Source organism: Apus apus, chromosome 3, assembly GCF_020740795.1.
Source record: "Apus apus isolate bApuApu2 chromosome 3, bApuApu2.pri.cur, whole genome shotgun sequence".
Lineage (NCBI taxonomy): Eukaryota > Metazoa > Chordata > Aves > Apodiformes > Apodidae > Apus > Apus apus.
The window spans coordinates 23771652-23843740 of record NC_067284.1 but is presented as its reverse complement, the minus strand read 5'-3'; the positions used below and the strand labels follow the sequence as shown (position 1 = coordinate 23843740).

At 38.3% G+C, this 72089-nt stretch overlaps 1 protein-coding gene across 1 annotated transcript; it reads left to right on the top strand.

The window, feature by feature from the left end:
• Nucleotides 1-31698: 31698 nt before the first annotated feature.
• On the top strand, nucleotides 31699-70885 carry FAM83B (family with sequence similarity 83 member B). The gene is made up of 4 exons (XM_051614793.1): nucleotides 31699-32142; nucleotides 59891-60055; nucleotides 66294-66418; nucleotides 68527-70885. Exons 1-4 carry the CDS (start codon nucleotides 31699-31701, stop codon nucleotides 70883-70885), a joined length of 3093 nt encoding a protein of 1030 aa, XP_051470753.1.
• Nucleotides 70886-72089: the final 1204 nt, after the last annotated feature.

Genomic DNA, 72089 nt, shown 5'->3' with positions numbered 1-72089 from the left:
GCTGGAAGGTGTCAAAATGACTTAGTAATTTCTTTCCACTTGCACATTATTTGGCACTAATCTGTGATACATTACATCCATTTTAGACATCAAAAAAATCTATTGCTCATTGAGACTGCAAGTGAGAGAAGAACTGAACAACATGACCCTCTGATAAGCCATTTGCTAATATGGACATATACGTGTGATTTTACAGTTTGCTTGTTTTCTGGACAGAAGGTGTTTCTGTTTAAAAGCTACAATGGCTGCTAAGAGTGGGTAGCTCATATCACTACATCAAACCTCTACATTTGTCACACACACACAAACATACCAGGTTAATGCTGCTCGTAAATGTCTAGGAAACTCAGCTACACATGTTTCCATACCCTGTATGAACCAGGTCCATATGGGGCTTCAAGACTCAGGTAAAAACAAGGCAAAGAAAGTAATAACTTTGACAGTCCCTGTATTCCACTATCTTTAGGTGATTTCTTATTCCTAAGGACACCATGCAAGTGACAGGTGTAACCTCCCCTAATAAAGCTCGGTCTGCTACAAATGGCTGTTTGAGGGGGCAGTGTAGGACTGTATGAACCAGACAACCTCAGCTGAATGGCCAGTGGGAGTCAGAGCCAGTGAACCATTTTTCAGTTCCCATTTTTAGCAGGAGTCTTTTTTCCACAGCAGCTGATGGCTGGTGGCAAATAAATCTGTTTGTGTCATGCAAATTCTTCCCGGTTGTTTTCTTTCTCTGAAATAGAGATAGTTTTATGTTCTTCCTACGTATCCTAAGAAAACACTAGTATTTACATTAAGGTGTCTCAAATGAATATAATAATACTGTATATATAGCACAAATGAAAGATGACTTCTCATTAAAGTATTAGAGCCCGCCCAAAGTTTTGTGGCATCCTACATCATAACACATGGCAAGTTGAAACATTTTTTCCTCATGCTCGGTTTCTTCTATATTTGCATTCCTAACTCAAATGCACTAATTGCCCAGAGCTTTCCTCACATGATGAGGGCTCTTCAGCCATTTTAAGAATTTCTGTGATCTCTGTAGGCTTCCTACTTGAGGCCAGAAGTGAGAGAGAAGATAGGAATTCCACATTCAAGCCTGGGGATTGAGAGGTGGCTAACCTATGATGCAATTTCCTCCTGTGAGAGCAAGAGAGGTTGGGTAGAATATGCAAAATCAGCATGCCTGAAAAGGACCCCTTTGTAGTCTAAAAGCATATATAGGTTTAGTGCCTCTGCTTTCTTTCCCAGTCTATCAAAGGCATGGTATCTTAGAAAGTAGAATTTGGTTTTATTTTCGTATTGGCACAGAAGATAAGGAAGCTTCATTTAATATCTGAGTTGGATCTCAGAGATCCAGGCTTGTCTGTTAAGGATTGAAACTTTGAGATCAGATTGAACTGACAGCAATTATATCCACAACTATGCCTGTATAGTAACATGTTTTTACTGACATTCTTCCTTTTCTTAATTTCTGTTCACCACAGTTGAGCAGAAACAATAATAAATAAAGTTTAAAAAACTAGGCAAAAATTGGAAGAACATTTTTGTTGGAAATATTTTCTAAGAATTTTTTTCTGCCAAAAGATTAAAGCCCCAGGGTGGAAGGGAGAGGTGAGAAAAGTCAGATTTCAGCTGCTGAGATCTGAAAAGATTTTCATGTTCTGAGTAAAACTTTGAAATAGTTACATTTGGGCAGATAATATTGCCTTCATGAAAAAAAAAATAAAATAAAAAAATAGAAGGTTCAAAATTCAATTGAAGTCTTTTAAGTAGGTCTACAGTAAATGTCAGGATTTTATTTTCTTCTTTTCAAGAAGAGTTATCACCACTTGCAATATCTCTATGTATTAATTGTTTTGTATGTTCTTCCATATAACTGAAGATATAGGCTACTGGATGAGGTCTGTAACTTCGTATTTGTCATCTGGTTTTATACTGAGATGGATATAAAACATCTAAGTTGAGAGAGTAAAGCATTCATGTTCAGAAAAATTATCCTAGCTTTCAGAACTGGCAAGATTACTTGAAGTAAGTTCTGACTAATATTGATCTTGCTAGGCATAATCTATCAGAAATGTTGCTAAAATACATCAACTGGTTTACTTGTCAAGTATCTGGGCATATTAAAAAAGATTTTAAAAGTCAGAAGTAACTCTGAATGTTCACTTGTTATTACATTTTGAGGATGATTATAGCCTAGAGGTTGCCAAATCAACACGAAGAAAAGACTATCCATTTTCAACCATTTGTTTTCTGTCACTCTTGCCATAAAGGCACAATCTAGCCACAAAAGTCTGGATAAACTGTATCCTTTGATAACCTGTCACAGGTGAGAATGACACATTCTGCTCTTGATGGGCACACTCATTTTTTCTCTATGAATGATGCCATTAGCAGATTACTTCAGGAAGAAGCAAGCTCAAAAATATTTCTAACAGAAATACCCTATTTTTGTCAGATATTAAAAGAGCTGTTTTCCATACCAGCTTACATCTGAGTAGTTTATGAGTAACACTGGTTTAAAAAAAATAATTTTATATATATATATATATATATATATATATATATATATATATATGAGTTCAGGGTATATAATGTTACGAAACAGAACAGACAAGTACCGTATTAAAATAAAAAGGTTCTGTAATACCCATTTATGCTTTATTGTACTTTTTCCAAAGTATTTGTAGAGAATTGTGTACAGTACTTCACTAACAGGTAAGGTGTTCTCCTTGTCCCAGAGAACATACAGCCTTAATGTAGCATGCCAAAATAGAGGATTAAAGGACAAAATACGTAAAGGTGTGAGATTATTTCTTCAGATTGCAAAAAAGAGAGTTAGATTGGAGATACGTGTTTGGGGGAAGACAGCAGAGAGAGAAGAAGGTCTGATAGATGAAAGCAGAAAAGGTGTTCTAGCAGGACAGAAGGAAGGAAGCAAAGCAGATAAAAGCAGCAGGAAAATTAAAGCTTTGGGAAGAACAAAAAGAACAAGAGAAGGAAGATAAAAGCAGGGGTGAGGTGATGAGATATGCAAAATTCTACACAGACACTTACAAAATTAAAAACACACCCTGGTGTGTACAAAACTTGCCCACACCTTATTTTCACGCACAGATCGCTCTTATGCTACCTGATAGTCCCATAGATATGTCCTCCATTTCACAAATATAAGGGCATATAAAATCCACAGCCAATTAACTTCCAGTCTAAATCAGATACAACCCTCTGCTGAGCAGTGATTTTTATATATATTGAACTTTTTTACCATGAGACCTCACATTTACTATTAATAGGGCTATACACCATCCTGAAGCTTGACCTGTAAACAGTGACAGATTGAGACCTCTCTCTATGTGTAAGCTTCCCACTTTATTTCCAGTCTAGTCCTATGCCTATTATGAATAACTTAGCTACCATTAAAAACCATAAAAGCACACTGATGGCAGCCAGTGTCACACAGCACATGAAAGTGTGTTGAGTTGAAAGAAGTGCAGTGATGAAGTCAGGGAGGAGTGCTTGGGAAGCACTGCTTTTGTTTATACTCAGGGCTGCAGATAGTAATGATTGGGTAAGGGTTTTCTTTTTGTTTCATTTGGTTTGGTGGTAAAAAGCATCTTGCTTCAAGGGCCAACTGGTGGCAGGATACCAATGGGAAAGAAATTACAACTTTGAGATCATATTTGGGATGTAACATAACAAATGGTTTCAGAGCTTGAGTGTGGGGAAAGTCAACTACTTGAATAAGATACCTTGAGCAAGAACACATCATTCTGCCTGTGCGTTCTGGATGTGCAGTAAAATCTGGGAAGGGATTTGAAAGCTTACATATATGAATGTGGTGAATGTTAACACAGACACACGGTCATGTGGGTGTACACAGTCTTTTAAGTAGAGACACAATGATACATGTAGATGTAATAGATAAAAGGGGAAGGAATGGCCATAAACAGGCACCTACACATTTTAATCCTAGGAATATTCCATCAGATACTTATACCTCTGAGACTTCCCTTTTTTATATTAGTGCATGTATTGCTTGCAGCAAGGTGATCTTGCACAGGAAAAGTTTATCCTGATCTACTGTATCTATACAGTCTAATACAGAACGTATATTTCATGGGTCTGATATAGTGTTCAATCAGTCTAATAAATCTTGTCACATTTGACCTTCAGGGTTTGCCTTTCTCTCCTAGTCATACAAATACAGCAGTATCCTCAATGTCCTGCTGAATGAGTCTGACCCTTGGATTACCAGGGGATCAGCTCTGCAGAGGATGAGGAAGAAGAGAACACTTACTGTGAAGTGCAGTGGGGAGAACATGGGGGAGGTCACTCCTGCTTTCAGTACAGAACTCCTGCTTGTTGGTTGAAGTCCTGAATGTTTGCTGATCATTTGCTGGAGCCTTTAGGATGCCACAGCCTGGTTAGGATATCTGGCTTGCACTGCTTGCCTGTGGTGTGGGGAAGAGGGATAGGAGAAAAAGCAGTGCTGGGAAAAGAGTTGCATGAGGAATGCCTTGCAGGAAAGTGCTCCTGCGGGCTGCAGTCCTCTGTACAGAGAAGGTGAGGATAGATGGTTAGTCCTTTCCAGCTTTACTGACCTTTGGTTCCTTTTCAGACTTTTTGCCACAGAGATTATTTAAAATGTTGTCAGCCTGGTGTATGTCTTTCATGAATTGAAAACAAGAACATTAAGGGTACCAGGGTTACATATACATATTATTGCTACGTCTTCCTCAGCTTTAGGGCTTTTCTAGCAATCTCAGGGAGGTGTCTATCACACTGATTACAGACACTGTCAAGTTTGCCACTTCCCTTCATTACTCTCATCAATTCTGTTACCTCAACACCAGTGGCAAAGGAGATAACATCACACACTTGTTCTCTCTCCTGTCACCGCATCCCAGATTCTTACAAGCAGTTTGGAACGCTGAGAAGTGATGGTGGGTAAGTTCTGTTTAACAAGCCAGAGTAAGAACTACAGCAGTAGACATTAGGAGGAACAACTGCAGGAGCAAAAGGGCTCTTATTTTAATTGGTGTCAAAGATTGGCTCCCATGGCCAGCCTCACTGCTTGTTTGGAAGTTTTGAATATGTCCAGAATATCTATTTGGAGATCAAGAAGAAATTTGTGGCAGATAACCTCATCTCCAAGCAAGTAAGAGATGCAGAACCATGAGATGTCTGATCCAAAAATAGCAAAATTGGTCTAATGTCTGACAACCTTGAAGAGTTTGGTACTAGAAGGTAGGTAGTGAGTGCTTCTATCATAACATCCCTAAAAATGTCCTTGTTATAAGTTCAAAAGTGAGGTTAGACAATTTAAGATTCAAGCAGCTGTTCCTCTTCGAATAAATAACTTCTTGAATGCTTTGTGGTATCTTTTTAGTGGCAGTGGTAACACCACTAGAAATTACAAATACATCTGAAAACCATCAGTACTGCAGCCTACACTGTCACCTTGCATGTCCAACAGGTTTTGTGTAAATGTTTGAGGAGGAAACTTTATAGGCTTCGTTAAGTAGTGTTTTGTCTGTCTATTACCCATCGCTTCTTTGCTCTGTCAGAAGATTTGGCTGATATTGCATCATCTTGCTCAAGTAATATCATGTTGCTGGGTTATTATCTGGATTAGCATGTGGATTAAGAGCTGCAGAAAAGTCTAATGAATAAAATGACATTGTTGATAGAGAAACAAAGTTGACACTTACACGTTATTAAAATCCTAATTTATGTGCCAGTATCACAAGAAGCATAGTATCAGTAAAGGTCACCTACTGGACCTACTGTTGGAAATCAGTAATTTTTACTTTCTATGTATCCTTGCTTATGAATCAAAAGTTCAATAAGACTTATTGGTATGACAGAGTCTAGGTCGAGTTTATTTTAACTACAGTACAGTTCTGCAATTCTCAAGTTTACTTCCAGTTGAACTTGGCTGAAGAAAGCTTCTTTTTATGGCTTTTACTTTTTAAGGACAGTTGTAGGTGTATTAAGCAGGCCTGTATAATACAATTGTCAGGGGATAAATTGTTTATACAGAGGATTTAAAACAAAAGAGAACTGGGCAGATAATATACGTTCACTTGGTATATGCAATTTTTATTTAACCTGGATTCTATTTTAACAACATATTAGAATCTCGTGTCTCTTTCAAACCCAAAGCAATTTTTATAAATGTAGATATTTGACAACTTATTACTTAAAACATATTTAAAATAGATGTAACTGTATCTAAGTCAACAGATCATAGTTTTCAGCTTAAATCTATTATAAATGTATTCAACTTTCCTCCAAAATTTTTGTACAAGACAAAGCATAATTCTCTTTCTGGAGGCAGTGAGGTCTTCAAAGCATCAATGAAGGCATTTTAAATCTTTCACAGAATCACAGAATCACCAAGGCTGGAAAAGACCTTTAAGGTCATCAAGTCCAGCCTGTGACCTTTGCTACTGTGTCTATACTTGTTTATACAGCTGCTCTAAAATGATGTAATATGTCTATTTGTTTTAAATAAAATTCATTTTCCTGAGCACAATAAATTCTACAATTTATTGTAGCATAATGTGTTCTGGAAGCCTTTGCATCAATTATGACATTGTTAGAGTTTAATTGGTTGATGGAAATTTTTAAGTGAAATTATCTGCTTATGAAAAGTTAATGTGTAAAGCTTTTCTGAATTTCTTCATTTTTCATTGTTAAAGGTCTACAGCCCCCAAAATTTCCTTTCTAAAAATTTGTTATTGTAATTAGTGACTGACTCTTCTCTCTACTACTACGAAACTCCATTATGTATCAACTCATGAGATGGACTTTTATCAGTGTTGTCCAAATGTGAAACAGATGAAAACACAATTTTTCTCTATATTAATATTTCTTTATTTTTTTCAATTTTTACTGGAGTTTAAGTTCCTGGGTTTTGTATTGGAATTATTACCCTGTTGTCTGTCTGATGCTGGTGTCTACAGGATAGAATTTTGGGTTAGGGATATATTGATAATGCTGGGTTTTCTGTGATTGCAGATGGTGCCAACATACCTGAGCGAGGCTGCAAAATCCATCAGGAAAGCCAATAAATAGTGTATAAGTCAACCAACACACACCCATTCATGCTGCTGCACTACACTGCTACCACCTGAGTACCAATTCCCATCTAATCCATTTAAAAACAGCTTAGATATGTGTTTTGAGCCTGCAACTAGCCTTCAGAGTGTGCAGTTCATGCCTACCTTTGAAGGAAGTGAAAATGATTCAGGAACAAACATGCCCATAAGCTTGGTGAAGTAACCAGTGATGTTCTCAGTGCAACAGCAATGGGCACTCCTGAGGCTGCAGCCTCATAAACAGCAGGTAAGCTTCATGGAAAAATAAGGAGCAGAGGAGGCATTAGGCTATTTCATAGGTGAGGGACTGAAACTGCAAATCCGTGCTCTACTGAGAAACAAAACAATAATTTATATCATATGATTCCCTAACTGCAATGGGATAGATCTGACATAGATGCTCAGACTAAGTTTCTCAAGAGCCTTCAGCTAGCATTCCAATGACACAATTCTGAATAAACATATTTTATTTACCCTGTCAAACTTTAGCCATCACAGTTTATAGGAACTTTATTACATGCAACCATTTATCTCTGTAACTTTGATGAACACAGACCCTCCTCCTTTAATATTATGGGTTTGTGGTGAACTACATTTTCTGTCTAAAAAATAATAGAGATTTTTCTTCTAGTTTATTTCATACTACAGAAAGCACAAAACTTAGAAAGGATGAATGGTAATTTCTGAGCCCAGGAAAAATGGTAGATAGTTGATTTCTTGTTCCAGAGAAAAGCTACGCCAACAGTTGCCTGTGCTGACTTTACATAATTCTATCAAACAGCAGCTTAAACTGGGAAACACTCTGTCTGCCAGAAGTATTCTTTCCCTGTTCATCACACATATTTCGCTCACAAAATAAACTTATTTCTTAATGGATTAGCAACACCCAAACTCTACTTCAGCCTAATGCAAGCAGTTAATGTCATGTAAGTTACTGCCAACCTAAAACTGAAACACGTCTTCTAGACTCATCCTGACCGGCCTTTGTAGATATATGAAATCTCACTCATCTATTATATCTAAAACAGTTTGACTTCTCAGAGTGTTTCAAAGTCTCCGCAATCTGCACTTTTTATCACTTTTATCACCACTTACAAAATGGTTCTAAGCTTCCGAAAACATCTAACAGTCTTTGTGCAATTTGCCCTTCAAAAACTTTAAGCTTTGATTAACATACTTGAGCTTAGACATGCTGCTACTTTGGAGATGTTTCTTCCAGTTTAAATTCAGCTTGTTTCTTAGTTCGCCATATTGGGCAAAAGGAGAATTTAAGCCTACTCAGTATTTACACAAGAGAGTACAACCTGGGGAACAAGTGAGGCTGTGATTTCACCATTTTTAATACTAGACGTGTATTACCACATACCTGAACAAGACAGACTCGTCCTGGGTCACATAGGGGTACACAATCACACTGCAGAGGATAACTGGGCAGGCAGCCACAAGACGAGATGCACTGATTTGGACAGATTAATGTTTTTAATTTCAGCTACAGAAAGACAGATGATAACATAGGGTGAATATCCACATTAAATTTCATACAGCCTTTGATCTATTTATCAAATACTAGTGTCTATTCATTACTATGGCATCATAGACAATTAGAACAAAGTTTCACAAATATGTGCTCTTAAGAACAGCCCTTGTTCGTGTTGACTTCATTTGAAGTTACTAAGAATGTTCACCTTGCTTGGGCAGGTAATATTGTCTTTATTTCCTTGTGACCTTGTAAGAAATGAGAAAACAAAAGGTCACAACAACTAATTGATCCCAAAATTTAAAATTTTGAAATAAATGCTAAGCAGCATTTCAACACTATGAAATTATAGCAAACAGTTCTTTAAATAAATGTAAAATATCTCTATGGTATTTGAAGTTCCTTTTAATAGCAGCCCTATTTTAACTTCTACCAGTTTTGGTGTCAATCAAAGTGTGTCCCTGAAGTGGGATAAAATATAGCTGTCCTTTTTATGTGCACTGAAAAATTTAACCATTTTCCAAACCTCCTGAACTCCCAAAGAGTTCATTTGACAATAGGAAAAAGGCTACACAGACAACGGGCAAAGTCTGTGACTGAATATAGTACCACCTGTTATCTGCTGACACATACAGGCTCAGAGTTGTTTACTCATTGACAGAGATCATCAATTGCTATTAATAAATTATGTTATTCAAAGCAGCCAGGTAGAAAGCACTGAAAGACATGACCTGTTGGCAATGCTAAATGCTTCTTCTACAAGCCTGTGCTCAGCAGTTGGAGGAGAAATAAGCTTTCTGCCACATTAAGTATGCAATGGAATTAAGTATGCAATGTCTATAGATCTATACAGGCTTATTTTAATTACATAAATCTGTGACATAGTGTATCTCAGAGACCAGACCCAAGTGCAGGAATTTAAAGTACCTGACATAGAGAAGGAATCATATACATGGAAATTAAATCCTCATTTTAATAAAGCGCCATCAAAAGGCTTGGATTGTGATAATCAGCCTGGATCTCCAGGGCTCAGAACACTCCATAGCACAGAGGAGGCTCCAGTGGCTCTTAATATTTTTCCAAGTACTGCCTGGTTTATAAACTAATATTTTTTTGCAAAATTATTAAGAACAGACCCATGCTAAATTCCAACAACCTGGTATTTCAGAAATGAACTCCAGGTTCCAGCATGTCCTACCTGTCAACATCCTGGACATGATCAGTGTTTTTGACCCTGGGAAAGGCAGCTCTGATGATTGTAAAAGATTAAATGGGGAGCAGTCAATGAACGGACAAAATTCTCCAGGTCTTTTAAAGACGATATAAGAAATAACTCTGTAGAATGACAGCTCCTTTATTAATCCTTCCTGCACTGGACAATGAATTAATTAGGACCAAGCTTGGCCAAAATATTAGCAAAGGCAGAGAGAAAAAAACACCCCTCTATTGTGCAACAACTCACATATGGGCATTAGAATGTTAATAATATAATTGTTTCTTATCAGTTCTAAGAGTGGGTTTGCCTTCATGCTGAATAAAAGCAATGATAAAACTGATCCCATAAGACTCTATGAATGAGTGCACTAAAGGCTGACTGAATACCATCACACAGGCATAGCAACTCATTACTTAGAAATATATAAAAAGAAGGATACCACAGGATATTTGTTTAAAAATTACCACTCCCAGCTTCCTTATGGATTGTCCTCCCTTCCTTCCTGCACATCTGCACACAGGACAGGGAGCTAGGGACAGGAACCAATCTTGTATGGTCTACATTAGGTGAAACAAACACAGGTATTAGGATTAGGGCACATTGGAGCTACTCTATTATTAATCCAATTTAGGAGCATGGATCTTAAATTGAGATGTGGAAAAAGGTAAAAAAGATCTTAGTTTAATCTTCCCCAAACATCATGCAACAGTGACAGCTTTTCACACCAGGAAAACAAATCTGTACTCCAAAAAAGGATGTAGGGATGGATTCACAGAAGACCAGTCCTTGAAAGGCAACAAAATTATTCCTACTCATATTCCTGAAGTGGTATGCTTCAATACAGCCCCTCTCCTGAAGAGCTGCCAACAGCATTAAGTTGTACTATGGAAAAGGAACAAATAAAAGAAGGATTACTTCATGTAGGAACATAATGCTGTGTTTCAAGGATAGAAAGTATGAGCAAGTTCAAGTCAATGGCAGACATGCTATATATCTATGAAATTTGATGGACTATGCATGTAAGTGAAATAAAAATACAAGAGATACAAAATGCACATCCATCCATCTAAAGGACCTTTAAAGATGTACATGAAATATATGGAATGGTAAGACATAAGAACAGCAGACATGGATTTACTATGGTTACTAGTGCAGGAAAATACAGAATTCTAACAAAAAGAAATATAAGGAAATAAAGCAAAGCGAAGCTGTAACACCTGGAGGTCATAAAAGCAGCACAATAAGAACACAGGGCTTTATACAGAAACTCTTTCCCTTGAGAGGAAATAAAGAAGTTTATAACGGAGTGAAAATTAACTCAAGCCTGCATTCATTCCTTCATTCGAGAAAAAGGTTTCCTTTGGTGGTGTTTCCAGTTACAAGAATATGTTTCTATCCCTTTTCCTTGTACTAACATCTTTCCATGAATAAATCTGCCAAAGAGAACATTGCTTCCAAGCAAATCATAAAAGCTGCAAAGGTATGAGTGTCTTTCACAACAGTAATGCATTCAGAACTCAAAATAATTGAGAATGTTCAGGTGCTAACCTAATTAAGGCTGTCTCAGTTTAAGTTTAGACTAGACACAAGTTGGGACAGTAGCTATCAGCAGATCATCTTTCAGATCAGTTACTTTGGTTTCCATTAAAGGCCACAAAAGCATTAAAATGTAGGCATTGTTATTAAGCTACATACTAATTTATTCAGAAAGGATTCTCCATTTAGCTTTGTATTTCCTTAGCAGGAATTTCCAGATACAGTGCTTCAAGGTAAAAAAAGTATTGAGACATCTTCTTGGCTTTTTTTTTCCTCTTTCATTAGCAAATTTCCAGTTCCTGAATGTGACTGCCTTTCACTACTGTAAACATAGGTGCCAGCAAGTATCTTTTACAAATCCTAGACTTTTGGCATTATTTTCTCAAACACTAGTAACTTAGTAATAATAATTGAAAAAATAATTTCATTAAAAGCTTTTGCTTATTTCTTTTAGTGGCCCAGTCTTAATCCCAAGAAGAGCTGATTTTACTTAAGGACTGGGCTGTCTGAAATTTTTCTGTCTCTCAGTCCATCTGGCGTTATCATCCCCTCTCCACCTCTACAGTACTATTAGTCCATTGGCCAATCGCACACAAACCTGCAGGTACTGCCTTATTATATTGCTGCGCATGTCATGAAAATTGGTTTCTGGGGAGGGAAAAGAACCCAGATTAATGCTACTCCTGAGCAAAAGTCTCCCATGCACTCTGTTTCCTTGCCTGGGCAGCCTGGCCAGTTAGTCAGAAGCAAGTGTTGATCTTGCCTTGCCAGGCTGCACAGTATGGTAGAATAGCATGAAGCATGAGACCTTGAGAAATGAGCTGAGGTTACATAGGACATATGTAAATAACCTTAGAAGGGACACATATCCACTAAAAAACAAGAGTTGTGAGAAAAGTACTCTAGAGACTCATTCCTAAGAAAATAACAGACCTTGGTTTTGATTCATGGAAAACAGAGAATTTTCAAACATAATCTCGGGGTTAGTTTGCAGGATGTCAGGGGAGCTCTGTTATCTACCCTATGCACAGGTTTTGTTCTTGCTGCCAGTACTTTCAACACTAAAAATAAAAAAGACTTTAGTATGGGGCACCATGGCTGAGTCAGTTCTTGAAACACTTGTGTGATTCTGAAGTCTTCCTTAGAGGTCTCATAAACAGCTCTGGGTACAGACACTGCTGACTGGCATCTCACCTGGAAAGAGCCTGAAGTCAGTTGCTTCCAGCTCTGTCAGTTGTTACCTAATTGGGTGGAATCTCCTACCTTATATATGTCTCTTGTTTATAATTTTTTACCTTCCCATCTCTGTTCTTACACTGCCAGCTGGAGAAAGAGGAGGCTGCAGATAAAGCATTAAGTTGATCTCACATGCCAGGTGGTCAGCTGGAAGGTCAAGGGAACGGAGCTGTGAGTAGAAGCAAGTGGACTCTTCTAGAACAGCAATGGGAAGGAACCAGTGTTAGAACCAGAAGGAACAGGCAGGAAGGCACTGAAGAGGGACAAGGTGGAGGGAACACACGGGCGAATGCTAGTCCCAGAAAACTGAGACCAGAAACAGCATAAAGCACATTGAGAGAAACTTGACAGGACTCTGATCACCTGTAATGGTAGAGGGTGGCACGAGCTCTGGGACTGCTGAAAAACTGGGAGACAGGACTACAGGCACACTGTTGGGACAAACTGGAGCAGTGGAGTGGCATCAGCGGTGATGACGGAAATCAGGGAAAGATACTTCTATGGGCAGCCTATTACTTTAGTGGAGTGAGACAAGCTCCAAACCAAAGTAATGATTGCAGTAAGTTACTGTGTGTGAGCTAATTCATGCATCTGAACATAGAGGCTCATAACTAGAGGTGTGTCACCATGCTGATATAAAGATATGACTTACTAGTACAGGAACAGTGCTTGTATTTCCTAATACATATAGCATCATGAGGACATTTCAGCTCAAGTGGCACAGCTCAGCATCTCTAATCCACTCCATGCAAACTAATATGTGAACAAAACTCTCAGGGAACATTCCCTTTCAAAAGCCTCAAACAGCACCATTTTTCTCTTCTGGCAAGGCGCATTTGTGATGCTCAGTGTACTTCACCTCTCAGACACAGAGCTATAAATCCATTTACTAAACATACAATCTCAGCCTCTCCAGGCCAAGACACAGCTACAATACGGTTCTTAAACTCAATCAACTTCAAGTTGATTAAAGCTGAGCTTTGAAGATAAAAAGTATGACATAAATATTACGTGCTTTGAAAATGAATCAAGATATCTCAAGTTGGACATTCAAAATTACGGGATGCTTTTGACAATTCTGACCTTAATCTTTGTGTGTGTCTCAATTTCTCAGTTAAAAAATGAGGATTATAGTGGCACTTGATTTTGTAGGGAACCATAGATTTCCTAATGTCATGAAGTACTTACGTGCTGTGGTGAGAACACAGCACAATCATCCATGAAGATAGTAGATAATATTACATTTCATGCAGGATCTGTCTGCTGGATGCTGAGTAAGATCTGATACCAACTACTGAAGGAAGAAGAAATATGGAGTACCTACCCCTTTGCTGAAAAAGGCAGGATTTCCCAAAGAGGAAAAACCCAATATCTATCCAATCATGTAATTAAAAGCTGTCTGATAATGTGTATACACTAAAAAGGAGAAATAAATTTGCACAGGAAGCTTTTATTTTTACTTTCCTCACATTTTAAGCATCTGACTTGGCAATTCTCAGCACTATTTTGGTACGGTTTCTCCCTGTAGGTAACTTTATTTTAATTACATAATGAGCTTACTGCATGATCCAGTTAAGCAGTTTAAAAATTTTAAAGTTCTGGTCTTCATACATAATGTCATTAAAATTATTTTGATTGTCCTTTTTATCTTTCCTATCTACTTCTGATTCTTTTGTAAGCATTTTTATATTATGATAAAATAACTTATTGTTTTCATTATTGTTACTGAAACCTTATCAGGAAGCTTAGCAGTTAATTAAATTACATAATGCATGAAGTAGGTGGAACGAATTAAATTAATGGAAAACCAGACTGATGACATTTTATAAAATAACAGCATCCATTCAAGAAAGATCCATCTGGTATCAAAAAATTGTAAATGAGATTTGTTGTTCAATACAAAGTTCTTACGAACTTATGCGCACAAGAGTCCAACTTTCTGATGAAGGGTAAACTGAGTCTCCAAGAGAAGGGATTTTTGGTAGGTCATTCTAAGAAGTGCAAAATCATTTTGGACAGAAAATACTAACTACTACATGTTAGCAATTTGCATTTGAGATGAAAAGCAGGTCTCTTCAGGCTTAAGTTTTTTAGTAAAAATATACCAGTTTTCGTTTTTTTTTGTTTGCTTGGTTTATTTGTTTTTTAAATCCCCCAACTGTTCCTGGGAAAAATCCTGTAAGGAGTATAAAATGTAAACAACTTTCCTTCTGAGGGAAAAGGAACAGAGTGAACTGTATCTACTGTTCAAATACCTTTGGCAAGCCCTAGTCAAAACTTGGTGGGGTGATGGATAAAATGTGGAAGGATAAGAAATAAGATTGGTATTGACTGGAATATAGAGTATTTAATGGAGACTGTAGTGCGTTCAGACTTAAACATGCTTACTAGCACTAAATGTCATTTAATATTGCAGAAATTCCATTACAGTCAGAGTACAATATCTGAAAATAAAGCTGCCCAGAGTAAAGGAATACACAAAAATATTTACCTTAATTCACTGCAATCTTCCTTTGATGACAATCTTTGTTTCCCCTCTTAATAATTAATGTTAATTTGAAGAAATACTTTTCAAGTAAGAGCACCAGCATATTCTGGACAAATGTGTTCATTTAGCTCTATGAATAAAGTAACTAGTTTTTCTTATTAAAAACAACTATCACTGTGATATTATTTCTTCCCCCCCCCCCCCCTTATTTTTCAACATATGTGCTATGTGCCTCATTGTGCTAAATTTGCTGAACATTTTAAGCTCCACCCTGAATATTTTAAGCTCCGTATTGGACTTTTTCCATTTTCAGCTGTATTGCCATTTATTATGACACTGGTAATTCACTCGAGTAATCTACTCAGTTCCACTGTGACAGCTCTCCTCAAAGTTTCCAGCTGCTCCTACACATTTCTCAGCATTCTGGTTAATGCATTTCCAGAATGTACTTCTCAAGAAATCAGATTCCCGTAGCTGTTACGAATTACAATACTGTATTAGAACTTTAATTTTACACCACACAGAATTAACACTTGTATGGATCCCCTTTCTCCCAGTCTTCATATTTCCAGTCTCAAAGGCTAGGATCACCCTGACAGTCAGGCTTTTTCAGAAATCTCTGAAGGTTTTCTCTAGGTACAGTGTGATTCCTATGTGTCTGTTGACAACATAATAATTACCACTGTGCTATTTTCTATCTGGCAATGGAGTAAAAACAATTCAGTCAAACGCTGAAGCTCTACTTGCCATAAATATTATTGACATTTGTTGTATCTGGCCTTCTGCAGTACCAAATCTGAAATTACATCTAATCAAACATTCTAAACAAGGTATGGAGCCTCAGTGCTATGTGCATTTTCACACTTCCTTAGGGTATGGAGAAATGTCTTGTAACAATAACGGACAAACCCACAAGAGAAAGGAAAATTAATTATTATTTTTTTTTCAGGAATAGCAGGCTTTGTTGGGAAACTGAATGATGGCAAGAAGAGCAAAAATTTGACATGGAAAACCACATTGCTAAGAAGGTATGATAAAGCAGTACGTAATGCGCACATTCAGGTAAGGGGTAAGGGAAATTACACAGCTGGCTATTAAGTCATGTGCTTATAAAATAGCCCTCAAGGAACACTTTAGTTCTTATCGCATCTGCAATTACTTGTATCGATATTTCTCACTCATCCTTTTGTCTCTTACTCTGTGTTACGTTTGACATAAGCAGTAGGTTCCCAAATTCAGACCATGATTCATTATGACCCTCTTTAAAAAAAAAAAAAAACAACAAAAAAAATCCTGCTATGAATAATATAGCAATTAAAAGCCTAATGTTACTGCCAATTTGGAAGTTATTGATTGTTGTGGTTTAGGCCCAGCCAGTAACAACCAGCCCTCTGCTCACTCAGAGGTCCACCCCTCACTATAGGATAGGGAGGAGAAAACCCAACTAAAAGCTTGTGAATCAAGACAATGACAGGGAGGTTTTCACTCCCCAGTTATCGTCATAGGCAAAACAGAAAGACTCAACTTGTGGGGAAAAAATAATACATTTAATGCAGCAAAACAAGACAAAAAGAGAACAAGACTCAATCTTAAAATACCTTACCCCCTCACCTCTCTTCTTCCTGGGCTCAAATTCTTCACTCCTGCCTTCTCCTCAGCAGCACAGGGGGGCAGGGAGTGGGGTTTAGGGACAGTTAATTGCTTGTTGATTCTGCCGCTCCTTCCTCCAGAGGGGGATGGTTCCTCACAGCATTCCCCTGCTCCCACATGAGTCCCTTTCCATGGGAAAGAGTCCTTCACAAACCCCACCGGTCTGAGTCCTTCCCACGAGGTGCAATCTCTTGGGAACAGACTACTCCAGCACGGGCTTCACAGAGTCGAGCCTGCTTTGGGAACAGTCACCTCCCCTGGCACAGGGTCCTCCACAGCTGTGGATCCACATCTACCCCACCGTGGTCCTCCATGGCTGTAGATCCACGTCTGCCCGAGCATGATCCTTCACAGACTTATCCGCTGTTTTCCTCCATGGGTTGCAGGGGAACAGCCTGCCATCTCACCGTTGGCTGCGGGGAAATCTCTGCTTTGGCACTTCCTTCCCCTCCTTCCTTACCGGCCTTGGTATCTGCTTCAGCATCACTCTCACCTCCTCCTCTCCCCTGTCCTGCAGGTCTTTTTGCAGTTTTGTTTTCCCCTTCTTGAACATGTTACTCATAGAAGCACATTCCACAATCAGCTCAGCTCTGGCCGGAGCTTCCAGCAGCTTCTCACTGACGTCACCCATGTAGCCTCCTCACTAAAAACACTGAAGAAAACCTGAGTGGTGTTGTTTACTTGACTTCCAACTCCACTATTCTTCTGTTGCTTCTTTCTTCTAGGATATGCATAATAACAACTGGACATAACTCTGTATTTGTTGTTCTTCCAGTGGGTGTGGGCATGTTGCATGCTCGTTCATGATGTAGAAGGTCACCAGCACTGCACGCTTCTGAGATCACCAGAAGCTCTCCTTACTCATTGCAGTCCATGCACTAGTCTTCTCTGATGCACTCTGCTCATGTCTCTCATGAGATTTGCACTGTTTATTAAGGGTTTGAACTAAAGCATATTGAAGGGAATTAAAATGGGAGCATTTTAATTCATTTCACTGCAAATCACAGTAAATGAAAATTGAAATACAGATGAGAAAATTAGAGCCAACAGAGGGACTAAGTACCTAAAAACCTATTGATCTGAGCATGACATGGGATGCAAGGGGAGGAATTCAAAGATTCTGGATGTTGATAACATTTATGAGTTAGGTGTGAAGGCGACTAGAGGGGCCCAGGATCTCTATATACACAGGTACAGAGGGACAGGCACCCTGAAGATTTAAAGTGGAAAAGTAAGACACTGTGGAGTCAGTTTAAGCAAAACAGTAATCAGTTGAGAAGGGCTTATTTAATTGGCAATTTTCAACACAGGAGCCTGAGGTCCTGTATTAATCATCAAAGCCCCTTGTTTGAGTCAAAACCACTTCGGCTACTTCATTCAGAAGTTGCTTAGGCTTTAATAAAAATGAAAGGATAGCATTTACTTCCTTTGGAAAAGGTTTTTATGCTGCTTTACATTTTTAGGATAGTCTGCCTCATTCTAGCTTGCCACACACTTATAATTCAGCATGACTGAGCTTTTGATACATTATAGCATCAAAATACTTTTTTTTTTGTGTATAAGTGATTCAATTTCAAAACAAGTTTAATTCTTGGCAAGGGCAACTGCCAGTTTCCATGTTCATAAGCCCATTTTTACTGAATTACTGCTTACTCTGTATTTTTTTGTTCTGAGTCAAACTACCCTTATTCATTTACTAATTAAGTGCAATTCAGATTAGGATTGTCACTTAAACATTAATGCATTTGTTTGATCAAAATTAATTGCAAGCACACGATGTCTCATAATTGGTAAATGTAAGATGATAGCTCAGATCCACCTCCGGGCATTTATCACATTTATCCATTTCAGATAGCTGAACAGAATTGAGAGAATCCACAAACACGAATTTATGAGTATGTTTGCCCAGGAACTTAACTATTTCAGATTAACCATCAAGTATCACAGAGGACTCAGTGCTGAATTATTTAAAGGTATGATGCACAATACAATCTCTTGCAGCCGTATCAATATTATTGATAAAATACAGAAACTTTTACCCTTGTTTGTAAATATTTGATATAAAATTTCTGACATATGATGATAATTCCGGTTAAAAATTTGGTACTATAATCTAACACACAACAGAAAAGTATAAAGGAAAATTGCCTTTAGGGAAATTCTGGTGAGGACTTTACCATTCTAGGGATGGAGTGAACTGTCAGAATTACAGCTGTTACAGCAAGGAGAGTAAGTATAGAGTCACAGTATCACAGAAAAATTAGGTTGGAATAGATTTCTGGAAGTCGTCTAGTCCAAATTCCTGCTTTGAGGCAATCTAACTCAAAAAATGACCAATGCTTTCTCTAGTCATGTTTTGAAAATCTCCAAGGAGGCGTATCCCACAGGCTGCCTGGCAAGCACATCCCAGTGCTTCACCACCCTCGCAGGGAGGACTTTTTCCAGTGCTCAATTATAATTTTCCTTGCTGCAACTTGTGATTGTTGCGTCTTGTTGTCTCATTGTCATGGAGAGCACTGCCTCAGTGCCATCACAATGTATCTCCTTCTTCCCACAACCTCACAGCAAGAGTTTTAAAAATATATTGAAACAAGTGAGTCTGTATTTTCTCTTGTTACAATTTCAGTTATTTTCGGGTTTCAATGCACTTTGTCCATCCCCAATTCATATATTCTTCTGAAAGAGCTGGCAGCTGAAGATGGGAAACTACAAACTTGCCCAGATGTTTTGTTCTAACCACGTACATGATAAGGAGTTAGATGAACATAGTATAGCTACTTGGGTATTTATATGTTCTTTTTCTTCTGTACTTCAAACATTCCTAATTCAACTCAGAGCAATTGTTCACAATTTGTACTTGGATTTGAAGTTTTCTGTGTCTGTTTCAGGCCCATAAGCTTGTCTACTTTTCACAACAGTATGAGCTGATTTCATGTACTACATTGCCCCTACTTAAAAATCTGTATCATCGATATGCTTAGTTTATCACGGTCACAGTAACACTACTTCTACATTAATTCTGAACACAGCTTAATAAATGCAGAGTAAATTTTATTTGTTTCATTAATTGCACATATAAGTTCACAACTTCATACTCATTGTAAGCACCAGATTCATGGCAAAGCATCTGCTGAGCTCATGTGTGAACTTCAGCATGTAGCATTCAGCCAATAAATAGATTCGTATCATAGGCCATTTGTATTTTCTGGACAGGTATGTGGACAGTTAGTAAAACCTTGTCTTTGAGGATGGAATATTTTTGGAACTTGTTTACCACTTCTACCATTGATAAGAACTTCCTTGGCTCTAACTTCACTAGCAATTCATTAATCTATGCAGAAAAGAAAAAGCCTGCCATTTCTAGCAGCTGCACTCAGATTTATTGTGTTGATACTTTGGAACATAACTTTTTGTGGATTTTACGTGATTTTATTATTTGCTATAGGCTGCTCTATCCCCTGGTTTATTTTTCACTTCTCCCTCTCCCAGTATTACTATTGGTGGCAGAGACCTCCCAAAAGCCTAGTGAAACCTTTAATCCTTCCTCAATTTTAGCATTAGAAAAAGGTGTCAAGGAAGATGGGCTTGGGTTTACAAAGCTCATTAGGACCATAAGCAGCTAAGCAAACGATAGGGTGTCACAGTTTAATGCAAGGCTGGCAATCAAATGAATGAGATTGCTCTCTGTTAACCCCCCTTCTTCCCCCTATATAGAAGGGAGAGGAAATAATGGAGAGAGACTCTTATGGGTTGGAAACTAAACTACACAGCTTTAGTGAAAAAGTAGTGATGAAAAGGAAAATAATGAAATATGTACAAACATATATAAATATACACAAAGGCACTATTTCGAGCCCCTCCCCCCAGTAATGCCCAAATCACCACTGAGGCTGCAGGGCAGGCCCTGGAAAATCCCAGACTTGACTCCTGGCATCAGCAGCAGGCAGGAGCTGGGATGCAGGAACGCAGAGATACAGGAACATGGGAATCGGGACCAAAGGCAGATGAACAGACAGAATCCTTCTAGGATGCTTGCCATGGTAGAAGAGACGTCGACCCTTGTGATCCCTCAAATTTATATCCAGTATGACGTGTATGGGATGAAATACTTCGGTTAATTTTGGTCACATGTCTGTTCTGCTCCTCCACAAAGGAGGCTCTCAGGCACAACCCCTTTACTCCCTTCTAGTTCTGGAGCATAAAATGTTTTTCAGAACCAAGCAGTGGCCTTGGCTCTGCACACCATTCTCTAGCAGTAACATCGAGCGATATCAGTCCTAGAGTCAGACACTGACTGAAAAACATGCTGTTAATTTCAACAACTGCAGCTACTTAGAAGGGACTTAACTGAAAAGTAAAACCACAAAAACAAAGTTAGTTCTGTCCTGGCTCAAACTGGGACACGGGGTAACACTGAAGGCTCTGAGCATCCACTGTAACCAGCACTGGGAAGAAAACTAGCTTCAGGCACTTCTGGGATTGGAAAGAGACAAAGACCTTTCATCCTTTTGCCAACCTCACCTCCAAACAGAGGTGAATACTAGGCCAAAAAGCAGGTCCTTGTGAGTGCCAACACAGGCCTGTCAAAGTGGTTATAGCTTTGAAAATAAACCATGTGCAAATCAAGCAACAATTCGTTCCCTCTAGCCCTACTTAATTTTTCTCTTTTTATTACTTTCTTTACAGGATTCACCTTTTTTCTCAGTAAGGAGCAACCCAGGAGCTGTGTGTTCTCCTTTTGACTGGAAGATCCTTATGGCGATGTGGCAAGACACTACACAAACCCAGTGTGCTTGTTTCATGTTTCTGGCCACGGCCTACTGCAGTATTTCGATCTGCAGTTCATTAAAATATCAGGATCAAACAACAGCAGACAGCTTGCAATTCCATATGGGAATTATTTTCCCATCCTATGGTGAGCTGAACACTCACAGAAACTGTAATGAGGAAAAACAGCTTAAATAGAAAGAGACATTTTCCATTACTAATGCATCAACAGCAATCTGGGCTTTGATGTACTCAAAATCTTGGTCCAGCTGTTATATTCTGGGCCTAAGGCTAGCTTTTAATAATTCAATTATTACTTACACATGATGTGAAGTTGTATGTAATAGTTTCTAGATTATTTTTAAAAAGTATACTATAAAATTTCTCTGTAGGATTACCTTTTACTAAATTGATATAAAATTCTCTTGACTGATCCCTGCATTACCCCAAAGCATATCTAGCTTCAAGAGACAAGCATATTCATCCCTGATCTCTAAAGCCTTAAGCCCCGATTCTGGATCACAAAGTACATGTTTAAGATTTTGTCATTCAAACTTCAGCAGCACACCAACTCTTGGGAAAATGTGATGAGGACAGGCTTAGTCCAGTAAGGAAGATACTCCAGAAAGTTTAGTTTTCTGGGAAAGTGAGCACGTAGAGAGAAAGAAATAAAAGAGGTTTCAAACCAACCAGAAAATGGATGTAGTTACTGTTTTGCTTTATTTTTCTGTCAATTTTGTATTACTGCCTGTTTGTAGAAGTAATAGTACAGTAAGCACTGTTTCCAAAGAACGAAAAAGGTGGATGTTAAAGTAGGGCAAAGGAGAAAAGAAAAAAATAATTACAAGAGTCACCCTGAAGTATGTATTTTGGAGGCTACAACAACCACATGGATACCACCTGGGAAAAAAAAATAATTCTAAGACTGAGCCTGAATCACAAGGACACATAAAATCACAGACCTCAGAAAATATGAAGGTATAGGTAAGCTTGAAGAAGGTACTTAACTGTGTAACTATAAACTTGAGACACTATGAAGAAAACTGAGAAACTGGGTTACCTGCTGCTAGCTGTGCAGCCATCCTTCCCCAGGGGCAGGGGTGGAACTATGTCTAAGGGCACACAAATAGGTCTAGGAGTCTGTAAGAAGATCAGGAGGAGCGACTTCTCTGACCCACAAGAAGGAAGTTAATCTGAAGTAAGGAAACTGTACTCCTCCCCACTTCTTATACATTAGCCTTAGCATGCTCTGAAGGAATACAAGAACAGATGTATGAAGTCAGATATGCACAGCCCTGTATCTGCCCTTCAATGATTAGCAGCACATCTAGACATACAGCAAAAAGGAAAAGGAGAGGAATGAGGCATAAGGGTGAAGCATACTTTGTCATCCTCCATCAGTTTGGAACTTGTCACAGGGCCTTCTAAGCCAGAGGTGTTGTTTTCATCTTGGAGCATCCCTCAAAGGAGTTTCCTTCTCTATATTCCACCCTGTTTTACAGCAGAGCTACACATGATGTGACAAACTCCATCTGGAAGCCTCAGTCACCAACTCAACTCCCAGCCTGAACAGTCCCTATCTGCATGGTTCTTCCTCAGATGGCAGCTATTCTTCACCTTCGATCATCCCTCTCACCCTGCTCTTCTACCCTGTCTCCCAGCTATATATATTGGGGGCAGAAAATAAAGACTGGTGGAATTTATTTATTTACTTGTGTCTCAAAAATAAGATGCTTGCATAATTTTATTAATCTCTTACCATAAATTGCTTAAAGGAAACCCTCAGATTCACCTCACAATTGAACTTCCTGAAGTCATTTCAGTAGGTTTGCTCAATGTTTTAACACAGGACCTGATCTAAGGCAAAATCTACCATACAATAAATATCATACACACCCAGGCCACCATATATGGGTTAGGAACCCTCTCCCAGTACCAGATCTTGACCTTAATTCTTTGAATTTCAATTACTGGCTGTTTCTAGATGGAAGCTGCAGGGATAGTTGTTAAACTAATTGGGGTTTGGACATTGCCAAGTATTTCCATTGTCACTATGACCAAATTAATGTAGCCCTGATTTAAGAATATCACAACAAATAGAGTAGGTTATGACTACATAATTTGAAAAAGCATGTACTGAGAGTAGGACACCCAGTTTTCCATATTAATTTGCACTTCTATTTGTCATTTTTCTCTCTGCTTCTTTATGAAAGATGTGGGTTTTCTATCAGTACTCATCAAGTTTTGTGCAACTCCTGTTATATCCATATCTGCAACACCACATTTCCTCTAATTTTAAGATTAGTGTGTTAAGTGTCTGTGTTTATTCTATAAATGAGATGATTTTTGATTTGTAAATAGTATCAGTCTTCAGGACTTCAGGCAAAAGTATCCTGACAGCCGGTAGCCCCCCGGTACTGGCTTGCGACAACTGTACTCTTTCTTCATCTGTTTAAAATGTAATAAAGCTCAACTCACAGATTTCATGACTTCTATAAACATCCACTGCTTTCAAATCAACATCCCCTTTAGTAAATCTAAATTAAATCTTAGTAAGCATGCAGTAGGAATATAAGTATCAGTCATATAAATGTTGATCCTTAGTAATTATTCATACTATATACTTACAGACTGGTGTCATTGTACATGCGATAACAATCTTTTATCTTCTGCTTGCACTCAGCTAGACCTGTACCTGGCAACATGATCCATCAATACAAAAAAGAAGTCTCAGAACTGACAACTGGAAACTGATGGAAGTCACAGAGATGATCATCCATCAGCACCACTATCTGAGTACACACGTCACTTAAGACAGTCAGCGTTCTTTCTGATTACATTCTCAAGACGGCGGTATCAAACATATCAGGTTGATCCTTCTTCCCATAAACAAGCTATGTCTACATTAAGAAATTTTTTGTAGTTTTGAGGCTTCACAAATCAGTGGGATTCCATTAAAACAATTCCAATGAATAGGATGCTTCGAGTGGTCTCACCCAGTGTTACGTTCCCAGTGACAAAAGGAAAGGCTGTTTAGGCAAAGGAGAACTCGGTCAGTTTCTACAGTCCATTCCCCTCAAACTGATGCAGCTTGATGACTGCAGGAGTAAGGACGCTGAAGGGCATATCCCTGCCTCATCCTTACTGAATGCAGTTTTATACCTCCTGTTTAAGAATTTGTCTTACTGCTTATACTTGCTCATACTGCCTGCTTCCACTGCCTCCTGTGGCTGCAAGAACCAGAAGTTTACTACCTGCAGAGTAAAAATGTCCTTTATTTTGACAGTTAACTGTGGATAGCTGGTTTCTAAAACATGTTATCCAAGCTAGGTTTTTCGAAAAGTCTGGTTTTGTACAGCTACTGGACAGCTTCAGTTGATAAAGTCAAACAGCCCCCAACTGCGCGGAGGAATCTCCAACAGCATTTCCATCCCCATTTTCTATCTTCCGTGCAAGGTCTTTCTTGGTACTTAAAAAGAATTGTTTAAGTTTTCTTCATCTCTTCTTATCACTCTGTTTACCCATTCATTTTAAAGTTGGCACAGTGTACTGGTTATTTAGAGAGCTCATCGTTCTCTTTGGCAACAACAGCAATAATAATGCTTTACTAATACTGATGTAATTGTTGCTGTTTTACACTGTATTGTTCATTTGCATTTTATGTGTGTATGCATGTAGTTTAACATCTCAGTATTAGATCAGTTTCCCACTGTAAAGGCACATAAAAAACCCTTTCCTGGTGCAGATACTAACATAGCATAAAAAAATACAAAACCCTAGATCCTTTCTTCAGGCAGATTCCCTTTTTTAGAAAGCTATTACTGGTCTCATTACAGCTTTCTGTTTATGCTAAACCAGTACTCAACCACTGACTTCTCTAATAGAACGACCAAATAATACTTGTAAATTTCATATAATAGAAGTTCAACCAATTCAGTCAAGGTCAAAAATGCCTTTGTTATCATCTGTCTACCTTCCTACCTTTAAAAAATGTTTTTAGAAAATAGATCTGCTCTTTTAAAAATGTACATGGCCCCACCTCTTTTGCATGGCCCCACCTCTCTATGGACAAGTCTCCACAGAAACACAGTCTCTTTCCTGACCACACATTTTCATGGGATAAAAAGTGCTGTGTACTAACTACAAACTACTAAGTACATTTTAATAGTTTATTTGTTTTACAGCAGTTTTCCCTCTTCATTTTTCATCAAAATCAGGGAAATTATTTTTCAGGTGCGAGAACACTCTAATAATTTAATCTAGGAGAGTCTATGTCTGTGAAGAGTAGTCCCTGTATATACTGACACCAACTATTTCCTCTTGTGCATTCCACTACCTGAATTAATTGTAAAGAAAAAAGTCACTTCCTAGTGGCTACCAGACTTACACATTTATATATATATATATACACACATATATGCATACAGTTGTCTAGAAACTGCATATTTTTACTTTCTCCCCCCCCCCCCCCCTCAGAGAACCATCATCATAAAGTCATGGTAGAACCACACAACCTCAGAAATAGGATACATCCAGTGCTTACCACTGGGTAATGAAGTTTGTGCTTAAAGCTGGACGGGATGAACTATTTCTGATAAAGCACTGTCAGGGTTACACTGCATTGTCATAAATGGCACGTGAAAAATCTGCCTGCAGCTATGCACCACAGGGTACAACATGGACAAAGCCTATAAAAAGTTTTCTATTGCCAGTAATTTCAAATGACAAAGCAAACTCAGTGTACCTAAGCCTCGGTGTGCACAAACCGTGCGCACGTGTGATGTGCTGATCTGTTGGCAGTTGCACGATCCTACTAAAAAGACGGTGGTGTTTTCAAAGAGCTTTTCAGAGAGGGCTCTCAGAGGTTCCTTTCCAGCGGCGGGATGGGCTGGCTGGGATCCCAGCCTGCCGGCAGGCCCGCGGGCTGGCTCCCCGGTCAGGACGGGGGCTCTTTCTTCAGGTCCATTTCTCTAACCTGAGCCATCACAAGGAAAAGAGGAGCATGTTAATGCAACCGAGCTATGGAAAAGGGTATCATCCACACAAACTGATTTAAAGGTCTCAAACGTGACTTGCTCCCCCGGAGTTAACCTGGAAAGCGTGACTCGAGGCTGACGGGTTTGTTTTTATTCCAAGCCAACGTTCGAATTTTCTCTCCCACGCACACGCACAGCCCGCTTCCCGGGACCCCCCGCGGGGCTCTCCCTCTGCGCGGCCCGGGCCAGCCCCTTCCCCGCGGGACCGCGGGCGCCCGCGGCTCCAGGCCCGCCCGGCGGGATGGGGCGGGGAGGGCCGGGGTGGGGCGGGGGGGCCTCGCCGCGCCCCTGGGAAGGCGCTGCCCGTCGCTACGCACTGGGGCCGGGCTTCCCCTGTTCAGACAAGCCCTCGACCCGCTCCCGCGGCGGCGGCGGGTTTGGTGCGACACCGTCTTGACATGTTGCAACCGGTTTCCACACCCACCGCGCCTGGGAGCGACGGGAAGTACCTGCGATGAGCCCTGCGCCGCCTTGACTCGCCGCCGCGATCGCAGCGCGCCGGGTCGAGCCGCCCCGCAGCTCCGCAGGCGAGACCCCCGCGCGGGGCACCGGCGCGGTGAGTTGGTCTCGCAGGACGCTCAGGGCAGGGCCGGGCTCTGTCCCCGCCGGCCCCGCGGGGGCGTCTGAAACGGGGATGGCGGGGATCGCGCGGCGAGCCCGGCCGCGGGCACCCGAGGGGCTCCGGCGCCGAGCGGCGGGGGAGGGGGCGGGCGCGGGGCCGGGCCCCCGCGCCCCTGGGGCCGCCGTCGGGGGGGGCTTGGGGCGCTGCGGCCCCGCCGCGGCCGGGGGTGACACACGTGCCGTGTCCTCAAGGCTGAGCCTTTCCCGGGCACGTGGCGGTGCCGGCCGGTGCCTCCGTTTTGCCCGAAAAGTGTTTTTTTTTCTGGTTTGAAAAAAAAACCCAAGGAAAAAGAAAGCAGCAGGAACTCTCTGGGTGTTGTTTTGCACTTGAGTTTGATGCCCATTGCATGGACGGAAAATACTGTGATTTTGTTAATAATGAAGTAATTGCCTGTCACTGCTTAACGCAGGTAATTATTATTTGTTCTTGATACGATTCCTTAATGGAAAGGTTGGTGGAAGGCAGCCGTCGTAAAACGCCTGTTTATTCTGTGAAAGGCTGGTCAGACCAGGCCCTTAAGCGGTGGGGAGGCTCCCAGCAGAGCCCCGGGTCAGAGGTGCTCAGGTGGATGCCCCAAAAGCCATACCTGTGAGAGGAACCTGCGACAAGATATTCCTGTGGTTTAGATTCCCCTTGACTGGGGTGGCGAGGTTGAAACTTTTATGCAGAAACTGTAGAAGCAATCACATTTCCTTTGGAAAATTGATCAGGACTTGCCTAGGAGAGCACCATGCCCAGGGCCGGGCTGAGGACTGGGTGCACATGCCTGAGGAGAGAGCTGCTCCCTAAAGTTGCTGAATAAAAACATTTTCAAATCCTGAGAACTTTAGTAAGGCAGGGAAGTCGCTTGTCTTTGGCTCTAGCCTGGAGGATTGTGCTCCTGGAACCACCACAGAATGTTGCATCATTTTGTTCAGTGGGCATTTGTAATCTGCTGCTTCTGTGGAAGCTGGGATACTCCTGTCTTTCTGCAGAAAAAAAGCACATTTACTTTTTTTCCAAAGAAAAAGCTCTCTTCTTGCTGGATTCCTGAGAACAGCACTGGAAAGGTCCAAGCATGTTGCTGGTAGAAGTACAAGATGGTTCTTCCAACAGAAGATTTAGTTTTACCAGCTGCATTGGAGTTCAAGCTAAATTTAAGACCATTAATAGCACAAAATAAAAATGTTTTAAGGAACTGATCCTTCTGTCCAAGCAGAGAAGATGGCTTATACACTGGGCTGGGATTAACAGCCAAGGTTATTTCTCAGAGGGTGAACAAAAGCATTTCTGATCCCAGTAAAACTTGTAATCATGTACATGAAGTCTGATAAAGCTCTTGAAGACTCCAGAGGTGGGCCTCATTCTGCACAACCTTGCTTACAGAATTGTTGGCCTGATGAGAATCTTTGAAGTATCAAGTTGATTAGGCAGAATTCATTGCACACAGTTGAAGAAGACAAAAAGAAGTTTATTTTAGAATTTTGTCTAAACCCCTGCTTTTCTATCAAAAACTGTATTTCTTTCATAGATACGTTTCCTACATAATAGCTTTTACCTTCTAAGGATGGAAATACCTGTGTCAAGACATCCAGAGCTTTTGTCAAACATACCTGAAGTTAAAATTTTAATTTGGGAGTTGTTTTTTTTTCTCATGAACGTATCCTGTGCTGGTGTCCTGAATTCCAAAAATAGGAATTAGAATTGTTTCATTTGCCTCATCTGTTCTGTGATTTATTACCAGGCTGACAGAGTTTACATTTATTTTCTTAAATAAATGTGCACTGCTTTAAACTTCTTTTATAAACAGCACTTGTAAATCAAAGATAAACATCAAAGATGTTCACTGTAAAATAACTATCCTTGTTTGGAAGATTCTGCTCTACAAGTCTCTCCTTTCCAGGATTATGGTGTGTTTGTACCCTGCTTTCAGCATAAGTTTGAGCATAAGATACTGCATTTGACCTATGCCACAGTTAATTTATTCATTGCTTTCAATGAAAAGTCAAACGGTACATTATACTGTTACAAAAAAAAAATTGGAAGAACCAAACAGAAAAAAATGAACGAGACAGCACACATATACAATATTTTTTCACCTTTTATTTGTTCATAACATGGAATATTTTATGTTGTACAACTTTACATATTAAGTATAGGCCTGTTGCCTTATGTTATTGTCAGAGGACAGAGCAGGAAGAAGAAAAAAGGGATTTGGACAAGCTTTTGAAATGAACGTGTCCTTTCTCAACTGTATATATGCAATCAGTGGCAAAATTCCTGTTTTAGAAGTATATCCATTCCAAAGTAACAATTTTAGAAATATCTTTCGTTTGCCTTTTTAAAATTTGATTTAGTCTTAAATGTCATAGTAAGACTGACTGGTTTACTGCACTGTTTAGAGAAATACTTGTCCTGGAGGGTCCTACAGAAGTGGTGTATGAGATTCTCAGTAAAGTCATCCATATCAGTGTTCAGACTCAGCAGAACAACTTAGCTGAGTAACTCTGCATTTAATACTCTCAATAGCTTTTTCATTCTTCATCTAAAATGTCTTAAAAACCTGTTCCAGATTGTTGGCTTCCATGGGAAACTGATTCTTAAGTTTTCATTGTACAATAGTGGAAGAGTTTGACCTTTGAATCAATTTGTCTTGTCTGTACCACATGCTTGGTTCTGCATCACCATACACCACACAGGCTGTATTTGCATCTGGGCAAAGTGAAATGCTATCACCCTTATTTTATAACATTTTATTTCTACCTGTGAGAACAATGTAGAATGAAGCCCTGAGTATCTGTCATAGGAGTACATGTAATTCTTGATCAGGGGAGAGCAGTTGGAGCCCTTTCACTTGCTGCTTTCCCGTTCACCACAAAGAGCTACTCTGGAAGCTGCCAGAAACACTCCTTTCCCCCAGGCTCGAAAGCAGTCCTATCTGGGAAGATCTATCCTGCAACTTGGCTGAGAGACAGGATTCAAATGGAATTATTTCATATGACATGCTGATGCCAGCCTCAGATCTGGATTTTTCTTTCTTGGTCTTTTTTTAACCTCAGACTTCCCAAGTTCCTCAGAAATCTTGGTTTAATTGGACATTTAATTGGGTTTTGAAGTATCAATAGTGCATGGAAATTTTGATTTTCATTCCTTTAGCTTAATGTAGTTAATTTATGTTTCAAGAAGATTGAACTGTTCCTGACAGACAGTGAAAGACAAGTGCACTGTTTGCAAAAATGTCTGAAAGGTCTTCATGTGAAGAGAGGATTGTGTTCAGTTTATATGCCAGTAATTGCAATCAGAACTCCCTGTAACTATTCCTTGCTCTTATACTGCCATACTATTAATTAGGCCTGTAGGGAAACCCAATCTTAACTTTCAACCTATACTTTGTATATGCCTTTTGTAACTGTTCTACCTTCATTGGATGTCCTTCCTACTTCTGCTGTCTTTTCATAAGTTTCATGCTCTATCCCTGAAAGAGGAAACAGTGTCATTGTTCTATCCTATATGGCAACCCCTTCCCCCTGTTTTTTTCAGGGGTTTTGTTTGTTTGTTGTTTGGGGTTTTTTTCTGGCTTACCTGGCCACTGAATAGTTCATTGCAGTTTAGGTGTTAGGTGAATGGTGGAGTTGCTGGAGCCCCACAGGGTTGCACAAATGTGAAGGGAGAAACATTGGCCATTTGTCCTCTTTTTACCTTAAATCACAAATTTTCACCACAGGAGCCAACCCTCTTAGCCCTTGCTAAATGAAATAAAAAGACGGTAAGAATTAATTTATAAATCATCAGCAACCAAAAAAAAAAAAAAAAAAAAAAAAAGGTAAGATTAAAGCAGCCGCTCCTTTTGGCAGAAGGAATGAGCAGGGTGGAAACTACACATAAGATTGCTGATTCAATTTGATCCCAGATGTGGGAGGAAAAATCTTTCTGGAGTTCCTCATAACTCACTGAAATGAGGTAGGCTGGTCCTGCTTGGGAGCAGCAAATGGATTAGATCAGCATGGGAGAAGAGACAGATAAGGAGATGGACCTGAATGACTGTTGTTTTAAAGTAAACAGGGAAAAGAAATGCATCAGATTACTGCATCAGCAAGTAGGTAATACAGTTGGTTTCTGAAGTGTCTCCCTAACACCACTGTATCAGTTGTTATAAAGAGAGTTTTGAACCCCAACCTACGGTAGCATATTGGAACATGCACTGAGTATGTATTGGTGTTACTGGTTCAGATCTTCAGTGTATTATGAGCTCTGCTGTAGCTTTTCATATTAAGAACCTCATCAAATCACTTAATTATGTGTGTAGTTTTGCCTTAAATAGCAGAAGCTCTTTATCTATCTCTAATATTAATTTGGCAATATTAATCCCTGAGCCTTTTCAAAACATTTTTAAGTTCTTGGAAGGTGCTAGGAAAACTTAGAGCAACATTACCAGAAAAGTATTTTTAATAATATTTGTGTGCCTGCCAAAAATCTCTAGAAATATTTTGTTTGTTTTCTTACTTTTCTCTCTTTACAGATACATTTCATCAGCTCATGAATGGAAGTTTAAGAGACTTTCTACAAAATACATGTGAAAATGGAAACTTCATCTTTGCTATCATCCTTACATGATGAATGCAGATCAGACAACTACATTGAACCTCATTATAAGGAATGGTACCGAGTAGCTATTGATGCTTTAATTGAAGGAGGTTTAGAAGCCTACAAAGAATTTCTTTCCAAAGAGAGATGCTCAGAGTTCCTGGCGGATGAGGAAATTGATTATATTTTGAACAATGTTCACAAACTTCCACAAAACACAATTTACTCTTCTAACCATGCCATTGATGACACCTCTTCCTCGGGAACCTACTGGCCCATTGAATCAGATGTGGAAGCTCCCGATCTTGACTTAGGTTGGCCCTACCTGATGCCTGGAATTTCAGGTGGCACAAATATTGATCTGCTTTTTCATCCACCACGAGCACAGCCTTACACTATAAAGGAAACTATTCGGAAGACAATACGAGATGCCAGAAAGGTAAACATGACAAAATATTGTTGAAAATGAAAGGTTTTGCCAAACTGAGTTCGGTCTGTTGGTATCACACGTATCTATATTATTAACCTTGCTTACAAGGAATTAGGGATCCACTGATGAATTAATGAAGCATAATTACCATTTTACTGTAACGCTGTCCGGTGCGTGAGAAATTTGCAGATAGTCAGCACACCTTTTCTTTGACCTCAGTTGAATATACCTCAAGTGATATAATTCTCTCTAACTTTAGGATATATCCAAAGGTTTCTCTCTTGCACAAGTGGAAACATGCATTGGTTTGGCATGGTAGCCAGTTGTTATAAGAAAATAATACCTTAGTGTACATCTGACTCCTGTACCTTGGAAGTTCAGGGTTTGTGATTTTGCATGTCAGGTCTCCTTGCAGAAATTAGTCAGAAAGTATTAAAGAGAGCTCAGAAGAAAAAGCCCTGAGGTTTAGGCAACAAGGAAATAGATTTTAGTTGGGTAGCTTACCTTAATTTCTGACTAATGACTCGTTTATAAGAAATGTGGACACTTGTCCAAATGTACTTGTCTCCACTTAGGGGCACTTGCATCTTGAGTTTCTTAAGGCATACCTGGCTTACACTTCAGTCACAGGCTGCTGTATGTACAAACCACCTTTTCCTTTCCAGTGTCAATTTAAAAATAACACCAAAAAATTAATTAGCATGCAGATCTGTTTGACCCTAGGTCATGTTACTTCTGTAAATAGATGTGACAAGGTTTCTGAACTATTCGTAGGAAGTATGTCACACTTCCCTTTCTTCACTGTGAAATAAACTGGCTTCTGCGTCACTCCAGATTTCAAATTGGTAGGACAAGTGTCTCTAGTCCAAGTGCATCCCTAAACACTCCAGTGGCTGAAATCGCATACAGTAGAAATTAGTTGAAAAGGTTGGGGAAGGGAAGGACAATATCTTTTTACAATGTCTCTCCTCTATTTAGATAAAGCATATAATTTGTTGCCATAATAGAATTATCACTAGACCTTTTATCCTGCAGTTTACAGTCTAGAATGAATGTATGCTCAAGAAGGTGGAGAATCAATTATTTCTCTTTGTCCCCTTCTGAGTGACATTTGTTTTCTGCTTTTGTATGTAGGGAGGCTTAACTGTGACTTGCCCAAGATACTCGGCGATCTTTTTCAATTGCAGCTCCTGAACTACCCATGTATCTACTGTAAGGGAAACCCACAGAACCACAGTTAACTCAGTTGCCAAGACTAGCTCAGTTTTGCTACAAGGTTTTGAAATGCTATGAAGAAAGGCTGTTCTGTCAGTTGCTGTGCTTTTTGTGCCTGGTGGGCTAGCTGCATGTAATCCAGTCCCTCTCTGATGACCCTCCTAGCTGGTGGTGCTGCCTTGTAAAACACCATTTTAAGGAATATGCCTCCTCTGAATGCAGCTATGGAGAAAAATTAGGTGTGATTCCTATCCCTCTTTGGAAAAAGGTTGAGTGCATAGTATGTTGGCTCTCTGATGTCCTTGTGGCGCTTCCCCTTCAGAAAGAGGATGTTATGTATGTGTCACTATCAAATCTGTCAGCTAAAAGGTTTGTTTATTTCGTTCAGCCTCAACAGCAGCAGCCGTAATACTTTTGATACAGTGATATGGGTTGGTTGCATTAGGAAGGAGCAGTTGCATCTAAAATACATAGTGCTGTTCAACTTCTTCTGTCTGCAAATATACAGAAAAGTTTAAAGGGTTTCTAAGTAAAGTAAGGAATTTAAAACATGCTTTCAGCAGGCAAACACTTTCTAAACAGGCTAACCTAGTCCTCCTAAGCCACTTACAAAAATGTAGTTATATTAAACACTGTTAATGTAGTAGTGGAGATAGGCAGTCATATGAGAATATTCAAAGGAAACAGGGAAAGTTCACACATGAAAAACAGAAACCTGTGAAGAATAAATGAGTTCTTCAGCAAATCACAATAAACTGATACAGCTCTAAGCAAAATGTATGGAAATTTTCGCAGTCTCCGGTGGCAAAATAAACACTGTTGGAGGTGGGTGTATTCATACCCCCAAACTTAAAGCACCAAACCTGAGTGCCTGAATACAGGCACTGATTTACCTGGGATACATGAGCACTTGGTGCAGCAGGAAACCAGCTCATACAAGGGCAAGGCAAAGAATATTCCTGCACTGATGTGGCCTATAAAGGAATACATTTGATACATCCTTATATGTATATACTAGCCCAAAAATCCATGAAGGAGGCTGAGCCTGTTGAAACCTGGATTCTTTTGAATATTTGGAGACACATGAGGATAGGATGACATTATTAGTAGGCTTACTCTTGACCTCTTTCATGCTTGATGCATCACAGTGTCAGTTGTTAAAATGATCATTACATATGTTAATTTTAACCTTATGAAGACATGTTGTAAACAGCATTAAGCAACTTGCTTGCTGACAGTGATTTTTCCTCTCTAAAGAGGAAATTCATTTGTAAGGCTATGCTACACTAGACTAAAAACAGTGACTATGGCAAAGTGTTGCAAGAAAATCTCATCACTTACATTTTTCTTAAATGCGTAATATTCATAAAAATTATACACATCAGCTTCATTCCAGAAAAATGAACTAAACGTTCCAACCATTTTAAAGAGATTAATCCATGCGTGTGATATATATTTCTTAACTTACATTAATGAGTAGGGAGTTGTATCATAAATAGGAAGGCATTACATTACAGTCTATACTACAGCACTTCTGTGGGATAGGTGTGATGTTAGCATAGTGCCTTAGGTTAAACCTAACATGACAAAAAAATGGGTTTGCTGTTGGTTTAACTAGATCTCATCTCCAAATGATACAGCTTGCTGACCAGCCTTCTCTGTCAACACACAAGGAGGCTGTTTGGCGTGACTGTGTCAACTGGGGAGACATGAGTCTTTTTCAGATGGTGATATAAACATGCAGGGATAAAGCACTGTGAGGTCTGTCTGACCGAAATGATGGACCGACTTTTGCAAACAAGGTAGTAGCCTTATTTTTTGTGTGTTTTGGAGGCTTCCACCTTTGATTGTTGGCAGGTTTCCAGCTTCTCTGAGGTTTGAGGTGCTTGTACACCCTGACTCATCCCAGCTAAGCTGTCTGAACCACGACTGATAATGTTTAGCAGTTTTCCCTGAGAAGATTATTCGCCTGGGAAATGGTATCAAGATGATTACTCATCTTTGTTGGGTTAATGTGAAACTTCCTTCTCTTACTATCGAGTAACACAGAGGCTTCAGTAATGAAGTGTCTTCTCCCTGTATGACTTTTCATGAAAGTAGCCTCAGAACTGTCAGTTACGAAGTTTGTATATGTGTACAAGAAACAGCTCGTACTGTCTTCTCAGGAGTGATTGACAGGGTGAGGCAACAGGGAAAGGACAGGACAGAGCATCAAAGGGTCCTTCTGGCAGTGTGTTTTTCTCTTACTTCATTAACTGGATTCCTCTTTCCACCACTGAGACATTCCTACATAGTTTTAGAGGGAATGCATAGCTGTGAGTGTTTTAGATTGATATCCAAATAAGGATCAGCTCTTCCTGGAGAGAATTCAAACCTGTTTTTTAAGCAACCAGGTTGTTTAGACAACCCAAGGATTGCAGGCTTGCAGCACAAGCCAGAAAACACTGAAAGACTTCCCTGATGTGCTTTAGGGAATTTCTGATGGAATGTAAGAAGTTGCATGTTATTTGATAAGTATGCAACACTTTTCACTGATCTTATTTTATTCGAATAACTAGCAGTCTTAAACCTGGGTTCATAAAATCAGTGATAGTTGTGAGACTTTTAAAAATCTTACTTGTTTTTAGAAGCTTAACCCGCTTCTAAAACTAACTACATGGTTAGTGTATTATCATTTTGGAAACTCAAAAAAGGAAGTTGTTTTTTTCTGAATTACTCATGATTGGGCTTTTTAATGTGAGAAAAGGTTGAGAAACTCGTACCCTTGGGAAAGAATTAAGTTACACTGTGAATGAGTGTAATTTGTTAGTAAGTCTCACTGGGTCAGGTGTAGGTAGACCTTTAGTAAGTCAAAATGGACTTTCTTTGAAGTCTCATGAGAAAGAGCTATGCACAAAATCTGATGTCTGTGTTGTCCTTTAGAGCAGTCGACCTAGGCAAATAAACAAAAACAGTTGACTCAGTTTACAATCATATAAAAAGGAAAATATTTTCTTCTAGTTTGGATGTTGTTTTTTTTCCGTTTTGTTTTGTTTCAGGCAAGAGTATTACAGCAAAAATGATTACTCACTGTTGATCTCATTTTGTCGTGTATAATACAGTAATAATGATCTGGTTCAGGCTGCACTCTAGTATGAAAGAAAATAAAGTTCCTTACATGCCTGTACGAGGAGTGATGTTTCTATGCAGAAAGAAACTTACAGAATTTGGGTGTGTTGAGTGATCTTTTTTTATTCTCTCAGCTATACTCTTTGCCAACTATTTTAAATATAATTTAAATACAGTCTAAAACAACAATAATGAGTTGTGTTTGTGGCAGTACTTATCTTAACTCATTGGTTGCAGCAATCCAAGCAGATGAGGGAGAGGGGCTGCATTTTTTATTCATAAAAGCTGGAACAATCCACTGAACTCAGGGAGAGTAGATAAATGCAATTGTGAGCCTCTGAAAAGTTTTCTGTATGATCTGTAGACCATCTGAAAAAGAGTGGATATTTTTTAAGCTGAAAGTAACACGTAAAAAGAGTCAGTTCGCAGCTGAGGATGTATAGGCAACATTTTCTCTGCCAAAATACTCTACCCAAGAAGGATTTCAGCAGGTGCTTTTGGGTTCTGCTGCTTCACTGAAGGGTGCATTCCTCATTCACTTCTTACCTCCTGTGCAGTGACTTCCAGTTAGTTGAAAACCAGTAGGGCAGGCATTCATGTTGTTTCCAGGTGAAACATGATTTTTAGCTTTTGGTAGATTTATGAGAGAGTGAGGTCATGTCCCAGCTTTTCTCATCAGGCAGGGCCCATGCCTTGTGCTGGAAGAGGACGAGTGTCTTGCTCTTGATGCTATTATTGTCTGACCTGGTATCAGTTTTTTTGTCATCTGCTCACTACATGTAATCCAGGTATTTTATATACTTGAATTTGCCTTTGAAGTCCTCACACTATTTTACTTGTCTGTCCCTTTCTGCTGCTGGCATCCTGCTCCCTCTGCATAAGGACAGTCTCAGAGCAGTCACAGCAGGGCACTGAAAATGCAGACAGAGAGGACTGCCATTGATGGGCCACATCTGCAAGGTGAAGAGGATGTAGAACTGAAAAGCAAGCAGAGGCTGGGGCTGACCTGGACAGTGGGAATCTGATAACATAATTTTTAATCAGTTGCGGTGGTTTTTTACTTAGAGGTTTCTATCAGGTCAAGGGTTTGCAAGACTATTTAAATGTCTTTGATAGTAATATTTTATATTAAAAGATGTAAGTAATTAATTTACAGTTACTGACATTTTAATGTCATAACTGTGCTAATATGCTATGAAAATATCACATATCCATGATGGATTTTATTATAGAGTAAGGAGAATTAAAGGCCAGATCTTGCAGGCAGCTGTATTTCTTTATTTGTGTCTGCTCATTCACGTATATATAAGAAGTAAGCATACACATAGACTTGGTAGCAATATTTTTTCATTAAAACCTTTTGTCTCATTGACATAAATCTTTGTCAGTTAAAACAAAAGTGCTGTTAAAAAGTAATTTATGCTTTTTGCACATTCAATAGATTAAAATGTTCTTTGTCTTATTCAAAAGTAACTTTGTGATGAAGTGACTATAGGTAAAAATATGCTATAAATACAAAACCATTCATTAAAAATGATTTTGCCCAGGCAGAATGCTTCTTTCAGTGCCCTGTACAGTATATTTGGGTTTCATCTGTCTCATTTTCTTTCCTGTCAAAAAAAACCCTGATAATGTTGAAGTACTATTTTTGTTTTTCTGAATTCCTATCCTCGAGAGGTCTGAATTTTACTAATCTTTTTCAGACAGGGAACAATCTTGCCTGAAGAACTATAGGCTTAATCACTTCATATTCGTATTGCCATAGGCCCTTTTTAGTCTCTTGCAGTTTTAACATAGCTTTTGATCTCTAGTAGCTTTCCAACATAGCCAGTGATGCTCTGAGGGATGGGGGACACATTTTGAGAGATTTTAAACTCTAAATTTGTTTGTTATGTATCAGAATTTGAAAGTAAAATATTATACTGCCTGTGATAGAATTTGAAACTAGTACAGCTTGGTATACAGATAGCTGCAACACTGCAGCAATACTTCTGTAATACAGTGTGATTAGAAACTGCATGGAAAATGGAGAACTGCTGACACGGAACAAACCAAAAAGCAGAAAAATCCGAAAAGAGCTGCTAAAGTACACTTTAGTATTTAACTCTCTAAAATAAGTGCAGACCTTGCCACTGATATCAGGGCACTCACGCCTTTTTATTTAGCCTGTTGACAAAGTATGCCTGTGACTGTTTTCTAGCAAAGAGGTACAATAAAAGTTAACACATTTTCGAAACTGCTGGCTGCATGTCTGAGACTTCAGAGGGCGTTTGCCCTGAAAAATCCTACCCTAGTTTACTTTAGAGAGGAAAGAAGCGATGGCCATCACAACAGGAACAGGGTGTAACTGGTGCTGAGCTTGCTTTATAGTAGGATCTGCAGACATCCATAAAATGACTCACCTCAACAGAGCTATTTAATTAAATAATTGCATAATAAAGTTATGGCTTGCTTGATCAACAAAATTAATAATTTTTCAGTATAAAGTCCACTGATCAGTAAACCAGTTGAATATAGTGTTGTTTGCATTATAAAAACAGGAGTGGAAGCAACTAGCATAGCCACCTCTTCTTTGCTCATCTTCGTTTGATATCTTTTCCCGTATCCTGGGTGTTTGTTTTCTTAAGTTGTAAACATCATTCTGTTTTGCTGCATGTCAGTATATCTCATAGTTTACTGGCATCTTAGTCCTCCTGATTGGTGCCAGCCAGTGCAGACATACCACAACTGCAAGATAAACAGTAGATTCAGAATGTGTATGTTCTCCTTTATCCTTGGTCCTGGCCAAAGCATGTTTTATAAACTGGCATACTGAGCCACAAAAGCATTACATTAATGTATCTCGCAGTTTTAAAAGATATATAATTATGAACCAAAAGCTTTTTATTTTCTTGTCTCTGTGGTTTTAGTTGATAAAAAAATCCTAGTCATGCACTTGGTGTTACAGTTACGAAAACTAATTTCTGAGGAGCGTCAAATTTCTGAAAAAAAGTTTGCATTCATGTATGACTGTAGCTTTGTAGTGCTTACTTTTCAAAAATACTTGTAAAAGCATAAAAGCCCTTTCTTATCTTCAGATAAAGCGGGTGTATCTTCAAGACATACACAGCGTGTTCTCATACCTTAGCTAGGAGCAGATTATCTTAACCAATTCTGTCTTTTGGTCTGGAGTACTTTCATGGACTGTCCAGAAGATGTAGTATGGAAGGGAACTAGAAAAGATTCTTCAAAAACAGGGTCTGCAGTGACCTCTGCTCTCCCCAGCAAGGTGCGTGAGCACAAAGCTGCCTTTGGAAAAGTTCTATGCTGTGTCTTTTATCTAGGGGGTTTTGCTAACTGCAGCACCAGATCTCCTTATGCCTTTTCAGTTCTGCCAGTGATCCTGCTGCAAGAGATGAAGGTGGACGATAGGATAATATGAGAACTTATGCACCGTATCTCTTAGAGATGAAAAGAAAACTGTTATCTGCTTCATCCATTGGCAGTTGGGCTCCAACACTAGCACTGTGTGTTCAGGTAGCCAAATGGGTGTGCCTTCAGTTCAAAGGGCAGATGTAACAACCCAGCCTTATTTTCCTGCTGTTTCCTGGGGCTGCAGGCACTCTTTGCCAAGCAGCCCGCACTTCAGCTCAGTAAGCTCCCTTTGTGACTTAAGCACTAGGAGAGCACTAGACATCACCTTCTAATTCAGGTGAATCTGAGTGGCATCAGCTCACAGAAGGTATTGTATTAGTGTTTTCCTGCTAGGCTTTTGATGCTCAGAAAGCCAGAAATAAAAATGAGGATGAGATGAATTAAGCAGCACAGAAGAGCAGGTGCCTGCTGATTCTCTCTGGGGCCTTTCCCAAGAAACCATGCTGAGGGCCAGCCCTTTTTAAGCTGGGCAGAATTGCTGCTTGTGAGCTGATCAGAGACATCAGAGACAGTGAACAGAAATGGCAGTGTCAGCCAGCAAATCTGATTTCCCTCATGCCAGGGAGATACTGCCTGTCAAAGCAACTAAATCTCCATCCAGTATGACAGAGCACAATAATATCTAAAGCTACCTGCTGTTCTGATAATTTCTTGGCACTGCCTAATGGTGGATTAGCACAGGCATGCAATAATTGCCTGTAAAGTCACTGTCGAGGGTGTGGGTTTCTTTTAAATAATAGGCAGGTATATGTGGCTGCAGTGTCTGCTTGATAGAGATCTGTAACCTGTCCTTGCTGAGGATGTGCCTAAAAATACCAGCTATCAACGGATCCGGCTCTGACAAGGCGTAGGTGCTGTTATGAGTGTACAGAAAGCTGCTTTACAGTGTAACAAAAACTATAATATTTTGCTTGAAGAATATACTTTTGAAATGAGAAAAGAGTAGAGATGAAACCCGTAGTTATGACTGATTCTTCTATTTGTTTATTAATTTGATACCACATTATTTAATATCTTAGCACTGTATGATCATCAGGCTGATCTATTATATGACATTATTGACTAGAATTAAATAGTGCTGAAATAGTTACTTTTGCAGTAGCTGAAACAGTTTGTTTTGGGGGTGTTTTTTTGCAGTAATATCATTATCTGTTTTGTTAATAAATTCTTATTGACTGACAATAAGACACTTGTGCCAGAAATCTAATTAACCAGATTATTTGCTTTCTTACGCGTAAGTCAAATGTATTGATGGAAGTGCAGTCCTGATCTGAAGGCCTGTGATAGAGGGTTGCAATCTCCTGTTGCTTCAGCCCTCTAATCGTCTTTGTGGCCCTCTTCTGGACTCCCTTCAGAAGCTCCATGTTCTTCTTATGTTGTAGGCTCCAGAACTGGACACTGCTCGAGGTGGGGTATTATGATAGCAGAGGAGAGTGGTAGAATCACATTCCTTGACCTACTGGTTATGCTTCTTTTGATGCAGCCCAGGACATAGTTGGCTTTCTGGGCTGCAAGCGCACATTGCAGCTGATGTTGAGCATCTCATCCATCATCACCCAGAAGTCCTCCTCTGGGCTGTTTTTGATCCGTTCTCCACTCAGCCTGTATTTGTGCTTGGGATTGCCCTAACCCAAGTGCAGAACCTTGCACTTGTCCTTGTGGAACTTCATGCAGTTTGCATGAACACACCTCTCAAGCCTGTCAAGGTCCCTCTAGATGGCCTCGCTCCCCTCCATAGTGTCGACCTCACCACACAGTTTGGTGTCATCAGCAAACTTGCTGTGGGTGCTCTCAATTCCACTGTCTGCATCGCTGACAAAGACATTAAACACCACTGGTCTGAGTGCTGACCCTTGGGGAACACCGCTTACAGAATCATACAATCATTTAGGTTGTAAAAGACCTTTAAGATCATCAAGTCCAACCTTTAATCCTACTCTGTCATGTTCACCCCTAAACCATAACCCCAAGCACTCCACCTATACAACCTTTAAACACATCCAGGGCTGCTGACTCAACCACCTCTCTGGGCAGACTGTTCCAATGCCTGACAACACTTTCAGAGAAAAAAATTTTCGTAATGTCCAGCCTAAACCTCCCCTAGTGTAGCTTTAGGCCATTCCTTCTTGTCCTACCACTATTTATTTGTGAGAAGAGACCAGCACCTACCTCTCTACAATGTCCTTTCAAGTAGTTATAGAGAGCAGTGAGTTCTCCCCTCAGCCTCCTTTTCTTTAGACTAAATACCCCCAGTTCCTTCAGCTGCTCTCCATAAGACTTGTCCTCTAGGCCTTTCACCAGTCTAGTTGCTCTTCTCTGCACCTTGATGTCTGTTTTATATTGAGGTGCCCAAAATTGAACACAGTACTCAAGTGGGGCCTCACCAATGCTGAGTACAGGGGGGAATCACTTCTCTAGACCTGCTTGCAATACTATTTCTAGTACAAGCCAGGATGCCATTAGCCTTCTTGGCCGCCTGGGCACACTGCTGGCTCATACTCAGCTGCTTGTTGATCAGCACCCCAAGGTCCCTTTCCACCAGGCAGTGGTGGAAAGCCACTCTTCCCCCAGCCTGTAGTGTTGCATGGGGTTGTTGTGGCCCAAGTGCAGGACCCAGCACTTGGCTTTGTTGAACGTCATACAGTTTGCCTCAGCCCATTGATCCAGTCTGTTTAAGTCCCTCTGTAAAGCCTCCCTACCCTTAGACAGATCAATACTCCTTCCCAACTTGGTGTTGTCTGCAAACTTAGTGAGGATGCATTCTATCTCCTCATCAAGGTCATTAATACAGATGTTAAATGAAAGCAGTCCCAACACTGAGCCCTGAGGAACTCCACTTGTGACTGGCTGCCAGTGGGGTTTAGTTCCATTCACTACCACTCTCTGGGCCTGGCCATCCAAGCCCTGAGCAGCCAGTTTTTTCATGAGAATGCTGTGGGAGACAGTGTCAAAGGCTTTACATAAGTCCAGGTAGACAACATCCACAGCCCTTCACAAATCCACTAGACAGGTCATCTTGTCATAGGTATGTCAAGCAGGACCTGCCACTCGTTACTGGTCTCCATGGTCCTTTTTTATACAAGATAATTATTTTCTTCTTGAAACAAAATTAGGTTCCTAATCCTGACGGGACTTGAATACTGTATGTAAATGGGAGGTTCCATTAAATTAACATGCATATGTGGTTACAGGATTGACACTTAGGAATTTGATCATTTATCATTAAGAATCTCATTTCAAATATTTAAATATTCTCTTTCTCTTAGATGATGCCACAGTACCCTTATAGTACAAAATGAGCATGTATCTTCAGATGATGGCATCCAGCATGAGTGACTAAAAAAAGAATACTGCACTTCCAATTACTGCTGTAATTGTTTTATATTCAATAGAAACTATGTTTAATAACTATGTGAAACCCATCCAAGCAAGGCATTGAAACCGATGGAAGGTTTCCCTTCCCCAGATGCTACTCCACCACTGAGTTCTCCTTTACTGATCCCAGCAGGCATGTGTAGGCCCAAAGGGATGAACCCAAAGGGATGAACGCGCATAGTAATGTTATATGGTCCTGTAAAAAGAAATTAAAGAGCAAGACTAATTTATCATGTTGATGCATAAAGAGCAAGATTTGGTTTTGCCAGTACAGGATGTCTATCAAATAATTTTTTTTATCCCTCTAACTTCATATAAAAGGCTTAAACCAAAATGATTGAGCCCTCTGCTAGGAAACATTAAGAATTTGTCCTGGGAATTATGGCTTCATTATCTTCTGCCACATTGGACGTGCTTACTGAGCTCATATACTGTGCAAGAAAAGTTCCATAGAGAAGTTTCTCAATTGGTACTCAAAGGCTTTTGAAATAATTGTGAAATATGTATTAAAAGCACGTGTACTTTTTCATGCATGCTGGTGTGCATGCAAGAAAAATGAAAGACAAAAATACTAGGAAGTGAACGTGTGGAATTACAGAATATTATTATATAACTGCCCAAAATATTTTATATATTTTGTTTTTTAAATGTTTCATATTCTTACATTTAAAAAAGAACAACAAACAAACAAAAACAACAACAAAAAAACCAAAACACAAACAACTAAGATCTTGAGAAATAGTTTTGTGGACAATTATGACACTATGCTGTTACAAAATGGTGTGTACACAGATAGACATACTTCCTTTGAATTTTGTTATTGGTGTTTTAAAAAATCCTAGGGATCTCCTGTTTGGAAATGTGGAAATTATGAAAAAAAATTGCTTTGACCAGACTTTGAGTTATTTCTCTAGGGAGGAGAATTTTAAAATTGTTCTAAGTATATAATATATGTAACACATAAATTAAAAATACATATATATTGAAATATATACATTAAACATATAAATTAAAACTAAAATTCTAGGACTTTTTTTTTTCTGAATTAGTGTCTTCCATTATTTCTAAATCCTATTGTGCTGAATTATAGGAAAAATACACTGAATTGTGTTTATACCATATCAGTTTTTGAATAGCAGTGAGTAAAGTACATAGCAATTGCAAGGTAGGTAACCGACATCGATCTGCTCTGGTTTTGTTTTTAAATTGCTTGGCTGTGGCTCTGGATGTGACTTAGGCCTGAAACAGTAAAATGTAAAGCAACCTCCTTGGTCAATATTATGACTACAAACTATACAAACCCAATAAGGGAAATCTGTTTACTTTTAAAAAAGGAAAAAATGTGACATTAAATAATTTTCAAGTGATCGTGTAAACAGGTTACATTATGTTTATATAAATAAATATTGCACACAAATATACTGGAATTTAATTGAAAAGCTTACTGTCAGCAGCTGGCAGAATAAATATTGCACCACAGGCTGAAATGCAGAACACCTATGAATATGGTGTATATACAAATTATTTCATGGTAATTATTAACATGTTTAATTAAATGAATCCATTAGGAAAACAGAGAATGTTATTGCACTTAGGACTTTTTTAGTTGATTTCAAAGTCATGGTAGACTCTTGAAGGTCAGCAGGAAGGATTTTAATGTTAATTAACTATACCCTTTTTTTCCTTCCCTTCTCCAATTTGCTCAAAACCACAAAACCGAGAAAATCTCAAATTAAATGTTTTGCTTGTTTTCAAGTTGCCAAGTGTTCCTCAATGTTTCATTTCCAGTTTTTACTTGCTTGGTTGTTTCCAGGCATACTTCAGGTGCGTTTTGCCTGGGATTTTGAAGAGAATGAGCCTTCAATACTGCATCGAGTGAGACCCCCTGCACTGCATGTTCGTTCCCCTCAAAATCCCAGTGAGGAGGCTTTAGTTTTGAGCTTATTCATCTAGCCATGATCTCTCCCCCCACACCTCAGGACTAGCTGTGATTCTGATATTGTAATAAATACAATTTTTTGGTATAAATCAGTCTTCTTTAATTCTTGATTGTATGCTGCTACTTGCTCTCTGTTCATGTGTCCTCCATGGGCCCCATCACCCTGTCACTGCTTTCCTCTTAAGATACAGTTTTCTAATTAATTTTATTTGAAGTTATTTTGGAAAATAGCTGGATAAACAATAATCAATATTTGTATCCTTTAAAAACCCATAGCTTGTTACCAGTTTTGCGGGCCTTCCCTATTTGTATCTGCAGCCATTTCCAGACTGCAGTCATCTGAGGTTGATAAAACTAAAAGATTCACAGATTTTGATGCCAGGAGGGACCATTATGATAATGAAATCTGATTCCTGGCACAACACAAGCCTGACACTGTTGCAGCTTCAAAGAGCTGATAGGAAAAATAAATCTAACCTTAAAGCACTTGGGTGCTAGCCTTACAGTCAACACTTCTGGGTAACAAAGTCATAGTTGCTCAGGAGATCAGATTTTTTTTTTTTTTAACAATCACTTTTATCTAAATGATTGAATTTGCTTGAAGAAACCCATTTTGCAAGCCCAGACAAAGCCTGCCTGATCTTTCTGTTTGTGTATCCCATCACACAACGTGACAGTCAGCCAAAAGAGAAGATGCAGAGGATTTTAATTGCAGGACTGGAGAGCAAGGTGAGGCTCAGAGTGCTGCATAGCTGCAAGGATTGCTTTTGGAGGGTCTTTGGGATTCTCAGTGTCTCTTTAAATACAGGCCATCAGCCTCTGAGGGTTTGTTTGCGTGGCAGGATAAAGTACAGCGAGGATATTCACAAGGAGCAGGGCGTTTTCACCTTCCCAGAGCATCACGTTAGCATGACTAGACTGTTCCCAGTCACAAAACTAATTATTTGTGGGCTGACTCAGATGTCCATGCGCAGGACAGCAGGGTGACATGCATATGCACACACCCTAGGTATTTTCAGTTTCCCAGATAAAACTAGATGTAAAAATGTTATTCCTGCATTTATGAAAATGTTTGAGCTTTACATATAAAAAGCTTTCCATATGTAAGTCATTTAAGAGGAATTTAAAAAGCTGGTTATTTTTTCTGAGTCTTTTATGACAGAAGTAGCAGATTTCAGTAAGTTTTAATTTTTTTAGTTAAGCCATGGATGATTTGGAAGGCCATAATTAACATGACTCTTTTAAAAATATATATGATAATATCTGTAATATCTATCTCTGATAATGTCTTCTAGCTAACACGTTATTTTGGACTGATTCATATGCTTTTATATTTCCGTACATTGGTATCAATTCAAAGACCTTTTACATGCTTTTAAAAATAAGATTATTTTTTGTATTATTTTATTTTTGCTGAATATAAAAGTCTTGTGAGTAAAGCCATTGGTAGACTTGTATAGCATTGGGCGACTTGTATACAAATTCCACTTAGGACATGGACTTCTCATCTATAAGTGTGAGTATTAACTCAGAGTGATTTGTGAAGTTGCTTGGGGTGAAGCTTGGGGTACTCATGTACTAGGGATAGTAAACATTTTCAAGAGTGTAAGCTGGATCCCACCTTCTGAGGAGCTTCTAATGGTTTAAAACTTCATTTTTTGTGGATTTATTCTTGTCCCTGTTATAGCTTGTTTGTTTTAGAGGTTCACACAGAATTATTTCAGTCACATCCAAAAGCAAAGCAGACAGTTGTTTGCTTCCCCGTTATCGGGCCCATGTTCTGCTGGTACTGTTTTCTTACAGTTTTCTTCCATCCAGCTGTGAGAAACAAGAAAATACGTTTTTTCTTGTTCACTTGAAGCACTGTTTCTGCTGAAATGCAAGTGCTCAGTAATCCATGTAAATGGCATGGAAGTCTTACCGGTTGCATACATGACTCGTTTATTTGCAAAAATAGTTCTCATGTTAATTAAGTTGATCTATATACTTTTAATGATTGGTAAGAGACTGGAATATCTTTTAATTACCAACTTCTGGTCACAGTTGACCAAAACTGATAAACTCCCTGAAAAATTCCTTCCTGACAGCTGCACCTCATATCTCTAGTAAGTGTGGACTGCACTGACACATGAAAGGCAGGTTCAGAATTATAAGGAAAGCCTCTGAAGAGCAGCAAAAGATGTACAAATTTTTAAGTGAGCAAGTAAAAAGGAGAAAACATGAGTACTGTTTTTTTCTACAGATTTGTCAATACAATGCTAGTTTGAATTTTGTTTTATCTGAAGGAAAGAAAAAAAATGTTTCTTAGTCAGTGTGCATGTATGTATGTGCATGCAATCCTCTGCATGCACACGCAGGAACTGTTACAGAAAGCATGGTTTCTAGGTATGAAACAGAATGCATAGCAGTCTGATACAGAGAGTTTTATTGGCATGAATTTGGAGTGGGCACGTTACTCAAGGGAAGATCTTTCCTGAGATCAGAGAGGTACTTCGTAAGAACAGATGTTTATTTGAAAGGTGCTAGTTCGCCTCAAAAAGCAGTTATTTTCCAAAGTGTTCTTGGAATAAAATGTTCACCTCTTGTTCACAGAGGTATTGTAGATTCTTATCTCCATCCTTATTTCAAGCAACTCGAGTCATATAGCATGCTTGACACATTTTTCAAGAGCAGATTTTCCAACAGAATGTGGCTCAGTCTAAGTCCATGGGCAGTTTCACCAGTGGTGTTTCTGCCTTTTGTTCTTTAGGGTTAGACAAATTCTGGTTTTGATGGGAAGACGAGAGTTTTTACCCTTCCCCCTCATATTTGCTAGCATATTTACCCCTAAGGTATACATCTATTCAGCATGGGAATGTTCGGTGGCTGTAAGGGCTTCACTTTCACAAACAAGCAGCAAATCTCTCAAAAAAAAGCTACCAAAGAGGTACAGTAGTTGCCCCTGAGACTGCTTTTCTTCTTCCTTCATTCTTAAATCCAGGTGTTTGCTGTGATCTCTTGGAAGAAACCCCCTTGTCCTACTGGGAGCTTTGCATTTCTTGCAGGTGTTCAGCATGCTTCATGATTAGATCTCTATCATTACCCAAATGGGGGGAGGTGTGTGTGAACTGACATGCAATGCATATCAGGAGGAATATTTTGTAGAAAGGGGGATGATCTCACATACATGGTGTTGTACAATGGAAGACTTGTGATGGCATGTTTCTCTTCTAGCCATTAGTAAAAGCTCATTAACTTATCTTGTTGGTTGCTATCTCAGTCAAGTATAAGGGGTTCAGTTATTTGCACACTGATAATTCATTTATTTGATTAACTTAATTTTCTTCATTCATGAATGAGTGCTTTACATTATCCTTATGAGGATGAGAAAAATGAGAGGAACACGCCATGAGCGTAGGTTGACAGTGCCCATCTGAAGCTGAAGTGACAGAGTGTAGGTCACAGGACTCCATCCTGCAGCCCAGTCATATGTCTGCTCATCCTGGAATTGGCCTAGGACTCTGATTTAAGAAAATACTGTGAATATGCTGAATGAATATTAAAAATTTTAAATATTAAAAATAAACTTTTACATTTAAATGGAAGGACTAGCAGATTTGGAGTGTTATGATTATCTGATCTGACTTTATTACAAAGACCAAATGATCTTTCCTGTGACTGCATAATTGCAGTATCAAATTGCAAATGATGAATTAATACTTCTCCTGTGGCTTTGTAGAGGAGCTGTATGCAGATCAGTCAAAGCTGATGCTAACTGCATGTACAAAAAATAAAAAATAATTGTCACCAAGATCATTCTAAAGATGTATGGCTCATCTGACAGAGATGGTTATTCAAAATTCAGCTCACACAGGGACTAAAAGATGGGTTTAGCAAAAACCTGTCAGAAAGAACTAAGAAGGAAATATTTTATTTTTTTTTAAACTTGTCTCTGTTAGTTTCCTTTCTTACCCACTGTCTTGCTACTCCTGCAAATGCCCCACTGTTTATGGAATATCCCCTTCTGAACAAGAATTGTTAGGTTTCTTTTAAAAATCTTTTAGAGGGTTTAAAAATGGAAATATTTTTTTTTAAATACAATATCTTAACATATATGGCTACTAAAATTATAACTCACCTAGTATTAATCTTACTTGTAATTACTCCCTTTTTTAATTACTTTTAAGTACAGTACTTGATCCTTGAAACAAATTTTTGTTTACTACCTCATTTAGTTCCAATTCACAGTCCTTTCCACTGGGGTCTACAAGAATTATAAGATTACTTATCTGCTTCATTTCAGTTTTCTTCACAGGAGATTTGAGCAGGATTTTTTTAATTGCTTCCCTACTATTTCAGATACCTTGCTCCAGATGATAATGTGCATAAAAATTTGAATTTGTTTTCTTCCTGAAAAGCAGCACATAATTACTTATTAACCAGATTAATCTTTTCTTATCTTTAGGACATTCTGCTGATGCTTTCAGACTAGTATGCAATTATTTTTTTCTTTTTTCATCTAATCTATAATAAATAATCTAGCATGCCAGAGTAATGGATTTCACCTGAGGATCTGAAGCTGATTTGCAGACTATAGTTAATGAATTATTTTCAAAAGCTGTCTTTAAAGTAGGTGAGATTGAATTGCAGCCTGCCAACACACAGTCCTAGCAACATGTTGCACCATTAACTGTAGCTGCTCTATAAGCAGGTAGTGTAATCTGCTTCTCCCAAGTATCAGAGAAGGTTCCTGCTCAAGTGTTCACCATGTTTTAAAAAAATAAGTAGTTGCAATCATCTGGTCGGGTTGTTAACCTGGTGTTCAGGTGTAAATATGTGCCATACAGACGCATGCAGACATACATTGTAGCTGCAACACATATTGCAGAACAGTGATGCTTTTCTTAGAATCATAAATGTTACTGCAGGTATTTGTCCAGATGTGACTTGCAAAAGCATTTTACTATGCCATGAAACAGAATTATATATATATATATATATATATAAATGAACAGGCTATTTGTCAGAGTTAAATCCTGAGGAAACTTCTCATTATTCATCCTCTTCTGCTTATACAGGAGAATCATTGGTTTTCCTTCATACTGATCTGTGATTAGTGATTTTAATCTGCCTGGATTCGGTATTTTTTTGCGTTACCCTAACTATATTGCTGCTTCAATTTAGCTTCTTAAAGAGAATGGGGTACATATATTGGGTTTGAAATTAGTGGCAGTGAAGTAAACAGCATCTGCAGAAGGAAGCAAAGGGTGTATTTGGTCGTAAAATGTGCAATAAAAGTTACGAAGGAAGGAAGGAAGGAAAGGAAGGAAAGGAAGGAAGGAAGGAAGGAAGGAAGGAAGGAAGGAAGGAAGGAAGGAAGGAAGGAAGGAAGGAAGGAAGGAAGGAAGGAAGGAAGGAAGGAAGGAAGGAAGGAAGGAAGGAAGGAAGGAAGGAAGGAAGGAAGGAAGGGAGGAAGGAAGGAAGGAAGGGAGGAAGGAAGGAAGGAAGGAAGGAAGGAAGGAAGGAAGGAAGGAAGGAAGGAAGGAAGGAAGGAAGGAAGGAAGGAAGGAAGGAAGGAAGGAAGGAAGGAAGGAAGGAAGGAAGGAAGGAAGGAAGGAAGGAGAGAGGCTGTAAATTATAATGAGTTTGCTTGCACTTTTGTGACAGCAGTATGAAGACCTTTACATTTCCTACAAACTGCTAGAAATACATGCAATCAAAATATTTTCATGGGTCAAATACTTTAAACATCTGCATTAACCAGTCCTTAATTGTGAATACCTTGTATGTCTAGCACTGACTTATAATCACATGTATCAAGCTGAATACAAAAGCTGTAATCTTGTAAAAGGATGAAAAAAGCAATATTTGAAAAGATTTTTTTTTCCCCACTTACCTTTCTCTAAATAATATAACTAGCCTTTATTTCTGTGTTCATTGACTCTTGTGTTAATTTTCCTTTCCAAAGTCAGGCTGAGCAACTACCTTGGTCATCAAGAGGGTTTTGAATATTAAGCATGAACATTATTTCCCTGATTCTCAAAGTTTAATTAAAGATGACCAACAGTAGAGCAAAGGAAGTCCATTGCTGTCTTACATGTAAGCTGCCCAGGTCTGCTAATGGCATGTATTGTAGAAAATACTACTCTATTGCAATGGACTGTAATGTTCCTTCTTAACCTTATAATATAGGTAGATTATCCTGCTTCTTTCCAGGTACTAACAGGAGCCTCTGCTAAGGACAGCTTTTTCCACTTTGGCATCACCTTTGCTATACCATGCCCTAGGAGAGGTTTTTAACCAGAGTTGGTTCTAGTGTCAGCTGGGGTTCTGTGGACATCTAATAACATCCTCTGCAAAGACTTCCAATTTTTTATTCTGCTTTTTTTTCTACATTTATCTCTGAGACACATTCAGTAGCAGTGTTCCATAGGATTATGAAATCTGCTCTTTGGAAGAACAAGTTCTGAGTGCCTATAGAGGTCTAACCTCCAACAACTAATTATATAATTAGGGCTTTTTTCTCACTATTAATTATAATGAGCTCATGCTCACTGGTTCATAGACTTCCACTAATTTGAAATCTAGCAATTGATTTATTTATTTTTTAGTTGGACACTGGCATCCAAAATAGAATTGTTTTCTCTTGGATGCATTGTCTTTTATGTTAGAAAATAATAGTCTTCAAATGAAGTTCTGTTACTTGCTGCAAGGTCATCCTAGTTTCCTTATTGACTTACCAGTACATGAATTGCAAGTCCTCTACAACTGGATGTTTTTATGTTTTCACATACTAAAAATGTTTAATACACCATCCTTGCAGACTATGTTTAACATACTGCATATGGGTTATTCAAAGGTCCACTTTCCTGAATCATAAGCACCTCTAAAACACATGAGGTTTGTGTGCTGACTTGGATCCACAAAAAAAATCTTCCTGTGCTTAGAAACAGAAATTAAGTGTTTCCTGCTTTTGAAACACTTATTTTCATCTAGCTGCATTATTTTTCCAAGGTCTGCTATGGAAGCACTGTTTCCAACTTTGCCTTAAGTCCCTGCCTTTCTTTCTTACTCAGTGGATCTGTGGTACATACTCGTTCCTGTAGGACAAGAAAATGGATTTCAAGCAGAATTGAACAATATAGCTATGTTTTAGTGGGATTTTTTGTTTGAAATTTATATATGCTAGCAGGAGCCTTCACCCTGTGCTGAATGTTTAAAGTATTTTGTTTATATATAAAATATGAATATTAGATACTCAGCTTTTCCCTTTTTAGAAATGTACTTACTATTAAAGTCACAAAGATGACAAACAGTGCACAGGTCTTGCATAAGCAAACTTAAAAGCAAAATAATTCTTCCCAGTCTAGAAAAGTGGGTCTGAATCATTTCTTCTTCTTATAAATCTGCCTTTGACTAAGAGAATCTTTCATTGTTACCAAGTGTCTAATTAACAAATGCCAACAGAGTGGTCCACTTTAAAGAAATGTTGCTTCTTTTTATAGTTTAAAGTCTACAGCCTGTAAGCATTCATTAATATTGTGGTTTTCTGTGCATTGTCTAGTGTTTTTAAATATGTAAACTCTCAGGAAGTGGGGTTCAGTGCTGACAGTATAATTATACAGGATTCTTGAGAAAACTGAGTCAAGCAGTGAAATGGCAGACTGACTTGGAACATCATACCATTCCCAGCCTGAGAAACCCTACCAAAATGTAACCTTAAAGGTGGCAAAAGACCTAGATCTTTTCAAGAAATGTTATCTAGATTAGCTGAAATCTCAGACATTTAATTTGACTATATGATAAGCAGAAAATTATTTTAAGATTTCTTGGAGGAAATCTCAGAAAGAGCCCAGAGAATTGTTAGCATCCAGTCTAGTTTACCTTGGCACACAGAATATTTGTAAGCAGGAGCAATTTGAAAAGACAGTTTTAGTACATTTTTTAAAATGCTGTTGTTTCTTTGCATTCCCCTTCCCTCCCTGAGTTAAAGGTGGCTTTTTCCTATGTTCCATTTTCCATGCAAGGCATGGCAGCTATTCATCTTTTCAACTATTGAAGGAGTTCTTAACCATACAATTGTCATCTCATACTTCCCTTGGCCAGGTAGAAGCTGGCCAGGTGCATCTACTGCTCTTACAAGTACTTATTTAGCGGAAGTCTCAAAGCTGAGACTGATCTCTGAGGTTTTCTTACGACGTTTTCAATCCCACATGGCAGATCAAAAAATAAAATTTATTAAAAGTTTAGCTCTAATTGCTATTGGCACTTGAAAAAATAATTAAGGCTTATCACGTTGTTGTGGATTGTTTATTTATGACCAGTCAGTAAATAATGCATACATGAATAAATGAATATTTCTACTTACAAACAAATTTAAAATAAAAAGTATTAACATTATAATGCTAATTCACATAGCCTGAACATTCCCTAAGTATTAAGGGATCCAGTGAGAACCCACATATTAAAGCTGTTAATACTCTTAAATAAAAAAAAAATGTTTCTGAAGCAGCAGGTCTTTGAAATTCATCATAGAGAAGGCTGGAGGCTAGAGAAGTACCTTTTGTTTTTGTTATGAATTTCCATGCTGGTATAGCCGAGTGGTAGGCTGTCAGGAAATCCTGGCATTTCCTTTCTGTTTGCTTTCTTCAGGAAAAGCTTGGCAGCTTCCCAAAATAACAACTGAATAAGAACATTCTGAAGAGCTAAATACAAATATTAAAATCTTGCTACCCAACGAGCTGCAGCCCACAGGGCACTAAGGAGAGAGTAATGACACCAATGGCAAGAGAAAAGAGAGCCGAGTAAGCTCCCAAACACATTCCCTCCTTCATGCCAGGGATTTTCTGTGCTGCCTTATGTGCTTCTCAGTAGGACTTCTGCCTATTTCTGTTCGCAGTGACAGAACACAGCTTGCTTGTTAAAGCAGTATAGTTATTTACATGAGCATTGCAAGTATAAGGCAAAGTGTTCAAACTTAGCATTGTGAATGCTGCTTTAATCATGCATGATGGTTCTTTGCCAGTTTAGCTAAATATTTTCCTGTCTATGGTGTGCCAGTTGCTGGGCAGCAGCTGTTTCTTTGTAGATACTTTCTTCTGAGATCTAGGTGTATAAATGCTTCTTGGAAAGTCCCCACAAAGAATTTGCAGAGTATCCCTTTCCCTCATCTCAGTAATTTGCTGAAACTTGATTCTGAATGTGTGGAAGCAAAGTTCCAGAGGGATGATCACCTCTGCTGCCGGCTGCAGCAAAGTGGTGTCTGCTCTAGTTTGGTCAGCTTAAGCTGAGTTCTTACTAATCCTTCAGCCAGCATAACAGCTACCAAACCCACAGATACAGATCACATTTATAGAATTAATGTAGCGCACTCCCATATGTTTTGCAAGATACTCACTTGTAAAATTCCTGGTTGCGTGAATTTAAAGTGGTAACACTGATGGTGACATTTTAAGATGGTACATGTATGACTTGCCAGCTCAGTCTGGAACAGCTTTCTGAAAGGCCATGCAGAAGAATACTGTAGGTTTACTTCTCAAAGAAAATCATCTTAGGCTGCACTTCAGAGATCTTTTCTTTTGTGTTGGTTTTAGCTTAATTTGTAGAAGAGCTAATCCTTATCTTCTGATCTTCTCTTTTAGAGATGTGATAAGATGCACAAAAGTTGCCAAATGGAGCAAAAGGCAGAATTGTCAGGTTATTAGAAGATGGTGCGTTGTAAAAAATGGATTTTCCCAGTGTACTTTGATTAAGTAACATCTTTCTTCAGAGCTTGTGTTTTCACTGCCATATCATTCTTTGCTGCCAGAATCAGAACATTTTTCCCTGTTACTGATAGCTAAAAAGTTCCCCTACCACACATCTTCCTTACGTGTCTTGGACAGAACAGATGCTTTGCCATGTGGGCTACACAGTTGAACACAGACTGTTTATATAGTGCTTTATATGGTTGCCTGCATTCATAATTTTATAAGAATATTTTGCATTGGTTTTCCACATTTTTTTGCAGGATACTTCTAGAATTTCAGTTTACTTTTTCTTTTCTGGACAGTGACTCTTAAGAATGTTCATTGATGCTGAGCATGTCTAACATCCTGTTACAGAGAGAAGCTACTGAGGTTGTTGAAGACTGCTAATGTGCATCTTGGATGGTGGAGTTCAAAAGCACTGCACAGCAATATGTTGTTATTGGGCTTTTTTGTGATACCATGCCCAAAGTAAGCCTCACATAGATTATCATAAATACTCTTGCAGAGTAGGGTAGGTCCTTAGCATTATTCCCTGCTAGGTTATTAATATAATGATAGGTGTGTCTTTAGAAAAGCTTGACCTAAGGAAGCAGTTGTATTAGAGGACTCCTCAATTTAATGCTTATATCAAAGGAGATGTTAAATAACACACTCTGCAAGATATCCCCAAAAGAATTATAATTAGTGTTTGTGAAAGGAGTGAGGATACTGAGATAATGAAACTGTCACTAATTCACAAAACAGACTTACAAAGCACTAGCAGTAAAGGCCTTTCATTACACCTATGCCTTAAATTCAGTACACACCCATTAAAAGGATAGATTTTGATGTCCTAAAATTGAGCTAGGAAGACTAAAATCCATTGATTTTTCTTAGCAAAATTCTTACAAAAAATGGGGGAAATAAAACAAAAAACCTCTTTTACTTCTCAGTGTTCTTTATACTCTCTGTGTGTTTTCTTTCAGCCTCACAGCAACATTTATAATTCCTACCAAAACCAGCAAAATTTGCTTGGATTTTGACAGTGATGGGAGAGGAGATTCTGAATTATATAATTTCAGGCTTAGTCAGTTGGAAAGGACCTCAGGAGGTCTCCAATCCAACCTCCTTCTTAAATCAGAGCTAGTGGTAGGATCTGACCAGGTTGCTCAGGGCTTTATCCAGCTGGGTCTGATCTGATAGTTAAGAGATCTGATCTGATAGTTAAGAGATAATGAGTTAAAATGTTACTTTACTTTATACTGTGCGAATTAAATAAAACACATCAGGTTACAAAGTGTTTCAAAATATTTGCATTAAAATAGTGCTATTCAGCAAAATTATGCTTTCCTGTATATACTTCAATGTTTCTAAAATGTAAAAAGTGATGTCTGAGACCTTACTTCTCTATTGCGAACCTTAGTCTTAGTGTCAAGACAATAGTAAGGATAACAGAATAAGGCTCTACTGATGGCTTAATTTAAATTGAGAAAATTAGCAGCTTTATTTAGAGTAATTACGTGCTTAGTGACTTAAGCAGATTTTCTTCTTCTATAAGGATACCATTGAAACAACATTTTAATCTTAAAAAGCCCTCCAAAAAAAAGAATTTGCAGATAAAATGAAAATATTAGTAGAAACAATCTAAGATTATTTAAATTTAACTTTGGGGGAGGAAAACTAGTATAAAAATTGTTTTTTGCTCTGTCTTCATTTTTAGTAATGACTGCAGTGTGGTCTTCCATCTAGTACTGAATCAGGTGGTGGTAGTTCACTCAGGCAGTGCATGTCAGTATTATATTATGCACAGCAAGTATCTCTTCTATTTTCTATCCAACTATTTTCTCCTCTCTGAAAGTGAAAAATGCTGAATTATTCTCTACTGAGGGTCGTCTCTTACCAGGATGGTAATCAGTTACTCAAGGTTTGGAAAGTTCTCCCAAAATGGAGAGATGGAGGAGAACCTATCTGGGAGGTATTCTGTTCTGCCCCCCCTCTATTCTGCCTTGGTGAGGCCGCATCTGGAGTATTGTGTCCAGTTCTGGGCCCCTCAGTTCAGGAAGGACAGGGAACTGCTGGAAAGAGTCCAGCACAGAGCCACAAAGATGATTAAGGGAGTGGAACATCTCCAGTATGGGGAAAGGCTGAGGGAGCTGGGTCTCTTGAGCTTGGAGAAGACTGAGTGGCGACTTCATCAATGCCCACAAATACATTAAGGGTGAGTGTCTGGAGGACAGAGCCAGGCTTTTTTCAGTGACGTCTAGTGATAGGACAAGGGGCAGTGGGTGCAAACTGGAACATAGGAGGTTTCACACAGAAAAAACTTATTTACTGTTAGGCTGACAGAGCACTGAAACAGGCTGCCCAGAGATGTTGTGGAGTCTTCTTCTCTGGAGACATTCAAAACCCACCTGAACACGTTCCTGTGTGATGTGCTCTAGGTGACCCTGCTCTGGCAGGGGAGTTGGACGAGATGATCTTTCGAGGTCCCTTCCAACCCGTAAGATGCTGTGATTCTGTGTAATTCTGGTGCTGTCAGTAGAAAACTGCTGCACCTATCCGTTGTCCCCTGTACGATTGGATGGCCTTTGTGTTTCCTCTAAAAGCATTGGCACTTGCTTTTGAAAAGACCTCTGCATTGTGGAAAATAAATATACGATGGAAAGAAGATGGCAGTTTAGAAGAAACTGCTGTACAAAACTGGAGTGTTCGACCTTGGGGGGATTTTCTTGTTCCAGGATACTGTTAGGCCCAAAAGAAACAGAATTTATGGAACAGGCAATTGTCAAAACCTATTTTCTGCAATTTGAATTCTATCGCTTTTTTCCATGATGGATTTCACTATTATGTGGCTTCTTTTTATAAGTATCAGGGTGAAAATAAGCTTTGCAATGGCAAAAAAAAATGTGAAAACACAGTAGTGACATCTTTTCTTCCAAAGTTATGCAGCAAGTAACTAATCCTGCAGCTGTTATTACCACTTTAATTAAAGGTAGATGTAGAATTCCTCTTTTGAAGTAACTGACTAGCTTTGGCCTTCTTAATTAGTCAAAATGTGGGACCCTGAATACCAAATTGGTGTTTTCTTTCCCCAGGCTCAATACTCTATTGGGCTGCAAGGTAGGCAAATGAATGGGGAAATGTACCTCCCCCCCCTCCAAAAATAATAATTAAAAAAAACACTAAACAAAGTTTAATAAATTTTAATAAATTCTGTTACATTTGTGGGATCCACTCTTTCTGCATCAAGATTTATATTTTATGCTCAAACAACTAGTCTGATTTATAGAAATTAGTGTACAGAAATGATGCTATCACTGTAAATTACTTTTTACTTATGAATACATATCATATCCATTGTTCAGATTTGACACACTTCTTTCCTTAGCAATTAAGCCTAATTATGTTTGTGTTGACTAGATTGAGTGTTGCTAAGAGTGAATGGGCATGTTGATGAGGGCATATAGCAAGAGTCATCTTTGGTTTCCAGGGAATGCACAGATGGGTGTTCAGTTGGATCACAACTGTGACTTTGCATACATGTCCTTAAAACTGGTGAGGATTTTTCAGCTAGCACAAGCTTTGAATTTCAAAATCTAATCCCTATTCCAACTCTGGAAGTGAAATCTACTTTTTCTTGTAAGATAACTGTGATGCTTTGCAGAATTAAATTCAAAATTAAGCTAAATGGTTTAAGAACAATTCTACTACTGAAGACAGGGCTTCCCTGTACAATTCCCAAGGTAGGATATATCTGCATAGTAGTGCACATGAATCCCTCTCATGCCACCAACATACTGGCCTGCTTGCTTGTATTTATTTCTCTTCCCTTTTCATAAAGGCAGATCTGGTCATTCTAGTCAGTGTTGTGTTTTATTTTTTATTACTCATTCTCCTAGTTTGTTTGTTTTTTTCCCATAAATTTCTGGTGTATCAGCCTTTGCAACCACAGATGCTGTGAACAAATTAGCATCTTAGGTATCTGCCACGTGTGCAACAGCATTTACCAAATTTTGTGAGTGAGGTGTTTCAGTTCTGGAGTAAGGTGAGTGATTGTGACTTAACAGTTACACAATTAAAGCTGGGGTAGTTTAAAGGTTAATGAAAGTGGTAAAGGATGCTCACTATAAAGTCTGCTCTGATACCTGTGAAAGGTTTTATTTGATTTGAGTTTACACCTGAGACATCTCCTTGGAACTTTTCATGAAGGCTCTTGTGGATAACAATATTCTCTTTAAAAATACAGAGATGACCTGTTATTACCTCTGTTATTTCCTCTTAACACTTCAATACTAGTTCTTACCAAATTGCTAATGATACATCAGTAGTGTATAATCTCCAAAATACCATTAGCAGGACATTGCTTTTCCCAATCAGAATATTTACTTTTATCTCCACAGGTTGAAGGGCATGTGTAGCTGGTGTTCAGCACTCTAGTCTTCTTGAACCAGGCTCTCACCAGCTAAGGAAATTTCATCCCAGTAGAGTGCTGAATCAGTATTGATCCTGGAGTCCTCAGCTCTTCAACGCCTACTTGTTGACTCCTTCAAGCTCTTGAGCCATTAGCTTTAGAGAAGATGGTGAAAGATAAATAAGCCCATTGTACAAAAACATTATCTGAAACTTTTAAAATGTACTCTGCAGTTATATTATGATGGTTAATTTCTTCCCACTGTATTCATATTGCTGTTCTCCCTTCTCTTCCACTGGATTTCCTTTTCCTCATGTAAGCAATCGCTACACACACCTATGATACAGCTTTTTGCCAGACTTTGGTACTTGTGACAAATATCACACAAGCATTCATCTGACTTCTCAAACAAAAAAAAATAATCCAGTGATCTTGACAATCCTTTCAGGTGAAGTGGTACCACATGGAAAATACTACAGCTTTTTTATATGTAAGAAATATTAGTGTGTTAGCTGCCCAGTGCAAGCTTTAGTGAAGAGTTTTATATATGTTTATAAAAATACTTTGTGTCTTTTCTGTTTTATTCAGGTCATTGCCATCGTTATGGATATGTTTACAGATGTGGATATTTTCAGAGAAATTGTAGAGGCATCTGCTAGAGGGATTGCAGTGTATCTCCTGCTTGATGAGTCCAACTTCAGTCATTTTCTGAAAATGACAGAGAAACAAGGTTGTCAAGTTCAGAGGCTCAGGGTAAGGCTTCCTGTGTTCCTGTCCATGAACATTCACTACTCATTCCTACCCAATCTACTGAAAATGGACTGTTGTTCAAAAACTTATTATCAAATACTGCTTTTTTCAAATTAACAGTGACGTATAAATAGGTAAGATCTCATCAGAACCTTCCCTACAAATATTTTTCTCTTTAGAAAGATTTTTTTTCTTTCATGTATCATAACAAGTGTATTTGAGAGAATGACGTGGTTTTAATATATTATTTATAAAATAATTTTCTATTATAATGTATTTAGGAATACTGCATGTTTGAAAACAGGCTTATTTTTGCATTCTCTTAAAGTAGCCTGCAAATAGACTCATAAAGCTTATGTAAATTAATAAATTGCATCCTTTATTTTATGAACCTTTTCTTCAAAGTTATAACTTTAAACACTTTCAAAGGCTGAAGGTTCTATTTTGTTAGTGTTTTCCTGAAAATTCCTAGTATCTGTCTGCATAATTTCTTAACAGATTATTACTGTTATACATTAAGTATGTAATTTTATCCATTAAGAAAGATAACAGGAAGACTAATCTTTAAATTTTTCACAAGATATCCTGTACCATCCTAATACTGAACAGGGATTAGAATATAAACTGTAAGCTGCACTGACCTGAAGGAAATGCTTCATAAATACTTCTAGATTTATTGTACTGTAGATAGCACTGAAGAATTTCCAAGGATATTGCCAGAGTTTCTTTGCAAAGCTCTGAACACTACCTTAGCTGAACTTCCATGTAATTCCATTTCAAATTCCTTGTTTCTGTAACTAGTTAGGCCAAAAATATTTAAAAATATTATAAAAGCTCTTTTAGCAGCATTCGTTTTATGAAACTAGTCCAAAAATCAGATAGAGATGTGGTGTCCTGATCAGGATGAAGAGGGCTTTTTGGTAGAATTTTGGAGCAAATCTGTATTTTATACCAATTTTTGCTCTGGAGTGTTGGCTTAGGTCTTTAAAATTATCCCCGTACCACTTTACATACTTATTTCTTGTCTATGCGTGTGTAGGATTGCCCTCTGGTGGCCTGATGCACAGACCAATGGGAACTTTTGGAAAGAACACGTCAAAGCCATGTTGTGATTCTGGAAGCACTGTTAGTGTTTGCCTTCATTAAGTCAGTATTTGGCAATATTTCCGTACTCTAGAACTTGGGATACCACCATTTGCTGATTACTTGGGTTAACTGTGCTATAGAGGTTGCCAGAAATGGTGTCTGTCTTTTTATGGCATGAGTTTTATCGTCCCAAAATAAAATAAATTAGGGGCATACATTTCAAGTGATATCTCAAAATTCTGTGCAGTGTGTATCTACAGCTGTTTTGAAAGCTTAACTTTTTCTGGATCCTTTAAAGACTGCCTTTTTAATATAGTTTTATAGACCTACAGGTGTTTATACTGTGGTTGAAACAATGTGTATACATTAGAGTGGATTTTTTGTGGATTAGTGTGGATTGGAGAGGTTTGGACTTGGCCTTTTCAGTGGCATTATGTTTTACGTGTTTCTGTTCTGTAATGATGGGAAAAATAAAACACATTTTTACTGTGCAACGTTTACTTAGAATATTTTGAATTTTGTCAGAAAATGAAAAATATATGCCAGAGCTAAGCTATAACCCTATGTGTGCTGCATTTCCAGTTCAGCTTGTAATAAAGCTCTTCAAATTGATGGCCTTCTCATCCAGCTGCTGCTCCCAGTGACTATTGCTCTGAGAACAGAAGCTTACTCCTCCCATAGTAATTGTCCTGTGGCTTTCTTGAGGATAAAGAGAAACTGGAGATGACTATGAGGGAACAGTCGGTTCTTCAGGAGAAGTTTTATCCCTTTCTGTTTTTCCCATTGCCTCAAAGTTGAAAAAAAAAAGGAAAAAAAAGACACCTTCAGCTTTTTGTGCTCTTGACTTTCAGTCATCCCATTCTGTTCAGTGAAAGCAAGAAAAGGACAGAGATGTTTGGATCTATTTCTTTTCCTCAAGATGTAGCACCAGCAGCACCAGTCGTGTTATTCTCTGGCATGATTTGGTTCAGTCTTGCAGGAGTCTGGCAGACACTCCTCACGCCATGCAGTCATGATGAGGAGTTTCCCTAAAACTTCTCGAATTCAATGCCTTCTCTGCCTCTTTTTCTCTTCCTTTGAATTTGTAAAAAATGAGATGAATGAAATTGTATTTTTTAATTCAGATTACAATTCAGTAGTCTTCTGAATGGAAAAAAAAAAAAAAGATTTTATTCATAAATCTGCATTAAATGTCTGTGCAGACAGCTTTTCTCATCTGTAGTCTGATTGCATATCCCTCTTTATTGAAATACATAAATGAACTTTTTCAAGGTTGCAGCAAACCAGGTGCCAGATCTTAATGTTTTATTTGATATGAGGTGAGGCATGTGGCAGAGGCTGCATGCTCTGCAGAAACCTATTTTTATTTCTCTGGCAATAATGAAGACTCATCTTGCTGCAGGAGGATTTTGAAAGCAATTTGGCAGGAACTGTTTATTGCCTGGTATTCCTCTCAGTGTTTTTAAGGAATTGCAGGATTGAGAATATAGAACCATTATCTGATCCAGTGTGTGCATGCATATCTGGGAAAAGACTTCACAAAACAAAAGTAAGATCTCCTAGTACTTAAAGCTAATGGCTTTAAACTCAAAAAGGTAGATTTAGATTAGAGGTTAGGAGAAAATTCTTCACCCGTGAGGGTGGTGAGACACTGGAACAAGTTGCCCAGGGAGGCTCTGGATGCCCCCTCCCTGACAGTGTTCAAGACTGGGCTGGATGGGGCTTGGAGCAACCTGATCTAGTGAATTAATTAGATTTTGTCTTCAATGGTCATAGGAAATTCAATAAAAGGACTTAGTATTTTAAGAACTTTGATACATTTGCCCATGTTATCTGGTCTATCAGACATCGACACACGGTTTGTCTGCTCCAGTCTACAGCTTGTATGCCATATAAATCCACTAACAGTCACTGACAAAAACAGGTCCAGACAGACTTTTTTTGTTTTATTTGCTTTGGCCAATCTTACATTTGTTGGCTGGCTGGGATCCTTCATGATGTGTTATGTTTTGCCCATGATTTTCAGGATTCATAAAGTGATTATTGCTTTATCCACAATGATCCACTTCTGGAGTGCTCAGTGGCATGCTACTGTTAGCACTCCTAGCAGAGGAGTCCTGTAGCCTGAGGATGAAATCCAGTAGGAAGGTGAAGCCCAGCATTTCATACCAAATGGGGCTTGCAGTTCAGTAGGTATTTACATGTACTGCTTCTAATCCCAAGTGGAACGCGTCATTATTTATTGTCCTCAAATATTGTCTGTATTTTGATCACTTATTCAAAGTATGCATCCCTGGCACCTAATTAGAGGGTTTGAAGTAGGTGAAGAATGTCAGATGAGCTGTGGAGAAAAAGGAAGTGTTATATGAGAAAGGTGAGCATGGTGTTTGGCACTTGCCTTTGTAATGCCCTGTTCCTGGCTGTTAGTGGATGACCTACTGAGACAGGGAAAGAGCTGGCAGGATTAAGGAAGCAGGACAGAAAAACTGCAGGAGGAATAATACTGAAGAAAAGAAGGAAAAGAAAAAGGAGAACAAAGGAAGCAGTGACTACATATATTTTTTTTTAAAAGCAGCAATTTAATGTAATTTGTAGTTATGCCTACTTGAAGTTATATTTCAACTAATGAATGCCTAAGGCAAAGCTTTTTATGTATAGGATGGTAATTTGCAAGCTGTTAGCTTTGGTTGTGCCTCCAGCACTCCAGATTCCTAGGTGATATTCTGTCCAATACTGATCAGGCCTTATCTCAGTAAGACTTGATGTGTTCAACTGGCATGTCTTTAGGCCAGTATTACTTGTTACGGTTATCTGAAACTGTAAAAGCTGCCTCTTAAGTTACCTTTTTCAAATTATGATGACAAATATAATTTCATATAGTGAAATATAAACCTGGCTTACAAATATAATTAAATGGTATACAGAACTGTGTAAAACACTCGAATCATTGAAGTAAGTTCAAATTCCATTACATATTCACTGCATTTTATTTTGTAGTAAGTAAGGGTTTACTATTGTGATAATCTTGAGAGTGGAGTAAATTCCAGTATTTTCTTTCTTACTTTTTAATACATTACTTTTTCACACTATGTAACTTTTAAATAAAAGCTCTCTATTTAATTAATTTCAGCTTGAGCATTAGATGGAGAAAGAATAGTTTTATTCACTGAGATTGTTTTGTTCAAAAACAGCAACAAAAAACTGCAATGGAAAAGCAGGAAAACTGGGTTTTTTATTCTATGTTCCAGGTTAAAAAAGTGTAGAAAACGGAAAGTACACTGCTAGATTATCAAAGGTTAGCAGTTATTGATGCAAAGTGACATCAAATGTTAACTTCCTGTTCAATAATCCAAATTTGATCTGTCAAAACTTACCTAATACATAAAATCTGAAGAACCTGGTAGCTTGAGTCAAAACATAATTAGCCAGCTCAGCAGCTTTTAAGTGTAACTTGCTTCTTTGATTTTTTTTTTCTTTTGATAAAAGTTTTAACGTGGCAGCAGTAAATATATAGTGATTTAGAAAGCATGTGTTATTTCAAAATTTGCTTTCACTTAATGAAGAATTTAATGGAAATTTTTTTGGTTTTTTGTTTGGAGAAAGTTTATTGGACTGTAGTAGACACTGTACCATTACAACTCCTACATCCTCTGTCTATTAGAACTTCATATGTTTTAGGTAAATGTTTAAGTACTCCCATAGAGCAAAAAAGTTTATGTAACTTTAGCTATTAAAACATTGCAGGCTTACTCATACTGTATAGATGGGAGTTCTGAATACTTCTGTAAGTTTACACATTCATTTTATCCCCCTGCTTTGCTGAATATAAACTGTACACCATCTGATGCATGTTGCTTCATGAACAGAGCACAAATCTGCTGTGATTTTCACCTTATCCTTGTAGCAATCCCATGAAGCAAGCTGTTCCTCTCTATTCACAAACCTTATATTCCACTGTTTCTTTATGTACAGCTTATGTGATAATCCTATAGATCCTGTTTTCTTACTGCCACTGCTAAGCTACAGATTTCACTCCCACTGGGATACTTGTAAATTACCACAAATTCATGTTGCTAGAACAAATATTGCAAGGCTAGAAACTAAACTAAATATTGTGATCATTTACAGCTATATTCCAAGTTATTTTTATGTCTTGCAAAGCATTTTGTATCTCACATCCACATGAGGTAGATGCTATAGCTTGGTGTGCATTTAATTTATATTTTTTTCTATAAGCACTTTTTTCTAACAATTTCTGATAAATACTTTTGGATATTGTTTTTCTACAGCCATGTAAGAACTTTTTAAAAACTATTATTAGTACAGTCCAGAAGGTTTTGTAACACTTCTTTTGAATTATTTCATTTCTAGGAGCTTAAAAAACCAAATTGCAATAGAGAAAAAGAAAAAAAAGACACTGGCTCACCTGAATCAATGTAATCCACAGTCTGGGAGAAAAATTAACCACATTATTGAGATCCATCATGGAAAATTTTCCCAGTGCAATTACTGAGTTTGCATGAGTAAAACATAAAACTTCTGAATAGAATTTGAAATATGAACTCAACCACCTTATAGAGGTTGCACTACCTGTGCATGCTGTGATAGCATCTCTGAATTTAGAAAAGTGACCGATCCTGTGGTACAAAGCTGGTTGAGAAATGGTGGTAAAACTGCAAGGGATTCTGGGTCCAGGTGGTGTCATTCAATAGATCATCTCAGGGTGGGGTGTCAGCATTTGTAGATGTAACAGCCTTGTTCAATTAAAAGAAAGGTGATCCTGTTCTTTCTGATTAGCTGATATGCTTGGAAACATTCCAAATACTATACATCAAATGCCAAAAAGAATTTTTTTCAGTACAAAACCTTTTTCTCCTGTTGAAGGCTTATTATGCCAGAACCTCATTTCTGGGAGTGGTGTCTATGGATTTTCATTTTCTGTGACCTAGGAAGTCTCATCGGTTTTGAAGACAAAGCCACAACTTGCCATTTTGGGTCCCTACACAACAGGTTTAATCATTTTACTTCCCTGCAGAATTTAATAATACACAATACTATGTTTCTTATCTTTCTGTACCTCTGACTTTTAAACCCCTAGATGCCAAATATGGCATATAGTATATACCAACTGAAGCGTTTCAATTGTCTTTTTCAGAACATGAGGGTGCGGACAGTAAAAGGACAAGATTACTATTCTAAGACAGGAGCAAAATTCCATGGAAAAATGGAACAAAAATTTCTTCTCGTTGATTGTAAGAAAGTCATATATGGTTCTTACAGGTAAGGCCAGTCACTTAGGTGTCTGTAGAAAACCTGTCATTTCAGTATCTCTAGAATGGCAATTTTTTTGTGTCTCAATTCTTCCAGAAAGCTCTATGGGCAAATTTTATTTCTGTTCCTGTAATTAAGAAGTTGTAATACTTATTGCTGGTTAACCTAACACAGAGCCAAATTTTGAGGTCTGCAGTTAGTTTTTCGCAAATAGGAAATAAAGGATATAGCTTCTGCTACAGCTGAAGACTTGATAAAAGTCTTGTCTTATATTGTCTGAATTATTCTTGTTCAACATTCACTCCAGAAAAAGCTGCCAAAAATACTTCCTAAGTGCTCTTGGATAGTTCCTCTTCATAGTAATATTTTAAAGCTAACATTATAGATCTATTCTGTGGCACTCTGTAGTGTATCATGGTCAAATTCAGAATTATCCAAGTTAAGAAGACACAGTCTCTCTTTGTATTTGGCTAAGTCTCTTTATTCTACTTCTCATTTTAGTTCCAGTATATGTGTGCAAAACATAGGCTGGAAGAACTTTGCAGGGTTGAAAAAAACCCCATGAAGTTAAAGTAGGCATAGTGTTCTTTTACAAATTATTAAATATTTTCTGTCTTTTCGTGCTACACTTCTCTCCTTTGCCTGACTAAGTTGATTTCTGCCAGCATAGTACCTGGGTGCCAGATCCACAGCCACTGATTTGCTTATATTTCCACCACTGTAAGCTTTCAAAAATCTGACTTTTTATTTCCTCTGAGACTTGGGCAACCCCAAATTCAAATTGATGTATATAAATGGTAGTGAGGTAAGTGACAAATTCTTAAATGAATCCGTGTAAAAGAGTGCAAGAAGGGTCTACTTGGTTTGACATTTACAAATATTGTTAGAGTCTGTGAAAATGTGCTAGTTTTTTTCTCATTTAAATTTGAAAAATAACACTGCTTTAAACCTAGCATCAGAGGGTCTGGAATCATCAATTTATGTATAATGTATGCTTGCTTTGTAAAATAATTGAGTTGCTTATTACAGGAAAGATATGTCTTTCTCAATTCTTGCTTCTCGAACTATTTAATATTTAGGTTTTTTTCAAATATTACAAAATATATGGTTCATAATTGCGAAAATCAATAGAATAAACTTATCTATCATTATTTGATTTAATCTCAGGATGCTATTATTTCTCAAAAAATGCAAAAATAGCAAAAAAAAATTTAAATCAGCAAGCTATTTACATTAATGCAGCAAACCTATTTTCTAACATCCAGAAGACAAATGAAACAAAACAAATTAATTGATTTAATTTTTTCACTTTTTTTTTTTAACATGAAAATATTATTTCAAAACAGTTTTTTTCTTTGTTCTGATTTATAAACTGTATACTTTTGACACCATAATATTAGGCTTGTTGAAACACCCTTAATGGGCATGTTAATGTATTTTACCTCATTCTGTAGTTATAAAGTAGCTGTAGCTCCTTAGCTTTTAGCATGTGTTCAGCCTTCATAAGTACAACAGAAAAGAGGAAAATTTCCGTCATCAGAATATCATCATTGTAATTAAAAGAAAGATTCCTATCCAGTGTAGTGTGCACAGTAGGACATGTAAACTTCTTAAAAATTCTGAGGTGCATCTTTTTGAAAATGTGTTTAGAGTGAAATACATTCAGAATTGTTGAAGAAGTTCTGCATATTATTTAAAATATTTTGTTGGGTTTTTTTACCACAAATTAACATTCTCTGACTCAAGTAAATGTAGTGGGTCTAGTCAATTCTGGCTTAGTCTCTGCAGTGATACTTTTACACTATTAGATGATTATACTCCTCTGTTCCACATTTGTGAATACATTTTTGCAATATCCGCTTTTTATAAAGGCAATTAAGTAGTTACAGACTTACTCATGCTCCCACTGAAAGCAGTGGAAGGTCTCCAGCTGATTTTGACTGGTAGTAGATTAGACCTTCCAAATGTAAAATCCATGAATTATGCCCACAATTTATTTATTTAGAAAGTACTCATCCAAAACCCAGGTTTGTATGAAAGCTTTCTTATCAAGAGAGACCGGTGTAATACTTCCATTCGAAATAACTGTTTCTAATGGTCTTCTGTTCTTCTTTCAGCTTTATGTGGTCATTTGAAAAAACAAACCTCAGTATGGTTCAAGTTATCACAGGACAGCTGGTTGAATCCTTTGATGAAGAGTTCAGGACGCTGTACGCCCGTTCCTCTGTTCCTAGTTCATTTGCCCCAGAATTAGTGCGGGTAAACAGTCGCAGGACACTCTGGGATAATGACACATACCAACACTCAGTGTCTTCCTTGGCTTCAGTTTCTAGCCAAAGAAACCTTTTTGGTAGGCAAGACAAGCTTCACAAGATAGATCCTGTTTGTTGGAAAACTCGTGGAAGATATGCAGTAAATGAAATAGATAAATATGGCTTGAGAAATGCAGCCTATAATAAGCAACCATTTCATCCAGGTTTTAATATGCAAAATCCAATTCAACAGTATCAACCTAGTGAAAAAAATGAGCACTGGAAGAGACATAGTTATGCTGGGGAGAAGCCAGAAAGGACACCCTACCTATTGCTCAACAGAGCTGTTAATAGAGCCAACAATCCATCAAATACTTGGAAAATGCCATCCGATAGCCTTAGTATTGTTTCTTCATTACGTGGAGGATATGCACATAACTGCAATGCAGCCAAGCAAAGTTTTGCTGATCAGTTTTCACGACCAAAGGTGAATCTTGCAGAAAGAAATTCAATTGTTCGGAGATCTTTTAATGGGACAGATAATCATATTCGCCATCTGCAGCAAAGGATGCCGACCCTCGAACACACAACGAAATCCTTCCTGCGCAACTGGCGAATCAAGTCGTACTTGAATGATCAGTCTGATTATCCAGCAGAGTCTAATGGGTCAGCCTTGGGTGACAGATACGACAGCTATGACACACCTGAAAATATTAAAGCTCATTCACTATATTCTCATTCTCGCTTACGATCATCATTGGTGTTTCAGCCAACTTTACCTGAGCAGCAGGAAGTAAGCAGCTGTGCAAGTTCTTCAAATTCAACTATAATTGGGTCAGAAGGAAGTGCAACACCTAAAGGGACATCGAACCATGCTCCAAGTGTGGAAAATGGAACAGATAATATTTCAGAAGAACTTAGCACAAACGTTCCACTTAAATCAGATACACCTAAAAACCACAGAATTCATATTGCGGACAACACAAAACCAAGTGTAAATTCAAACGCAGCAGGCGACTCATCTCTCTACTGGTACACAACACTGTGTGTGGACAAAGATACAGAAAATCTGAAGAACCTTCAAAATGAAAACATGCTAAAAAGGAGAAGTTTTCCCATGTTTAATTCAAAGTCCATATTAGACCCTGGTGCTAACAAACATGCATCCAGTTACATTTACAGCACATTGACTAGGCATAGACTTAAGCAGCCAGTTAGTCCAAAACTTCCAGAAGAGACACTGAAGAGCTCTAAAAGTTTGCACAGTGTGACCAACCACTTGCAACAGGAGGAGAAGGAACTCAAAGGAGAGCTAAAGAGCCCAACTACCAGCAAGGCAATCTCTATGGCTGCTCTCACTGAAGCTAGCAAAGAGGAGTCTAATAAAGATTGCACAACAAAGAAAGAAAGTAAGAATTCCCCAAGTTTTCTGAAGAAAGGATCCCAGAAACTGCGGTCTCTTCTTAATCTCACACCAGACAAGAAGGAAAACTTGTCAAAAAACAAAGGTCCTTCCTTTTACAGAATGTGTAGTAGTTCTGACACATTGGTTTCTGAAGAAGAAAATCAAAAACCAAGGATTTCTGAGAATAAAACAGATTCTTCCCCCAGGAGAAAGAGAACTACATCATCAAATTCTCAAGGTAGCTTGAACAGAAGTAAAGAAGATGTCACAGGGAGCCCAACGAAGTCTCCTAAGTCCCCGAAGTCACCAAAACCTCAAAAATCTCCATCTGATGAAAGCAATAGAAAGTGTCCTCTCTTGTGCCCCCTTGAAAGTAAGTTCATTGAAACTGCAGGAGACGCATCTACTCCAAGATTTAATACAGAACAGATTCAGTATCAAGACGTTAAAGAAATTACCACAAATGTTGCTCCTGAAAGTGCCCCTGTTGCTGCACTTCAAAGAGCAAGTTCGATGACACCACAGCTGGCAAGCTCGAAACGCCAAGAGGAGCTAAGACCTCGTTTGAGTGAAAGGCGTGTTTATAGCCGCTTTGAGCCCTTCTGCAAGATAGAAAATGCTGGCCAGCCTGCAGGAAATGCACCCAACAGCAGTTCACATCTCTCAGATATTAAAAGCAAGACCTTAGTGAATAATTACAGCAGGAGTAATCACATGGTCAGCTACAACTCAACTGCTTACCATCCATTGCAGCCTAATGAAAATAAGCTGAGAGGATTTATGCAAAAGTTTGGGAACTTCCTACACAAAAGCAAGTAAAACTTTTGTTGATTATCCTGATATACAATCATAATCTGGACATAATCTTAACTGGACAAGACTGATTTGCAACTTTTGTAGAGCTTACTTGGGTTTCTTCTTGGGTTTAGGACACTGGAATTAATGTACATATTTTTACATAATTATCCTAGAATTGTTATACTTAAATCTTTGCAGAAATTCCGTGTCCTTAATATGTCTCAAGGGAGTTGTTTATAGTGTTTATATTGTAAGTTTAATTTTATATGTTTTCCTCGTGAAGAAAGTGTGTAGTAACATATTGTAACACTAAGTGTGGGGAAAAGAAGATGGAGGGTGTTTTTAAACTTCAAATAATACTGTTTCCAAAAAGTTGCCCTTTAAAATAGTATAGCATGAGGAATAGGGGCTTGAATTTTTTGAGCATTTGTGTACACTTTTAAATGGCATAAATGTTAATGCATTGCATATTACCTATCTTTAATTTTTGAAAACCTCTTTTAGGCTTCATCTTCTTAATAATTTACCCCATAGCATCTATTGAACTGTTTGGGCAGCAGATGGATCTATCTTACTTTATTGAATTTTCCGTGTAATATGATACTTTTCTAAAGTATTTGGCACACAGATCTTAAAATGACCTTAATCTGAGCTTTCACAGACATGTTTACATGGTTAAACTACTGTGAATGTAGGATGAATGTTAAAAAAATATTTATAAAAAAGGTGTCTTGAACATAATTTACAACTCAAATTTCAATGTGCTGATTACATTTGTATAACATGCCAGTATTCTGTAATGTATTCTAAAAATAGCTTTTTGTTACATTTTTCTATTTGGTGTTCAAAACCAAAAAAATTGTCCATGGACTTCCATTTCTCAGGTAAGTTTTTAAGTTTCACATGCAACAGTCTGTTTTAAATGTTGCCGGATATATTTAATAACCTAGCTTTTTAAATAAGGTTTCAAGTGCTTAGACTAGGTGTATGAGGAAGATTGTAAGGCTCAACTCTGCAATGCTGCCTTATGTCAGGATGAATATTACAAGGCCAGAAGCCATTAGACATCTGAAAATGAGATTTGTAAAAGTCACCACATCAAACAATAAGGCACCTGTCCTAAGCCAAAGAAGATATCAGTGAAGGGTGATAGTAGCAAGTATTTAACTTAAATGAAGGTATTTAGACACCTAACTGCAGACAAAGGGACACATTTTTGTTCATC

Excerpts from the sequence above, each read along its gene's own strand:
- FAM83B (XM_051614793.1), top strand. The coding sequence starts at position 31,699 with ATGGAAACTTCATCTTTGCTATCATCCTTACATGATGAATGCAGATCA. Across the intron at positions 60,056-66,293 it reads GTCAAGTTCAGAGGCTCAGG|AACATGAGGGTGCGGACAGT; the intron begins GTAAGGCTTCCT and ends TGTCTTTTTCAG. Across the intron at positions 66,419-68,526 it reads GTCATATATGGTTCTTACAG|CTTTATGTGGTCATTTGAAA; the intron begins GTAAGGCCAGTC and ends TTCTTCTTTCAG.